The sequence below is a fragment of the Capsicum annuum genome, chromosome 2 (assembly GCF_002878395.1).
Source record: "Capsicum annuum cultivar UCD-10X-F1 chromosome 2, UCD10Xv1.1, whole genome shotgun sequence".
Classification (NCBI taxonomy): Eukaryota; Viridiplantae; Streptophyta; class Magnoliopsida; order Solanales; family Solanaceae; genus Capsicum; species Capsicum annuum.
Genome location: NC_061112.1, coordinates 152,293,381 through 152,354,190, shown reverse-complemented (window position 1 = coordinate 152,354,190; position 60,810 = coordinate 152,293,381). Strand labels below are relative to the sequence as shown.

At 30.8% G+C, this 60,810-nt stretch overlaps 6 protein-coding genes across 6 annotated transcripts; 2 read left to right on the top strand and 4 right to left on the bottom strand.

Moving 5' to 3' along the window:
* The first annotated feature begins 5,346 nt into the window (after window positions 1–5,346).
* LOC124896320 lies at window positions 5,347–7,873 on the top strand. Its single transcript, XM_047407880.1, has 8 exons — window positions 5,347–6,042; window positions 6,351–6,668; window positions 6,737–6,817; window positions 6,917–7,039; window positions 7,124–7,216; window positions 7,301–7,336; window positions 7,429–7,566; window positions 7,628–7,873. Exons 1-8 carry the CDS (start codon window positions 5,347–5,349, stop codon window positions 7,871–7,873), a joined length of 1,731 nt encoding a protein of 576 aa, XP_047263836.1.
* Window positions 7,874–11,575: 3,702 nt separating this feature from the next.
* On the bottom strand, window positions 11,576–12,778 carry LOC124896319. Its single transcript, XM_047407879.1, has 3 exons — window positions 12,493–12,778; window positions 11,937–12,103; window positions 11,576–11,821 (listed from the first exon to the last, which is right to left on the bottom strand). The coding sequence occupies exons 1-3, from the start codon at window positions 12,776–12,778 to the stop codon at window positions 11,576–11,578; spliced, it is 699 nt and encodes a 232-aa protein (XP_047263835.1).
* Window positions 12,779–19,395: 6,617 nt separating this feature from the next.
* LOC107860666 (cysteine-rich receptor-like protein kinase 42) lies at window positions 19,396–23,943 on the bottom strand. Its single transcript, XM_016706103.2, has 6 exons — window positions 22,880–23,943; window positions 21,542–21,652; window positions 21,087–21,437; window positions 20,601–20,835; window positions 20,369–20,513; window positions 19,396–19,997 (listed from the first exon to the last, which is right to left on the bottom strand). Exons 1-6 carry the CDS (start codon window positions 23,619–23,621, stop codon window positions 19,596–19,598), a joined length of 1,986 nt encoding a protein of 661 aa, XP_016561589.2. The 5' UTR covers window positions 23,622–23,943; the 3' UTR covers window positions 19,396–19,595.
* Window positions 23,944–42,546: 18,603 nt separating this feature from the next.
* On the bottom strand, window positions 42,547–43,585 carry LOC107861483 (receptor-like protein kinase FERONIA). The gene has a single exon (XM_016706820.2). It carries the CDS (start codon window positions 43,459–43,461, stop codon window positions 42,697–42,699), a length of 765 nt encoding a protein of 254 aa, XP_016562306.1. The 5' UTR covers window positions 43,462–43,585; the 3' UTR covers window positions 42,547–42,696.
* A 591-nt stretch (window positions 43,586–44,176) lies between these two features.
* LOC107861482 (protein LEAD-SENSITIVE 1) lies at window positions 44,177–46,474 on the bottom strand. Its single transcript, XM_016706816.2, has 2 exons — window positions 46,312–46,474; window positions 44,177–45,158 (listed from the first exon to the last, which is right to left on the bottom strand). Exons 1-2 carry the CDS (start codon window positions 46,463–46,465, stop codon window positions 44,461–44,463), a joined length of 852 nt encoding a protein of 283 aa, XP_016562302.2. The 5' UTR covers window positions 46,466–46,474; the 3' UTR covers window positions 44,177–44,460.
* A 3,408-nt stretch (window positions 46,475–49,882) lies between these two features.
* LOC107861481 lies at window positions 49,883–53,288 on the top strand. Its single transcript, XM_016706815.2, has 3 exons — window positions 49,883–50,277; window positions 51,183–51,242; window positions 51,808–53,288. Exon 3 carries the CDS (start codon window positions 52,270–52,272, stop codon window positions 52,795–52,797), a length of 528 nt encoding a protein of 175 aa, XP_016562301.1. The 5' UTR covers window positions 49,883–50,277; window positions 51,183–51,242; window positions 51,808–52,269; the 3' UTR covers window positions 52,798–53,288.
* Window positions 53,289–60,810: the final 7,522 nt, after the last annotated feature.

Genomic DNA, 60,810 nt, shown 5'->3' with positions numbered 1-60,810 from the left:
ATATAATAGAAGCACTGGTTTCGTCCAGTGCTTCGTCAATTACTGTACTCTCCCTAATTATTCTGTAATTTACTATATTACCCTAATTAATTCTTATAATGCATTTGTATATTAGAATTAATAATATTTTTTTTTATTATATTACCCCTAATTAATCATTATAATCATTTATATATTAGAATTAATAATATTTAATTAAAAAATAAATATTTATAACGTTTGTTTCAGCTGCTTTAACCGTGATTTTACTATATCATCCCTAATGAATTATTATAAGTCATTTATTATTTAAAAATTAGTAATATTTAATTAAAAAAATAGTTGACATGTCTGCCTATAATATCCCTAATTGCTCCATGATTTATTATATTAGCCCTAATTAATTATTACAAGTCTTTTATATATTAGAATTAATTAATTATTATAAGTCATTTATATATTAGAATTAATAATCTTTAATTAAAAAAAGATATTTATAACATTTGTTTCAACTGCTTTGATCGTGATTTTACTATATCATCTCTAATTAAGTATTATAAGTCATTTATGTATTAAAAAATTAATAATATTTAATTAGAAAAATAGATGACATGTCTGCCTATATTATCCCTAATTGCTTTGTGATTTATTATATCACCCTTAATTAATTATTATAATTCATTTATATATTAGAATTAATAATATTTTTTTACTATATTACCCTAATTAATTATTATACATCATTTATATATTAGAATCAATAATATTCAATTAAAAGAATAGATATTTATGACGTTTGTTTCAGCTGCTTTAATCGTGATTTTACTATATCATTCCTGATTAATTATTATAAATCATTTATGTATTAAAAATTTAATAATATTTAATTAAAAAAATCAGCTGCTTCGTCATTTATTACATTACCCCTAATTGCTCTGTGATTTACTATATTACCCCTAATTAATTATTATAAGTCATTTATATATTTGAATTAATATTATTTAATTAAAAAAATAAATATTTATGACGTTTGTTTCAGCCGCTTTAATCGTGATTTTACTATATCATCTGTAATTAATTATTATAAATCATTTATATATTAAAAAATTAAATATATTTAATTAAAAAAATAAATGACATGTCTGTCTATTGTTTCAACCAATGCTTCGTCTATATTACCCCTAATTGCTCTGTGGTATACTATATTACCCCTAATTAATTATTATAAGTTATTTATATATTTGAATTAATTATATTTTTTATTACATTACCCCTAATTAATTATTATATGTCATTTATATTAGAATTAATAATGTTTAATTAAAAAATAAATATTTATGACGTTTGTTTCAACTGCTTTAACCGTAATTTTACTATATCATCCCTAATTAATTATTATAAGTCATTTATGTATTAAAAATTAATAATATTTAATTAAAAAAATTAGTTGCCTCGTCATTTACTATATTACCCTAATTGCTCAGTGATTTATTATATTACCCCTAATTAATTATTATAAGTCATTTATATGTTAGAATTAATAATATTTTCTTATTATATTACCCTTAATTAATTATTATAAGTCATTTAATTATTAGAATTAATAATATTTAATTAAAAAATAGATATTTATGACGTTTGTTTCAGCTGCTTTAACCGTGATTTTACTATATCATCCCTAATTAATTATTATAAGTCATTTATGTATTAAAAAATTAATAATATTTAATTAAAAAAATTGATGATATGTCTTCCTATATTATCTCTAATTGCTCTGTGATTTACTATATTACCCTAAATTAATTATTATAAGTCATTTATATACTAGAATTAATAATTTTCTTACTATATTACGCATAATTAATTATTATAAGTCATTTATATATTAGAATTAATAATATTTAATTAAAAAATAGATATTTATGACGTTTGTTTCAGCTGCATTAACCATGATTTTACTATATCATCCCTAATTAATTATTATAAGTCATTTATGTATTAAAAATTAATAATATTAATTAAAAAATAGATGACATGTCTGCTGCAGCTGCTTCAATCATAATTTTGCGAAATATCACTTATAATTAATTATTATGAGTCATCTAAGTGTTAAAAATTTAGTCATATTTTAAAAAAATAGACATAAAATGATAAATTAACTCTTGATGTATTAAATTAAGTTGACCTCCTTCAACCGTGATTTTACTGTATCATCCCTAATTAATTATTATAAGTCAATTATGTATTAAAAAATTATAATATTTAATTAAAATATTGATTTCGACATGGCTGCTTCAAGAGCTGTGCTGTAATTTTACTATATCACCCCTAATTAATTATTATAAGTCATTTATGTATTAAAAAATTAATAGTATTTAATTAAAACAAGAAAAATATGCGTTTATGACATGTTTGTTGCAGCTGCTTCAACCATAATCATATTTGAGAAGATGATCCAAGACTTTGTTGTTAATTGAAGTATTTTTTGTTCCAGTTTTTATATGAACTAATCCTATGAATATTAGTTCTACATCTTTTCTACATTTTGTAACAGGTCTCAATCTTATCATCAAACAATTAAAATAACCCAACTACACGACACATCACACTTTTTTATCATGTGAAAAAAAACTATCTTATAAAACTTCACTCCTTAGCGAGTACCGTCAAATAGTTATTATTTAAAAAATTATCGTTTTAAATCAATGTACATTTATGTTTGTATCTCATTAATATCGAATATTAGTGCTTAAAGATGTCTATAGTATTGGGCCCGTGCTGACACGGGTCATGCACCTCTAGTACTATATATATAGTGTATATATATTGTTTAACGTATTTAAAATGTATATAGGTGGGTATATATAGTGTATATTGAAAAAAAGTTTTTAAATTTTATTTTTGATCGGGTTTGACTGAATTTTTAACCGGGTTTGATCGGGTTTAGGTGGGTTTGACCGGGTTGGGTTAAGTGGGATGGGTTAGGGTTGTTTGCTCGGCCCAACCCACTTAACCCCCACCCGGCTCCAACCCATCCCACAACCCGGCTAATTTTAACGGGCCGGTTCCAGGTTGATCCGGTCCGACCCACTTGCCACCCTTAGTCATAGTTGTTGTTAAGAAAAATTACATAAACTAACAACCTTAAGACATTAATTACAAGAAATAACAATAGTTTGGTAAAATTACAACTAATAACAAAAATAGCAATATTTTATTAATTTTTTTTAGAAGCGCGTGATATCTACTCAAACTTTTCACATCCCTACTTTTACTCTACTTTACCAATTTACTTCCCTCCAACTTTCGTTTTTTTTTTTTTTTTTCAATTTTCACATATCTCTCCCACGATCTTGATAAAAATCATCTCCACTTTTTAAGATAAATTTTTCTTTCAGTTAATGCATGTTATTTTTTTCCATTTAATTTTTGTTAATGTGTTTACTGTCGCCATTTTTTTCAATATTAGTCTGCGAAAATTGTCTGTTTCGGATCAATTTTTTTTTGTTGAAATTTATAATGGCTCAACATGCAAATCGAAGTTGTTCAGTTAGAGAAAATCAACCGAAGAATTTACTCACCGATGAAGTACCATCGTTTAGTCTTGGTTTAACACAAGATCAAGTTTTTAATTTGGGTTCTACTAATGTTCTGTCTAAGGAAGGTGTTACCATTGAAGAGTTGAGATCTAAGCACCGTAACGATTCCGAAAAGATTGTGGAAATAATGAAAAGGAAAGGATTGACAAAAACTTCATCTCCCACAAAATTTCAAAAATCAGTGAAAAGGAGCAAGTCGGATGAAAAAGGAGAATGTAGTAAAATTGCAAGTCCCGTTGCATCAGATTCTGAATCTAAACAAGAGAAAGTGGAGGAGGTATGGTACTATTCTAAAATCTTGTTATTGAAATGAATTGTATATGCTATATACAATATATTTTAAATATGTATTTCATATCTAAATTTTGAGTAAGATATTTGTATTTATTAATTGGAAGGTTTCTGTATATATATATATATATATATTTTATATTTTTTTTTGGAAAAAATTCTGAAATAGCAATTGTAGAAGTGTAATATGTATTCTGAAAATACATTTGTTATATAATTTGTATATGTGTTATTATATTCTTTTCTTTTTAGTTAAATTTGTACAAATCATGTATACATAAAATACATATGTGTTTGTTGAAATATAATTCTAATATGTATTCTGAAAATACATACAGGTTAGATATGTGTTTTTATGTTTACCTCTAAGAATTTTATTCGATGTTAAGTTGTATGTGGTAGTCATTAGATTTTGAATGTAATATGTAGTTCTTGTTTGTTGAAATGTATTTTTTTACATACATAGTTGTATTTGTTATTATTCATCTTATAAAATATCTATAAGATGTATTTCATAAATACATATAAAAGAATGTTTGTATTAATATGTATTATTAAAATACATTTGTTATATAATTTGTATATTTGTTGTTATATTCTTGTCTTGTTAATTAAATTTGTACAAATCATGTATTCACAAAATACATAATGTGTTTGTTGAAATATAATTCTAATATGTATTATGAAAATACATACAGTTTAGATATGTGTTTTTATGTTACCTCTAAGATTTTTTTTCAATGTTAAGTTGTAGTTGATAGTCATTAGATTTTTAATGTGATATGTAGTTCTTGTTTCTTGAAATGTATTTTTTACATACTATAAGATGTATTTCATAAATACATATAAAAGAATGCTTGTATTAATATGTATTATTAAAATACATTTGTTATAATTTGTATATGGGCTGTTATATTCTTGTCTTGTTAATTAAATTTGTACAAATCATGTATTCACAAAATACATAATGTGTTTGTTGAAATATAATTCTAATATGTATTATGAAAATACATGCAGTTTAAATATGTGTTTTTATGTTACCTTTAAGATTTTTATTCGATGTAGATTTTTAATGTGATATGTAGTTCTTCTTTGTTGAAATTTATTTTTTATATACATAGTTGTATTTGTTATTATTCATCTTATAAACTAACTATAAGTTGTATTTCATAAATACATATAAGACACTTTGTATAAACTAGTTTTAAGATGTATTTCATAAATACATATAAGAGACTGTTTTGTCAAATAAATGCATTTTTTTGTTGTTTAGGTCATTCGTGATCAAATATACATGGCACGTGTATTGCCCAAATTTGCTCCTCATATAGGATGTCAGACGGTCAATGACATTGAAGACCATATTAAGACAATGTTGACGAAGAGTCAGTACAAGATGTTTTGAACTAAAAGTATATTTGGTTTCTTAATGAAGAAGAAAGATTGTGTCGGCCAAGCCCAGTTAGGGAGATGAATTATGTCACTTGAAACTAGGAAAAGTTCTACAAGTGTCATAGTCATTCGAGCAAAGGGCACAATTCTTCATTTCACTATTAGAGAGTTTGCTTTGGTGACTGGTTTGAATTGTGCTGCAAATAAGGATGAATTTGTGTTTGACGAGGAGTGCCCAAATAAAATTATTGATCAATATTTTGATGGTGAGAGTTTTGTACAGAAAAAAGGTTTATTTGCGATTGTTTCTGACAAAATTTGGGGGAATGATAACAATGAAGATGCTTTAATATTTGCCAATTTATATTTTATTCACGCATTCTTACCAAATGATAACAATGAAGATGCTTTAATATTTGCCGATTTATATTTTATTCACGCATTCTTACTATCGTCAGTTGATACCGTAGTTATTCCACACCTCCACTTTAATTTGGTTGAGAGTGATCGCTACAGTGATTATCTGTGGGGATCGATTGCATTTGAAGAATTAGCTAGAAGCTTGCATTCAAAGTTGAAGCCGAAAGGAAAGTTCTATATGCTTCTTGGAATGCCACTGGCCATTCAAATTTGGTTGTACGAGTGTTGTTCAAACGTGCCTCGTAATGTTGCTTTCAAGGTGGATTCTCAAATCCCATGTATTTTGAATTGGAAGACAAATTCTCCTCATCCAAGATATGAAACTCTTATGGGAAGTATGTTTGATGATACAAATGACAAGGTTAGTTTTACTTTTTATCCTTTTTATGTGATGTTGATTATTTTGTAAATATATTTTCTAATCTGGTATATGTATATATACAACATACCATTTGTCATTGTATATTCATTATTGGGTTTGGATCATGGTTAACTGATTTATAATGTAATTAATTTTACCATATAAATTATTTTTTTTATTATGTTATTTAAATTGTAGGTTGTTTTTAAGAATATCAAGCCAACAAGAAAGGAGATTACAGTTTTTCATATGAAGATGACATTAATTCGGATGATGATTTTCAGGATCCTCCATAAAGACAAAATCAGTTAACCACAAAGAAAAAATTTCATGGCGATTCATCAGCTTCACCTGCAAAGAAAAAATTGAAGCCACATCCTAAAGGTGTAGATGAGCAGATAGCAAAACGGACCCCTCCACCCTGTTCTGCAAAGATTCCTTTTGCGAGGACTCCAATTCACAAGCCAATTCAAACAAAAGTTACGCTACATGGAAATAGAAAAGACATAAATCGGCCTGACATTAAAAAATCTATTTCGGTTCAGTCGCCTACTCCATCTTCGTTCAGTTCTGAAGATGAAGACGGTGTTGTCTCGAAGAAAGTCTTTGATAAGTTTTGTGAAAAGGTAATTTCTGTTTAAGTTTTTCATTAATTTATTTCTCCATTTCTAATTTTTTTTTTTTTATAATTCAGGTATGGCAAGAGTTTAATGATGTATGTGGCCTAGTGTCTTCCAGGTTTGATCAGATGATGAATGCAATTAATGAAAATAAGGTACAACATATATACATTTACAACATATGTATTTTTTTACAACTAAGTTGTTATTTACTATTTGTTTTTTATTTATATTTTCATGTTTTAAACGCGAAGAAACAAGCAAAAGGCAGCGAATCTGATCAGCCACCAATGGATGAAAATGTTAAGAGTACATCACCCCATCAAGCGACTACAAAGTTTGTTCATGAGTTTAATAAGAATCCTGAAGGCACATTGGTAAGTAAATTCCGTACATTTATAGTCAACTAATTTTATATATACAATTCTAATTTATCATTATAAAAAATAATATTAAAACAGGTTGTCGAAGAGATGGCAGGATATCAAAGCAACAGTATGAATGATGTGTATATTGAGATTGATGGATATAATGAGGATAATGACATTGTTCTGGTAGAGCTTTTTTTTGTTTGGTTAGGTATAGTTATATTGATGAATAATAATTATTTTAATTTTTTATTGTTTCATTTTTGAAAGGAAAAAACTGATATAGATGTGCATGAAGCAAGAGATGTATGTGTCGCTCCGATATGCTGAATACATATAGGTTAGTTTTTTAGTTCTTCAAAAATATTATTTTATTTAATTTGTATGAACATGTATAGAACACAAAAACGGTTGACGAAAGTATTGGTGAAGTACAAATATCAGAATCTCAGTTCACATTTTCAGATGACGTCCTTAGAAGCATTGATCTTGACTCCATAACAAAAGCCAATGTTGAAGTTGAAGATGAGTTCAAGGTATCTACAATACGTGCATTGATTGCTTTTTTTAATTTGTTGGAAAATGCTACCTTACTAGATCTTTATAAAATTTATACAAAACAAAGAAGGTGCGATCGAGATGAATGTAAATACACCAGCGGAACATGAGTCAGAGGTTAATGATGTGGATAATTCAAAGTTAGATCAGCAACATAAGAGTGCAGTCCACATTCCTGCGGGAGTAAATGATGAAAGCAATGCTGATCAAGATTTGTCTGACTCTCAGATCACTCTTTCGGATGAGCTTCTTCCTAGTCTTAATGCCTATGTCAATCTTGAATGAAGTATAGTTGTACATCCATCGGCAAATCAAGCACAACAAACGCCAATGCATGTTTCAAGGATTAGACGACCATCTATACACAATGAAATTTGGTTCAACAGATGGCTGCTAGTACTCTTAACATATTTTTTTAGTTAACAAATTTGCTTATTTTATATATTAAAATTATATTTTTTTTCTAATGAATATTGAAGTATGATTTTGTATTTTGTTGTTCAATTGTATTTTTAGACCAACTATAATTGTTTTTAATGAGATATGGTTATATTTTGAAGATTATTTTTTTTTATTTTGAAGTTATATTGTTTAGATATTTTTACTCTGCATTTGTTCATATGTATTTCAGAAATACATCTATTGCAGTTTTAAGACATATGATTTAACTTTTGTTTCAGCAGTATACTTATTGTTACTTATAATACTACATCATCTTATGTAATTGATTATATTTACATAATTAATTATATAACTTAATAATAAAGTAAGCACGGAAGAGCAACGGAGAGCATTCGATCAGAAGCATCCCTTCACATCTCATCCAGTTAATGCGATAGAAGACACTAAGGTCACCAACAAATTCATGACGTGGCTTTCATTGGATCTTCTTAAATATCATTCGAAGAGGTATACATCTTACAACTTAATAGTACTAACTTTTGTAAATTAAGATTATGTAAATTACAGTCTAATATGTATAATGAATAAACAGGAACAGCAAAGAAGAACATTATTTGAAGGGAAAGACAAAAATACCAGTTATCAAATTTGAAATTTTATCTGTTGAAGATAAGAATTGGTTCTATGTTATGGGTACTCCTAGCCAGACGTGGTCAGATGAGGTAAGTGATGTATTATTACGTTGATTTGTATATTGGAATAAATATTAGTTCTGTGTTATATGAATAATTGTAATTGATTATATTGTTATAGTTGAAAATGTATATTTGTATATACATATGAAGTATGTTATACGTTCACTGATATGTACATGATATTTTCATATGTAAGGTTTGATTTTTTTATTTGTTTATTTAATATTAAGTATGAAATTTATTTATAATGCAACAAATTGATGTATGCTTGTACTATCTGCGAAAGAAGTTCAAGTATGATCCCAATATCTCATATAAGTTCAGCATTGTAGACTGTAATTTCATGAACAATGTTATAAGTGTGTTTGATGTGTATAAATTGGATGATGTAATTCTTAATGCTGGTGGAAAGAAATATCATCTGAATGAGTACGTAAGTGGATTCCGCATGCATGCTGCAGTGCCATGGCATACGATTGATCATATGTTCATTCTTGTTCACGTAAAGGCAAAACATCATTGGGTTCTTGCGGTTATATCTTTCAATCATAGGTGCATATATGTATATGATTCTTTGTCAGCTGCTGGTCATAATGCGGCAGTGCTTACTGAAATTGAAAAGTTAGCTAAGGTTATATCTATATGTCTCATTGAATGTAAATTCTACGAGAATAAGGGTATTGACATCGACAATCATCCTAATTACAAATTGAATGATAAGATGAATCCGTTTGGTGTTTCAATTGTGGAGAATGTGCCTCAACAACCAAGTGGAAGCTTGTAAGTAAATAGTATGCATTTTACTTGTATATATACATATGAATTAAGCTTTTAACAACTTCTTACTTATTAATGTATGTCTTTGCAAGGATTGTGGCTTATATATGGTTACGTATGCCGAGTGTCTTACTTTTGGTGAAGGTGTTCCATCTGTTGACTTTGACCTAGATCTAATTCACATAAGATATGCTTCACTGTTGTGGGATTATGGTACTACGAAAGCAAAAGCAAAGGCACAAAGCGATGATGAAGCACCAATGAGGCCTCTTCGGATCACTGAGTTAACAGAAGGCACTGAAGTGGTTGATATTCGATTTGTATTTTATTTTGTTGAAGTTAACAACATGTAAGATTAGGTGAATATTTTTTTTTGAATATATTATGGGATTCATATGTTACTTTAATGGTCAAAGATTACTTTAATGGTCAAAGATGGCATGTTAATGTTCCTTTATTGTTATGTTAACTTTTTGATCTTTAATCGTATAATTTCTACTTTTTCATGGTTAGTATATGTCTATGTGCATATTTATAATAATAAATATGCTTATTCCAGTGAACATATGTATTTTTAACATACATATGCTTATTTCAGTTAACATTTGTACTTTTAACATTACATGAACATTCAACTAACAAATCAATTATGAAGTGAACATATTACCATTACAGTGAAGATATGTATTTTTCAAATACATATTACCATTACAGTGAACATATATATTTTAAAAATATATATCACTATGACAGTAAAGATATGACTTTTTAAAATACATATTACTCATAAAATATGTCATTCCAGTTAACAAATGTATTTTATTAACATAAATTATATAATTTCAGTGAGCAAATGTATATTTAAAATACATATACCATTCAACTGAACATAATCGTTTATAATACATATGTATTTTTATTTGATTTTCATATATACATTTCTACTAAATACACATCCAGACATATGTATTTTTCAGATTTTCATTTGTATTTTTTGAAAGATACACATTATGGTTAATACTAATGTTCGTTTCAGATTGTATTTCCATTTACGTCTAATGTAAACATATTTATTTTTCAAAATAATAATGGCTCCTATTATTCTATATTCAAACATATTTTTAGTGCAAAGAATATATGTATATATATACATATATAATATAAAATTTATCATTTGAACTATAACAAATTAACAAGTTCAACTTCATAAAAGTGCAACATCTGAACACTAACAAATTATCAATATCAATAAAAAGTTCAAAATTCAAAATGAAACAACTCAAATTAAAAATAATAATAAAGCAACAGAATTTTCACTAAAAACATGATCAAATGTGTCATTTGTTGTATTTCCTACATGAACGCCTATTGTGACCTTTTTGTCCGCATGAACTACAACAATTTTTGCTTTTCTTTTCAAACATATCTCTTTCTGATTTACCGCACTCCTTCTTTGCAGGTCTTTCAGGGGGCCGCTTGTATTTTTGGGGCAAAACCACTTCCTCTAATATATCATGAGGTATCACCCCGTCATCTTTATGTGATAGAGGATATACAGGAAGATCATACGTTCTCAGTACAGTTTTTGGCTTGTATAGATTAGAGCAATGCGTTCCTTTTTCAAGATTCTTTCTATCAAGTATAGCACAAGCATACACACATGGTATCTCATCCAATGGGAATGCATGACAAGAACATTTTTTTTTTTCTTTAGACAAATTATAAAATGTTTCTCCTTATCGTGGACAGTATAGAAGTACTCTAAGGCTGGTATAATCTGAAAATATTAATACATAAAAAATATTATAGAAAAAAAATTACAGTAAAATTTGCTACAAATTAGCAAATGTATTTTTTTTCAAAGCAGCAAATGCATATTAATATGTCTAAAGAAGATATACATATTTTTTTTATTACAACACATAGATTTGTTATAAATTTAATAATTTGTATATTAAGATATGTTTCATGCAACATATAAAAATTCAAGAAGATATAACATTAAATGATTATATCTATTTTATCATACCTTCATATGTGTACACTCTGCTTCATTCTGTTGGAGAATTGTTTGAAATTTTCCAATAAGATCCGTGCATGTGTACAATGCCTCCTATCTGTTTTCACAGTTCCATCTACCAAATATCAATCTAACTTCCTCTAAAAAATCGTATATTGGAAGTTCTCTAGCTGATACCAGTGCAACATTAATTGACTCTGCAATATTTGATGTTAAGGTCCATCCCCTATGAACTGTTGCATATGGCCTAGCCCACTTATCGTATTCCGCCAACTCCAAGCAATTCTTCATCCTAACATCAACTACCTTCACTTTCTCCATTAAATTATGAAATTCGAACTTTGAGTATAATTTCGCCATGGAATAGAAGATTTCCGACAATGCATCATGTGACTTACTAATTTTTTTTTTTCACATTACCCCATAGATGCAACATACAAGCGTAATGTGGTACATTATTGTACACACTAGCAACAGCTTTTATAATGCTTGGATTACGATCGAAAACTACACACATATGTTCTCTTTTACCGTATGCTTCCTTTAGATTCTGAAAGAACCATGTCCAGGATGCATCATTTTCAGAATCTACTATTTCATATGCCAATGAAAATATATGGCCTGAACATGAAACAAATACATTAAAAGTACGATATATACAGACATTAAGAAAATTATATGTATTTTTCAAATACATACAGCTGGAAACAAGTTTAACTGAATTTAACACATAAACATAACCCATACCTATAATACATATAAATATATTTGGAACCATATCTTTCTCCCAATCAACATCCACAAAAAATTGAATAAGTACTCTATAAAAACATATAACTTACCGATTATGTGAATGAAATTTATTTCATAAACATAATTCACAAATTTAATATAAATTCATATATCTAAAACATAACAAATAAATAGTACAAAGATAAATATGCTGCACATATATATAATAAACACATACATCTTTTCATAGAGTTAAATACATTTTGAGAATAGCTTACCGGCTCCATCCATGGTACATGCAGCTATAAATGTGTCATTGTACAGTCCTCTGAGATAACTTGCATCAACAACTATCACAGGTCTACAGAGATCGAACCCTTGTATGAATGTAGTTAGTGCGACAAAAATATACAAAAACTTATTATCTTCATGCTTTTTCATTCGTATATGTGAACCTGGGTAAGTAGAGTTCAAAACATGAATGTATGCAGGTAGTTTTCCGTATGATGTCGACGGTTTCCCTCTCAAATCTTCAAGTGCTTGTTTCTTAGCTCGCCAAGACATAATGTACGTCAAAACCATACCAAGGTCTTCCTTTATGTCACTTCTGATTTCAGTCGTACTGTACTTTCTTTTGTGATTTTTAAACTTTTGTTTCATCGTACCTCCAATCAACTTACTAGTAGCATGAAACTTAGGATAAATCTTATCCTTTATCGGACATGTGTGTTCGGGTAAGAATTCTCTAACACAAAACATTCTTGATTTATTGATATCAGATGCACGAAATAAAAAATCACAATTACATGATTTGCATATTAATGTGTAATTGAAAAAAAAAAAGATGAAATGTAATTTGCAACATGTAAAAAAAAATTTAATCTATATGTATTTTTTAAATACATATGCTGTAATACAATTTAACAAGAAGAAAACAACAAACTTTATATACATGACAAACTTACCAGGTTTTACTTGATCTAACAGATCGTGATTGAAACTTCTCTCGAATCGTGTAATCCTTCATCACAGATTTTCACACCCTTTCGAGATATAAACTTGTTCAACCTCAATATGTTTGTGATGTGGGTCCGAGATAATTACTTTAGTTGCATCAATATCCAATACATCCAAACATTCATCTGAATTAGTAACTATCAACGCTCTTTTAGTACTTGTATTCACAACGTTACGCGCAGTGATAGACAGATTCATACTCACAGCGTTACATATTGATGAACTAACCAATTCATTGAAACTATTCTTTTTTTGAAACACTTATGTACAAGGGCAAAACACTCATTACCTTTACCTCTCTTTTCTGCATAATGTAAACCTTCAAACCTATGTCATTACGTATACGTATTTTACCTTCAATATCTGTTAACTGATATTCAATTTGAATGCTTTTGCGTGTCAAATCGACATCCATGTATGAAGCTAGTACTTCGCGCAGTTGGTTGTATGAAGCGTTTATGCTCAACAATATTGCATCACTGATGTAATCTTTATATTGTTGTTCATACTACCAGTATGTTTAATGAGAACAGGTATGCTTCCCATCGTCAAGGTCCAGAACACTACAAAATATTAAATACAAATTCAATTATATAATATGTACTGCATACAATTAATAATTTGTATATACACAACAACAAAAAAAATTCCCACGAAAAATTAATTTTTCATCAGAATAATGTGTATCATCTACTACAATTTAAATTTAGCATTTAAGAAGTTTAATTTAGTTTCATACATACATGACGAAAAGAAAATCTTTGATTTTTGAGAAAAAAAGTATTTGAAAAATATTTTCAGCCATAACTTATAAAATTCAAAATACAATATATAAAATTTTCAACTTCATGATCATTAACCCATATTTTTATTAACTTTCAAAATATTTTCGCAATTTCATAAACATGATCTAAAAATTTTATTTAACCATACATGTAATCGTGGAGTTGATTATTCAATTATTCTTCGTAAAATATAGAGTTCATCAATGATATTTCAATCTCTCAATTTTTTTTTTAAAAATGCTTTTACGTGATGTATATGAAAAATGATTTTTGAATTTCAAATTGTGAATTAACGGTTAAGGTAAAAAAAGAGAGTCATAAATGGTAAAGGTATCTGTTAATTAAATGTTGCTTAAAATGAGGAACAGTTTTATCCCTTAATTTACTCTAACTGATTAGAGTTTAATAAGGAACGTTTAAACATATTTGTATATATATTTTTATAGCAGTCTTTTACTAAAATACAAAATACATATTGCTATTTTTTGTAATTTTGAAACTGTTGCTATAAATATTATAATTATGGCTCTACAGTTGCTATTTCTGAAATTTTCCCTTGTTGTGATTGTCAACATTAGTTTCTTTAGTAGAACGTATAGATGGGCCCAATTTAACATAGGAACTCACAGATTAGGCCTACAGCTAAATTGAAAAATGTTTATATATGCATATTGGATCCTTAAAAAAGTTTGTCTACATAAGCATATCGAATCCTCCAAAAAGTGGGGTATTTTTTGAAGGATCCGACGCAGATACGACAACATTTTTAAAAAGTCCAAGCAACATAGGAATCTACTATACAAATTAAACATTTTGGGGTGCTTATTTCACTTGTGTATATCCTACAGGTCTCTGTAAATGCGAAAACATAGGACAAAGAAAAACGAAATTAATTACAACTAATAAAGAAAATACCACGCGTTGTTACTTCACCGAGCTGGGAACCAAAATATGCCATGGAACTAAAAAAAATATCAAATATGTCATGTTTTTAAAGTGTGACCATAATATGCTTAACTCTCTTAAAGGAGAGAGTTATATGCATTATTTTTAACGGAAGTGATCAAACGGAGTTAAGTTTCAAAAAATGTGCATATCTCTCTTAAAAAGAGAGTGATGCATTTTTTTTTAACATAACTCTCTTAAAAACTACATAACTCACTTAAAAAATGAGTTATGTATTTCTTTTTACATAACTCACTTTTTAAGTGAGTTATATATAATAAATATACTTTTCACTTTACCATCTCTCATCTTCACTTCACTTTACCCTTTTTACTCCAAACAACAAAACCTTCCAAGAACCCACAAAACCCCACTAGTCCCCCATTGATTTTATACGTAATAACACATATAAACTTAGAAAATTGATTCTCCACTGGTCCCCATCCAACAAGTTGGAGTTAAACGCGCATCAACAACATTAGTTGGATTATCAAATTGCGTATGCAAATTCTTCAGTGTTGGAGAGTGCGCAGGACGATTTTTACACTCCTTCTTAACATAAATTTGACGAATGTTCAGCTTTATTTGACTAGCATAGTCACAAGGAGCCCTCAGAAATTCAGTCAACGACTCATCTTCACTGATAATCCATTCTCCATAATTTACCAATCCTTGTGATAAGAACGAATTTGGATACTGTCAAACTATAAATAAATCAAAATCATCATTTTTTATTTTCATTCTTCCAAAAGTAGATTCTACAAAGTCTCCGTAACCAATTGAAATTGAATACTTGACGTTGAACTTGGGGGAGATACTATAATAAATTGTATTTCCCTCGTGAATAATTTCATTATCCCAAAAAAGTTCAACTTTAACACGTTCAACATTCATTCTTTAAGCTTGATTAAGTTTTGAAAAGAAGAGTCGAATTTGAACAAGTTTGAAAAAGAAGATTTAATTTAAAGAAGAAAAATGCAGTTTCAAAAGAGGAGATGAGTGAATAAAGAATGAAGAGTTTATAATGTATACTTCTATTTAAATAGGAAAAATATGAATGTTGGTGGAAAAAGTTATTTGCACATGACTCATATATTTGTAGAGTTATATAAATATAATGAATAACTCACTTAAATAGTGAGTTTTACATTTTATTTCTACATGACTCATATAATCAGTGAGTTGTACTCTCTTCGTTTCATAATAGTTGATCTTCTTTCTAAAAAAATAAAATTTTAAAAGATAAATTAATTGTTCACATAATATCTAAGTTTTTATAAAGTGAGTTATATAATTTTTATTATATTTACGTAGAGAAAAAAAGTAAGTTAAACTTTTATTATATAACTCCCTTTTTGAGCGAGTTATAAAATGCAAAAATGCATAACTCTTTTAAAATGCATCACTCTCTTTTTAAGAGAGTTGTGTGAGTTCTATTACATAACTCACTTAAAAAGTGAGTTATGTAAAATGAAATACATAACTCACTTTTTAAGCGAGTTATGTAATTTTTAATATATAACTCTCTTTTTAAGAAAAAGACAGTTATGCACATTTTCTGAGACTTAATTTCGTTTGCTCATTTTCGTTAAAAATGATGCATATAGCTCTCTTTTTAAGAAAGTTAAATATATTATTGTCATACTTTAAATACATGACATAATTTTTTTTAAGTTTCATGGCATATTTGAGTTTCCAGCTCTACTTCACCTTACCTTAATTTCCCGGCATCCAAGGAAAAATGCAAATTCAATACTAATCTGATAAGTTGTACTGGCATTGAGTGTCCACTTGTATGTATTATTTTTTTTCAATGTTTATGATCTCTTTTATGTGGCAGATTTTTAGTTGACATTGAAGGATCTTGTGGTCCAGAAGACTGAAGTTCCGATGCTTCGCTGTTAAATGGTACTTCCTTGGTTTCAAAAAGAATGATCTATTTTGATTCGACCCAAAATATCTTTTAATCTTGTGGTACTAAATATGTCATGTAGAAAGTTAAAATTAAAGTATTACCAAAAAAAGAAAGAGATCATTCTTTTTGAAACAGATTAAAACAGCGGGAGGAAGTATATATATATATATGGTCCACCACCATAATTAGTCAAGCATGAGCAAGAATTACAGTATCGTCCTATCACCGCAAGCAAGCGCTTTATCATCCCTATTGCCTTCTCACCTCATATCAACTGATCAATACATTTTCTCAACTTTCTTCTAAAGAAGATTATTGACATTTTATTTACGTTTCATTTTCAATGGTACACCTATAGTTTCTCATCTATTGTCTCGAGACTTAGGTGTTTAGGGGTGAAACTGCATATGAGGGGTATATTAGACGCATGTCACAAGTTAGAACCTTGCAGTAGATTAAAAAAAAAATGATATCTAATAAGTAGAGAATGGTAGAGGGTGGCGCATTTTATTGCCTTTTATTTATCATGTTCAATGCTACACTAAACCTATAGTTTCCCATCTATTGATTGCTTCGAGGGGTGAAAGTGCATAACTTGAAATGGAGCTGGGCAAATAAGCTAAATATCAATTGCCTCAGAATTAAGTCCTGCCTTTCGAAAAAAAAAAATTCTCGCTTTGAATCTCTTGCAAAATATCTTGGTAGCAAATACTAGATTTGAGCTTTGATATAATAACTACTACAACAACATATTCGGGTAGTCTCACAAAGTGGTTTGGGCACACAGACCTTATCTCTTCCTCATAAATAGAAAAGTGATTTTCGATTAAGGCTGGCAATTTCAGTTCATATTTGTGAAAAGAATCCATTTAATCCATATTTATTGAATTGGATCACTCATATTTCAAATGAGTAAATATGGACTTCAATTCATTTTAAAAGCTCATACAAATATGAACAAAATGGGTAAAATATGGGTACCCATTTAAACACCAAGATCACCCACCTATGCTTAAAATTTATATTTTATAATTTTTTTTAATTTTAAATTTATTTGTATCGTACTATATATTTCAAATAATTTTATTATTTGTATTTGAATAGCTTAGTTATCAATATGTATAATTTATCATTTGTATTTATATACAAATAAGTGTACGAATTAATTGTATTTCCTCGAAACTAAAATACATAAATATACAATGTATCATTCAATGCAAATGTGACACTAGTATTAGTATATCAATTTGCAACTGCTAAAGATATTTGGTTTGATGAATGTAATCCAAGATCTTTCAGGATACTATTTTTGTATGTGTTCATTAGGTGGAGTTCACTTGAGTGTACTTACACAAATTATAAATGTTGGGCGAATATAAATCAATATGCGCTTAGGGTATTTTCGTTATCATAAAAAAAAAATCAAAATAAAAGAAAAATCAAAAAAAAAAAAGAGGTAAAAGTTAGAAGAGATAGAAGAGAGAGAAAAAAAAAGCGTAAAGAAAGAATTGAAAAAAAAATATAAAAAAAAAATCAAAAGGAAAAAAAGTAATGAAAAGGGAAAAAAATGATGGTAAATACAAATTTATTGAGTGGTTATGATATTTTAGTTATCATTCATAATTTATACTCAACTTAATCATGTTCTTCAAAAATAAAATAAATATAAAACATAAAATAAAATGAAAAAAGAAAAAAATGAGAAAGAAGTAAAAATAAAACAAAATAAAAAATAGAAAAAAAGAAGACTAAAAAGGAAAAGAAAAAAAAGAAAGAGAAGCAATGGGTAGAGATAGAAGAGAGAAAAAAAAAATGAAAAAAAATAAAAAAAAAAAAAAAAAGAGTAGAGATAGAAGAGAGAAAAAAAAATGAAAAAAAATAAAAAAATAAAAAATAAAATTAGAGACTACATATAGAAGAGAGAGAAAATTTTTTTTTTAAAAAAAGTCAAGTTGATATGATATAAAAGTTTTATGTTTTTGACTTTTAAAGTGGGTTGAATCATTTTTACCCAATCCATATTTGACCAAATTCATATTTACCCATATTTATATGGGCGGATTGCAATCTAACCATTTTTGTTCGATCCATATTTAACCGTCCAAATCCAATCCAATCCGCTCATTTGTCACCCCTATTTTTGATACATTCTCGACTCAAGAAAAACAATTCAGAGTAACCTCCCCAAAAAAGTAATGAAAGTGTAAGAAATAACAAACAGTAACCAAAATAGTACAATGAAACAACAATAAAATAATATAATAATCAAAATATAAGAAACAAAAAAAATAGTAAAAATTGAAGGATGAAAAACTATAGAAGCAATACTACAACTACTAATATAAATGTACAGCAAGACAAACGTACAATGTTGATATAATAAGACCACAAAAGCAGGTGGCTGAGGAAAATGAATTGGTCGGCAATTGATAACTCAAAATGGGGTCCAAATGAACCGTCTATATCCACATAATTTATATGAAAGCATTTCATAATGAAAAAAAGTTAGGACAAATGGATTTCGCTTTAAGAAATTCCCATAACTCTTTGAAAACGATATATGTTGCTCTGCTTCTGTCTACACTTTCTTGTATCAATACTCACCAAAAAGGTCCAAAATATATATAAATCATAAAAATGCACAACTAGTTCTATTACTGTACAAAAAATGTACTGAAAAAATCTCATAAAATTTCCATTCCTATATTTGTCCTTCCAATTATTTCCTATTTTCAGACTCTTTTAGAAGGAATTCGTCACTTCTGTGTGGTCCAGTTGATGCACTTCGCATACTTGAGGACCCTGTGGTGTTAGTATAAGATGACGATTCATCAAATTTAGAGAGTGCATTTGTTACTAAACTTCTTATGCTGGATTTGACAGAACCGCCAGCTAATAAGCTCGAATTTAAGAAAGGTGGTTGGCATGGTTCTGGAATTTGATAACCCTCACACGTTAGCATTTGGACAACTTCTCTCATCGATGGTCTTAAAGCGACTGAAGCTTGAGTACACAACAGCCCCACTTTTAGGACCTTTGATGCCTCCTCTCGCGGAAAATCGCCATCCAAGAGAGGGTCTACTGATTCAGTGACCTGATTTGTTGTGTAGAGCTTCCACACCTGAAAAAAAACGACAATATACTGAGTTCAACTGCTGAGTATCAGAAGGTTAATTTCACATGTCGCCACTGAATTTTACTCATAATAACAGTAAAGTCGCAAAATTATTCCTTGTCACACTACTAAACTGAATGAACTTTGCCCACTGTCATATTAAAATGCTTAAACTTTACCAATTATGCCAGTAAAGTCACTGAACTCTACTCACTATAACAGTTATGCCTTGACGATATAGTTGGTAAGTTTAGTAACTTGATTGTTATGGTCGGTAGAATTCAGTTACTTAAATATGATAAAAATAGTTGTGACTTTACTAACAATGTTTAATGATCATAATGACAATTCTAAAGAGAAGTGTATAGTATTCTTACTGTTTGTATTAGAGAGCCAGAGTCATCTGCAAAGGCAATACTTTTTCGGCCACAAACAATTTCAAGAACTAGCACCCCATAGCTATAGACATCAGCCTTCTCTGTTAGCTGTCCTTTTACGAGGTATTCAGGAGCCATATATCCTCTGTACAGCGAAAATATCCCTCGTTAAGTTAAAAAAAGACCAATGTTTGTGAATTGTAATGAAAAGTATTTGTGCATTGTGACTTACAATGTTCCAGCAATTCCAGTGCTAAGATGAGTTTTGTCAGCTGCAAAACACCGAGCAAGGCCAAAATCAGCAATTTTCGCTTCAAGATTTTCATCAAGAAGCACATTGGAACTCTTGATGTCCCTGTGGATGATTCTGATCTCTGAGCCTCTATGGAGGAAATCAATGCCTTCTGCTGTTCCAACTATAATACGGAAACGTTCTTCCCAATTTAGGATCTTTATCTTGTTCTTATCTACAACAAAAATTCAACAACTCAATCAGAACAATGCAACTGTCGCACAACATATAATTAGATAGAAACGTATATGTAATAACAACGCATTGTCAAAGTCCTGGTTCAACTGTCGAGGTATTTTCCGCTCTGCCCCAACCATTGGGCCCTCAGCGGTTCTGTCACGCTGGGGTTTACCCCAAAAGACGTCTTGATAGTTGGACTCCTGAAACTTGCCATTTATGTATCGAATAAGAAAGAAAGTTAATTACCAAAGAGGTATTGGTCTAGACTCTTATTGGTCACAAATTCGTACACGAGCAGGCTCTCGGGGCCTTCAATGCTGCAGCCCAACAACTTGACAAGATTTTTGTGTTCAATTCCATGGATGAGATTAACCTCATTGAAGAACTCATCAACCCATTGTCTTGTATTGAAAAATAGTCTCTTAACTGCAATAACATTCCCATTAGGCAAAGTCCCTTTGTATACAGAACCATTTCCTCCTTGGCCTACTTTTGTTGAAGGATCAAAGTAGTTTGTTGCCTTCTCAAGATTTTCATATTTGAAATTCAAGCTTGACTTCTTGTATGAATTCGATAGTTTGCCAAGATTAATGCGTTCTGCAACAATGCCACAAAAAAAAAAAATGATACTAGCTCATTGAACGTTACTAATTATAACAGTAAAGTCACAAAATTATTTTATTTTGTTCATATGATAATACCTCGTTTTCGCTTTAATGATCTTTTACGAGCTGTGTAAGCAGCAGAGAGAGCCAGCATCATGAAAGCAGTCACTCCAAGAACTATAGCTACTATCACCCCTTTGCTTACCCCTGAAAATAACAGCATTTTCATTACAAAATGCAAAAAGATGATTATTATTATTATCTTTTTTGGAGGGGAGACAAAATATAAAATTATAAGTCAAAAGAGGGCCTCAAAAGTCAGTCAATTTTGAAGTCTTTTGTAAGTTGATTTTAAAATTTGTGTTTATTTTATGAATGATCTTTCTTTGCATATATACATATAAGATGTGAAAATAACACATAAGATTTGAAAAGTCATTTTCCTTTTATTCAAATTTGAAAATGATCATAGGGACCATTTCTTCAAATTTGACAACCAAGGTTCTCAATTTTATAAGGCCCCATAATAGGAAAGTTTTTTTTAAAAAAAGTTGGTGATAACTAGAACATTAAAAAAAAAAACTTTTCCTAATATAAAATTGAGAATTTTGGTTATAGTTTTAATTGAAGGTCACGAAACTTTACAAAATTATGGCATTTCGACGTTAAATCGTAATTAATGTTTGCCGTCAAAATAAAAGCAAAGCACCAACCCAAAAATGCAACAAAGCAATAGGAAAATGTGACACGAGGTGGATGCAGCCACATTTATTTTTGATATATTAAATATACATTTTAAACTTACAAACTTTTAAAAAATCCTAAACTCTATATTCATAATTTCTATAATATAACATATTCAATATTAAAAACAAACCTTAAAAATTAAACTCATCAACTTTAATTTCAAAATAGACTTCTGACCAGCTAATATAGAAAAGAAAGTGAAGTCCGAAAGTGTTCATAAGCCAAAAAGGAAACTCTCCTTTCCTCATTTCAACGTCGTTAAAAGCTTTGTTACGTTAATATGAAAATATTAAATTGAAAAAAAAAGTACTAAAATTTATTAAATTACCCTATTTATTTCTATTTTATCTCACTTACTCTTTATTAAATTGAAAAGTCAGTACTGCTACCCAATTTTGACCTTTTCAACAGCAAGAGTTAAAGTGATTTTTCTTTTTTTTTAAAAAAAAAAAACGTTTTTTCTATCTTGATTGTCTAAATTGATATAAAATTGAAAACGTTCTGTAGATTAAAAAGGACACTTGAGCTGAAACGGAGAAAATACATGAATCATAGCATAACATAAGCCAGGAAATCCTGATTTTTCTTAAATTTGGTATAAGAAGTACAACCTAATCAAGCAATTTTCCAGAAATTTGTTGATTAAACGAAAAACTAAATTTTATTGAAAAATGAAGAAATACTTACTGCTGCTGCTACTCTGAGATGGATCGTTGAGAAAATTTTGTGTAGAATATCTCAAATAACATCCCGCAATTAAAGCTCTGACATCTCTGTTTGGAAAACACCCTTTGATATCTCTGCTTGCTTTATCCAAACATTCTCTACAACCTTTTCTACTCACAGTTTTCCAACACTGTGCCAATCCATAAACGCCGTTCAAATGCATCGACGCAAAGCCGCCGTTCGCCACCGCTCTCCCTGTCAATTGTTCAATCAAATTTCCAGCAGATGCATTTAACGTGTCCAATTCCTGTCCAGTAGCAACTCCAATTGAGCTGCTACAGTTCACTTTATCGTTCGCTGAATCAGTAGTTTCGTTGAAGAAATTGTAGTAATCGTATCGAAGGAAACATCCATCGAGATATATTCGACCTGATTTACCAGGAAGACAACGAGGAAGTCGAGTTCGACTAGCAGCGTAACATAACATACAATCCTGATGTGGCAGATCTTGATAACAATTTGCTAATCCATAAATTGATATGTTTGTTGAATTTACACCGTGACTTCCCCAATTATGGTCCGTCACGCGTTGTGATACGACTTCCATTGCTTTAACAAATATGGGAATGATCGTTGCGGCTGGTGATGACCTGTTCGTTCCACATATCAGTCCCGCTTCTGATATTCGAGGATCAGCTTCACAAATCATAGCGATACTCACCAGGAAAATTAGAATACACCTTATAAATCCCGAGAAATTCATCTCTGCTTTTTTTCTGAAAGGATACGAGCAAAGTTCACTGAAATGACGAATGGAGAAGCGGAAGACTCGTCCTGCTTCTCCTTCGTCTTGCTCTATGTGATTACGTTCTGGTAATAAATATGTTACGATTGATTAATAAGTAAACAGAAATATGGTAGTTAAAAATGGGAAGAAGAGAAGAAAAATGAGTAAATGATATTTTTGGTGTTGTGCAAAAATGATTTGGACTTTACAGCCAACCTTTGTCTGCTTTTATGTGTCCCCATTTGCTAAAATTTGACTTCGTTCTGGATTACTACTATTAAAAGTTTCTGTCTACTTTCTGCCTACTCTAATTATTAGTGTTAGTATAATTTTCAATTGGTATTAGTATAATTTTCATTAATGTAATCTGTCAAAATACTATTAGTTTTTGTTATGTGTATTGTTTAGTCCTTGTCTACTTACTAATATTATCCAATACTACTCCCTCCGTTTCATTTTAGTTGATCCAAAAATCAACAACAACAAATCCAGTATATGCCTACAAAATGGGGTCTAGGAAGGGTAAAGTGTACGTAGTTCATACCACTATCTTAGATGCAGTAGAGAGGTGGTTTCCGATAGACCCTCGGTTCATGACATATAACAGTATAACAAACAGATAACATAAAAGCAAACAAGATGAGATAACACATTGCTAGATAATAAAAGAAATAAGATACCCACAAGGTACTACTATAAACTATCTATCCAAAATCATAGACATCACTGAACACCACTAACAAAAAACTCCACGCACAAATAAAAATAAAGTATTCTTCCCTGCTATAATGGCTAAACTACTACCCACTGATCCTCTATCGTAATTTGAGTCCTCCACACTTTCCTATGAATGGTCACGTCTTCCGTAAGCTATAACTGTTCTATATCATGCCTAATCACCTCCCTTCAATATTTCTTCGAACTACCTCCACCCCGCCAAAAACCATTCATAGTCAACCTCTCACACTTTTGTACTGGAGCATCCGTGCACCTCCTCATCACATGTCCAAACCATCGCAACCTCACTTCCCACATCTTATCTCTCACCGAAGCCTCTTCCACCTCCTCCCGAATAATATCATTTCTAACCATATCTTTACTGGTAAGTCTACACATCTATATCGTGACATCCGTGATCATTTCCGTCACCTTCAACTTTTGAATGTGGGAGTTCTTAACTGGCCAACACCCTGCTCCATACAACATAGCCGGTCGAAATGTCACTATGTAGAATTTACTTTTAAACTTAGAAGACACCTTCTTATCGCACAAAACTCCCAAAGCGAGCCTGCATTTCAATCTCCTTGCAGCAATACGGTGCGTGACATCCTCGTCAATATAATCTCACTATTTTCCTGAATCATAGACCCAAGATACTTGTAACTCTCCCTCTTCTGAAAGACCTGAAAATCTAGCTTCACTACGACATTAACCTCATGCGACAAATCAAGAGAATTTTATTATGTTCTTTCAATATTACTCTATCATTGACTATATAAATATATATATATATATTCAAATTTATATTTTCAAAATATAATTAATAAGACTAATTTAATAAAATAAATTTTTAACAAATACTTTTTTTAAGGAGAATGTCAAGTCAAAAGAATCTAACTATTTTAAAATGATGGTAGTATTTATTTATTTAATAGTCAAGTCATAGTCTGGCAAATTGTTTCTTGGTTGAACGTGTATTACCCTTCATAGTGGTTTAATACTTCATCCGTCCACTTCTATTTATCTACCGCAATGAAAATAGATATATGTTTTTATTTGTTCAGTTAAAAAATTAAGAAATAATTTATTATTTAATTTCTAACTTAAATTATTTAATTTCTAATTTAGCCTTATTATTAATTATAGCCAATTTTTCAAAGTATTAAATTATATTTAAAGAATATGACGAATCAATATAAAATAAGTAAAAATAAACGAAGAAAATAGCATGCTTTTGCACTAAGTAAAAATTAAAAAAAGATATACAATTGAGAGGAAAAAAATCTAAAGGGAAATTGACCAAAAGTAATCACGTATTTGATACATCACTAGTGACATCTTATGTGGCTGGCAAGCAAGGGCGGAACCAGGATTTCAACGAACGGAGTTTCATATTTAAGAAAAACTTAGGATTTCAAATAAGGGGTTAAAAGAAAACTTAGTCGAAGGGGTTCAACATCTACTATAACTACATAAAAAATAATTTTAATGATATACAAATAATATATTTTTTCGTCGAAGGGGGTTCGACCAAACCCCCGAACAAGAGGCTGACTCCGACCCTGCTGCCAAGAGCTAATATAGTATATCAAAAAGATGATGAATGAATAAGAAAAACGATAACACAACTAAAAAGAAATGTTGAGAGAAGGGAAAATGTCCAAGAGAATCTAAGTATTGGCAGTTGATACATCACTAATGACACCTTAATTACTTGACTACCAAAGCAATAAAAAGTAGTAGTACTAGTAAAAACATATGAAAGTCAAGTACTCAAATCTGTCAATGTGATGATAAATGACGAAATTCACGTGGTAAATATTATAAGTATTATATTACATTATATTATACTTCTAGATCAACGAAAAATATTCCTAGATTACAATTTTGCACCTATGGTCCATATATTCTACACCTCTGTCGGATGATCAGACACAACTTAATGCTAAGAATTTCTCAATATTATATACTATATATTAAAAGTTTATCACACACCAAATAAATGCATATACAGCGTATATCTTTCATTCAATTCCTATGTTATTTCTCACACTAGAAGTGTATTTCAACGCATTATGTCGGGCTATTTGTCTCAGTTTTCATGACTTCATCTAAGTTTGAATCTGTGCTAAGAGGTCTACTAGAGATCATAAATTGTTGAAGAAATAACAAAAAATTTCTTTTGTCCATCCAAACGATCGAAAAATAAAGTTGCAACTAATCCAACATATAATATAAAATATTTACACTTATTTAAATTTCAAGGATTTGATTCATCTAATTAATTAAAATTAACTTTTGATGTAACAATTCCCTCCGTTAAAAGTACAATTTTAGAAGTATATATTTCAGTATCAAATTAAATTTTCAATTGTCACTTAAGGGCATATAAGTCAAATTGGAATTTTAACATTGCTTTTACGTATAAAATCACTTTTATGAGGCAAATTTTGTGTTAATTTAAGTAGAGTAGTAGATACATCGTTCTCATTAACTTTTTTTTAGAATTACAAAAAAAAAAGAAAAGAAAAATCTCCTCGCAAGAGTGGAGATATAATTTTGCATACAAATTTGATTAAATTCAGTAATATATTTATATTTAAGAACTCATATATTTATAATTAAAAAATCACTTAATATATGTAGATGCATACTCCATTAAGAGCTCAATAAAATATTTTTAAAAAAGTTATAAATTTAAAATTGTAGTTTCTTCTCGATTTTTTTTTTTTGACTTATGCTTCTACATCTAGAAGGAAAAAAGTAGAAGATCCCAATAGAACAATGCTTCTAGGAATAGCAATATATTATTAGGAAGATAAATTGAATGTCAACTAACGAAGACAAAATAAAGCATTTGTTTTTAGAAATAGGCTATTAACTAGTACTATATTATAAATATTCTATCCCTGTCATCATGTCACTAGCACAACTGCACAAGTTATTGACTAACAACACATTTTTACAGGATAAGTTTGGGATAGTTGCAGTTCTGATTCCCCTTAGTTATAATAATAAATTCTGATTTCGATCTTTATGATAGTTTGTTAAGCATTTTAGAATTTAGATCTTGAATTAATTTAAAGGTGTATGTATCTTATGGTCCCTTTACGTAGGTATGTTGTCATACTTATTTTCATTAAAATTATATTTTTTCAAATATGGTTAACAAATTTAACATAACACGTGGCCAACTAAATCGTTTAACTCTTAGTAATTTGTTGAATTTACGAAGATTCACTAGCAAAAGAATCAAAATGCATGTTTCAATTAAACAAAAGTAAAATATATTTAATTAAATATTATGAGAACTAAATAAGAATTAATCAATATTTTAGGAAGTAAAAGAACAAAATTCCATCAGTCATGTCAAATCTACGAATTTCCAAACAGAAACTTCTGTCTAAATATTGCAGTTATTTTTATTAAAAAAAAGCTTCTATCTAAGTTGTTTTGTTATGTAAATAGTATTCAAGTCTAAAGATTGAAAATGTCATGAAAAATTAGTAAATTTTAGACGAAAATCTAATATTTTATCTATAGGGTGAGACATATATGAATGAGCATTAAACCCGTATCTAACATTGTTCACAAGGTAACTTTTTCAAGAACTGCATATTTATACAATTTTTTAAAATAGAGATATAATCTAAATTGTGACATAATTTTTTTTGTGTGTTGGTACATAAAAGTTAAAAGTAATAAGGATTTTATAGATTTGAGTAAGCTTAACTTTTTCCCAATTTGAGTAAGCATATTGAAGGGAACATTTGAAATATGTTTAGTTCTTTACATAGAAAAGGGTACTTAATTCGACTGGATATTTAATTTTATTATTTTAGCCGAACATGAGATACTACGATTCACATTGTGTGATGAAAATTGAGTTGTCCAAATAGGTTAGTTACAAAAATTTTCGTGTATTTACATTATAGTGAATGTCTATCAAGAATATAAATAAGATTTATCAAGATCTAATAAGATCTATCAAGATATGGTTGATATCTATCAGAATTTGAAGTATTTGTCTTTTACTCAGACTGAGAGTAAATTTTTCCTATAAATAGAAGGTTTCATTCGTTGTAAATCATATAAATAACAATTACTTTCTATTCTCTACTCTCCTTCTTCTCTATTCTTTATTGTTTTATAACACATTATCAGCACGAATGCGGTAAAACAAATTTATGATTCTTTAATTTTCTAATAAGCTGATGACAGTAACTATCTTGTCATCTTATTTTGAAATAGCATTTGACCAAAAATAATTAAGTGTCTTTATAATGATTATCACAATTCTGGACAAAGATATTACAAGCATGCACAATTTTATCTTATTTTTTTGATAAATTTATATGTAGCCTATTATCACTAGTACACGTGTATGTACTGTCTAACAATTTACTATATCTTTTTGGTGTGTTTCTTTAAAATTCCTAAGTTTAAATATAATTTGACTACTAATTATTTTCTTTGAGAAACTATTTTTGAGTTACAGGAAGATATTATTTTCAATTTCTTATTTATATGTATTTGCTACTAATGGTATAATTATTATTGGATTTGTTGGATATGAGAAAAAATAATTGGTTTGGAACCATTTATGTTTTAAATTTATTCCTCAAGAAAAATATTATCAAAAGAATGATAATATGTTGGGTTCAAGTCCCATCAATTTATGTCTAAGACCCATTTATATGGATAAGACTTTGAGTTTGAATTTCAATGGACCATATTGATGATATTATGATGGCTAAGGCAAAATAATGGATATTTTCTATTAAATATGTTTCATTCCTTGAATTGAATGTGGTAGCAATAAATCATATGTATGCCTCAATTTGCTTTTGTAGTAGCTATCATAATTTGATACGCTTAAGGCATGATTATATTTCATTCCTGGGGAATGAGAAATTTATTAATGCAAACGTGTACTTGATTGTGATGATATCACAACTCACCTCCGAATGAGGTAGAATGACCGAGAAGAGTTATTTCGAAATCTACTTCTAAAGTAGTAAATCTGAAATTTACTAAAGAAAAAAATACATGTCATAGTAAACTTGGAGTTTACTAGGATAAAAGTTCATAAATTGATATGAACGATTGTGACATCTCGAAGATGTGCATATTGAATATTAGACATTTATTGAAGAAATAAAAGGTTCTTCGAGAATTGTTTATGTCGCTTGTTCTCATGACAAGTTGGTTGGACCAACTAATGTTGGGATTTGATCCCTCAAAATCTGGAAATAATAAAAGGTGAATATGGGCTCATTCACCTATCATGTGATATGTTTTAAAAAGATGAATCAATAAGATGATCACATGTATATTTATTATCAACCTACAGTTTGACATTCATAAAGTTGCTTGCTCAATAAAATTGAGTTAAGAACATAATTTTCAGATTGTGTAATCAAGACAGCCTTGATGATGATGGTTAGTATTAAATGCCTTCGATAAATAGTTAAACCATTGTTAAGGAGAACAAAGCTTCATGTGTTGGTCTGAAATATGATGCATTTAATAGCACTTGTATGCATTAGACCAATAAATTATGATTAATTTTTCTCAAAGTTGGTTCTGAGTCACGAACCACACGTTGTCCATCTAACATTTTTGATGTGCGGTATGCGATTAATGAATATATTATGATGCACAAAGATGAATTCCTCAAAGAAGATGGAGGATACATGTTAGTTTTCCTAACATAAGGGGAGATTATAAGCAGCTATGATGTATGTTAGAAATTATCACCACATCCTCATTCGAAAGATAATTCAAATCAAATGTCGAAAGCATCTCATATTTAAGCTGTAAGTGCTCCTATTTTGGTGTCTCTAAAGGATAAAGTCTACGCATGTATGAAGCGTGGTAGACCAATCGGTTTCAAATAAAGTAATCCTTGAAAAGGATAAGGAGCAAATAATCATAATAAGAAGACAATGTGCTCTTGAAGATCCTACGACATAACACTTCATGAAACCTTATGAAAGGTTCAGGTACCTGAAAATAATGAAGTGATAAGATCTCAAAATGTTATGTCATACTGTGAACCAATACGGAATTATATATTATCAATGATATCTTTGATATAATATTGGCGCAATATTGTAAAAGATTACGAGGATTCGAATTCTACATTTATTTAAGCATGCCGACGTAGAAACATTTATCAAGTGACATGAAAGGATGCATTTTGTAAGCGTAAAACTTATTTGATTTGTAGTCCAAACACTTGAAGATGTCACACCTGACATGTTAGATATTGTCACTTGACAAAAATTCATATGAAAATCTCTAAAGGATTCAAAATGCTTGAAGCATATAAAGTTTCTGAGAAACTTGTTTATTATCCTTATGAGTTATAAATTGATGGTTTGGAAATCATTGAAACTTTTGGAGAGTTTTCAAAAGCAATAAGATTATTTGCTGAAATGATAAACATATCGATTGGATTGGTTCTGAAGTACCATATCTTAGTCCAATTGGTGTACTAATGTATCTTGGAAATACTAAAAGGCCTGATATAGCCTTTCCAATCAATTTGTTAAGGAAGACATATTTCTGCTCCTACGAGGAGACATCAAAATGGGAAAAAATACATGAGTTTATTTTATTCTAAAGATTGCAGTCTCGATCTTATTGGTCATGCTGATGTTGGGTACTTATTTAACCCGCGTAAATCTCGATCTCAAATATGCAATATGTTCACATATGGGGACACTGTCATATCTTGAAGATATACAAAGCAGTGTATGTAGCCACTTCATTGAACCATGATGAGATAATAGTTATGCATGAAGCTAGCCGAGAATGTGTATGATTGAGATCCATGATACATCTCATTCGAGAAAATTGTGGTTTGAAATGTGACAATGTACCCATGGTTTTATACAGAGATAATGCATGATACACAACACATGTTAATGGAGGATTTATAAAAGGATATAGAACGAAGCACACTTCATCATAACTTTTCTACATACATGAGCTATAAAAGAATAGTGATTTTAACGTGCAACAGATTCGTTCAAGTGATATTGTGGTTGATTTATTCACCAAGTCTCCTCCAATTGCAACTTTCAAGAAGATGGTACACAAGATCGGGATGCAAAGGTTCAAGGATGTTCTCATTTAGGGGAGCAAATACGCGTTGTACTCTTTTTCCCTTTTAAGGTTTTGTCCAACTGGATTTTCCTTGTAAGGTTTTTAATGAGGCAACCTATATGCGTTAGATATGTGTATTCTTTTTCTTTCAATGGATTATTTATCCCACTGATTTTTTTTCTAGTAAGGCTTTAATGAGACACATTATCTATCAATTAGACACTCAAGGGGGAGTGTTATGAATGTATTTACATTATAGTGAATATCTATCAAGAATATAGATAAAATTTATCAAGATCTAGTTGATATCTATCAGGATTTAAAGTATCTGTCTTTTAGTCAGAAACTAGGAGTAAATTTTTCCTATAAATAGAAGGGCTTCCTTCATTATAAATCATTCTCAAGATAAATAACAATTATTCTCTATTCTCTATTCTCCTTTTTCTCTATTCTTTATTGTTTTATAACACTTCTTGTATAAAACGTAATTAGTTAGACTAACACAATCAGATGTTTTATTACAAAAAGTAGCATATTTAAGTATTAAATTACAAAAAATATATAAAGTGACATATTTAAGTATTAAATTACAAAAAATACACAAAGTAGCATATTTAAATATTAAATTATAAAAAATAACAACACTTTTATCAAATTACATTTTGTAGCATATGTATTTGTATTTTTGTAGCAACATTTTGCAAAAATAAAAAATACATATCGACCATAAGAGCAGTAAAAATCATATGCATTTGTATTTTTGTAGCAATAGTTGCAAAAATATAAAATACAACTTGCTATATTATGTAATTATGAAACTGTTGCTATAAAACTCATAATTAAGGGGATAAATATGTTATTTCTGAATTTTGTGATGAAAAAATCGAGTCCCTTAAATCTTAATCAATTCTTTTCATAATTAATAATGCGATATTTTTGTTAATGCTAAATCCAATCTCATTTGCTATAAATTACTTCTTGCTCCTTTTGGAGGGGAAGAAATGAAAACACTTGAAAACACTTATTCACACTATACTAAATATAACCAATAGATATATTCTTTTCTCACGAGTAACTTGCGATTAAACAATACTTCTTCCGTTTTAAAATAATTAATCACGAGGATTAATAGTATTTTCATTTACCCTCCACTCAAACCCCAACTTACAGCAAATCTTACTCGTCAAAATAATTAATATTTTAGACTTGAAGATAAGAATTAAGTTCACTTACTCTTAAAATTTTAGAGGAATTTGATTAAAATGTCTAGAGAGAAGTAATAAATAAAGATAATTTAATTAAATTATCCTTAAATAATGTGAGAAGTATTTAAGAATGAACATTAGTTAATGACCAAAACGTTGTCACTTCTGCGATTTTTAACTTATTGATAGGTTTTGTTAAAACCTTAAAGTTGTCACCAGCAAGGAATGTGGTGCTGCGGATTGGGCTATTTCTCCCTTAATTAGAGGTCTTGGATTCGAGCCTTGGATATGAAAATTTTTTTGGTAGAGAGTATTTCCCCTCGAATAGCAGTGACGGATCCAAAATTTAAGGATAGTGGGTGCTTAAAAAAATTAAAAAGCTGAAAAAAATAAAAAAACAACTTCAATGACGTTCGAACCCAAGTCACCATTTCCAATAAAGTACCATAAGATCAACCTAACTGTCAGTGCACCCAACTAACTTTTTTGTTTAAATGAGTGTTTTTTTAAGTTTTATATCTATTTTCGTATATTTTCTATGTAATTATACCTATTCCGTGTCGATTTTAGTGGGTGCCGGGTACCCTAAGTTATAACATAGGTCCGTCCCTGCCGAATGGGACCCTATGCGGCGCAACTCTGGATTAGTTGGACTCCAATGCGTGTACCACAGGATGGAAAAAAAAACTTTTTTTTGGTTTCCCATCGGGTGTTCGGTGCCCGCATTAAAGCCCAGACTAATCCGGATCGCGCGTTGTAGGGCCCATATTAAGGTGGCAGCACTCCCAACAATGTTTTCTCCATACCCAGGATCGAACCCTCGACCTCTGATTAAGGTTGAAGCAGCCCCATCCACTGCACCACAATCCATATTGATAAAAAGAAAAAAAAGAAAAAAACTTTAAATTTGTCTCCAATTGGATCAGGACTGAAGCAGATGAATTAGACTTCTGCTCATAAAATGCTATTGGATAATTATCTGTCACATGTAACATCAACAATGATGTACATAGATTGGAGGGATGAAATGAAAGTCGTATTTTATCACTTAATCAGTTATGTCTTGTTCGAACTTAAAATAGAAAAAAAACTGCTAGAAAGTGTTTTCTTTTTAGTAACGATATATGATGAGAAGTAGTTTTTTATTTATTTTTATTTTTAAGGTTTAATCTATATGACGGAGTAATTAAACTTGATTCCTCTATATATTCATTAATCTGATTCGAATTAGATAGAATCAGTAAAATTTCAAATACGAATATACAGAGCAAAAAAAGAATGATGCACATGACAGACACTGCACTGTATAAATCAAGAAGATTAATAGGTCGACATGTTTAATTTATTTTGGATTGATAATGGAACGAAAGTCAAAAAAGGAATAATTTTACAGTCATTTTCAGATAAATGGCACACGTACAATGGAGTCGTTGAAATGACGAGTAAACGCCAATCCCCTAATGTTGAAAATAAAATATTTTTTCTTTTTTACTACTTGAGTTCATTGAAAACAATCTTTTTAGAGGTTGATTCGAAATTTTAATTATATGGATTTAATCTTTGTGGTTTTTAGTCTTAAACCAGTTCTATTTTCAAAGGTTGTAAATTCGCATTTCCCGTTGAAAATACTAAATTCTGATGAACTCGATACATCAAGTTCCATCCACGCCTATTTTATTGAGATGTCTAGTAATGTTTGCTTGTTCGGATAATAGTAGGAGTGCTGGAAAATATGGCAAATTAATTAAGAAACACATACAAACTGTCTTGGCTGAATTTTCCTCTTTTTTTAGGTGGGTAGGTAAGCTTTTTGATTTATCTAATTCGAAAATGACTTCAAATTCAAAAACATCGGCTGTTAGATTGGAGTTAGTACTCCTGCTATTCGTTCTCTTTCTGTGTTTCTTTTTAATAACCACGGTGTTCGAATTTACTTATGCACAACTCGATCACTTTTATAAAATAGACGGTGTTCGAATTAACTTATGTACAGTTCAATTATTTTTATAGAACAGACGTAGATCAAAAATAAAATACAAACTCAACCAAACCTAGTGTTTTCAACACTGAGCTTAGATCAATAGATTATGTAAAAGAACAACTAAAATTTCAATAGATTTTTTATTTTGAACTCACATTTTTGTATTATTCAATGGGTTTAGATGCAAAATATAAATATTAAATCTATCATGTTTAAATATTATAATCATTGATTATAAAGGTATCGGGGATAAACTTTAGCCATCAAAACTTAAATATATCAAAGAAAATTAGCCAGCGTTATTTTATCTCTGCAGAAATTTAAACCTTAATCTTATGTTCACGTCATAATTCCTGCCTTACTTTATTTTTCCTTCATTTCTAGAAGAAGTTACTACATCAAATGAGAGAATTGTTCTAAACGAAATGAAATTTTGGTCCTCAAAGACCGCAAAGACCTCTCTCAATGATATTGTTCAATGAAGTATGATTGCATGGAAGAAAAAAAAAAAAAAAAAGAAGACCCATTGAATGGAATAGTGAAGAATTTAGCAAAAAGAAAAAATAAAAAGACAATGGAAGACTCTATTGAGTATCTTTTGGGTCTTGTAGTACACTACCAAAATAGACACGGAATACTAGTGAAGCATGAAAAGCCAATAGTAAAATGATAATGATTTTGATCCACATATTCATTTAATCTTCAATTCATTAAAATGTGTGGTTTTGGTTCTTTCCCTTTAGGTAGAAAATACGTTATATGTGGACGAATTTTAGAAATATATTATCCCCAAATATAGAGTAACTAGTGGGCTTAGGCCGTGCGTTCATATTTAAAAATTCTACGTTATTTATAATTCTATTGTTGAATTAAAATTTTTGTTCATTTAGTTGATAAATTCTAAGTTAGACATATATTACTATATTTAAATTGATAGCCAATTATATTTTTTAAATAATTTAAGTTTTTAATTATTGTCATTTGTAATATTTTTTTTTATTCTACTAATTAGAAGTGACATAGTAAAATTATCATAACAAATACTTGTGAATTTTTTTTAAAGTGATCCCATAGAAGACGTCAAGTTAATTGAAAACATCAAAAAATAATTTATCATTTCATGGCTATTTTATCCTTTTTTTAAATACTATTAATTTTTTTATGCTTAAATGACTTATAAAAAATCAAAAAATAATTTATTATATCTTTTTTATTAAATATTATTATTATTTTTATGCTTAAATGACTTATAAAAAATCAAAAAATAATTTATTATTTTATGTCTATTTTATTTTTTATTAAATATTATTAACTTTTGAATACTTAAATGACTTATATAATAATTAATTATGAATGATATAGTAAAATTATAGTTGAAGCAGTTGAAACTGTCATGTCATAAATGTCTATTTCAATTTTGAATTTTTTAATACATAAATAATTTATAGTAATTAATTAGGGATAATATAGTAAAATCACGGTTGAAGTAGGCATGTCATAAATATTTAATTTACTTTTTTTTTAATTAAATAATAGTAATTTCAAAATACATAAATAACTTGTAATAATTAATTAGGGATGATATAGTAAAATCACGATTGAAGCAGCTGAAGTTGTCATGTCATAAATGTCTATTTCAAATTTTTTATTAAATATTTTAAATCTTTTAACACGTAAATGATTTATAATAATTAATTAGGAGTAATATAGTAAAAAATCAAGGTTGAAGCAGACATGTCATAAATATTTAATTTAATTTTTAATTAAATAATGTTAATTTTAAAATACATGAATAAATTACTGGTGAAGCAGCTGAAGCAGGCATATCGTCCTCCAGCTGCCTGCTTCAGCTGGTTATCACCACTTATATATATATATGTAATAGATAATGCAAGCTTAACATAATATATTGATAATTAATTAATTAATAAAGAAACAGTGAATAATTTTGAACACTTGTGAATATTCATAGGCAAAGGACCAAATCTAAAGTGCATATTCAAGTAATTGTACGCGGATCACAAATTACAAAAACTAAAAGTCTAAAATTACAATTTATCAACAATTGAGTGATGAAAAAATGTTATTAACGATTAAAAAATGCCATTAACCCTTTATTTAATTATCTCTAGAATTTCTAGAGATCAACTTTTTACTTGACTAATATATCCAAGTTCTTCAAAATGTTAAATTTATCTCCACTTTTGAACTCTATTATCAAATCGATATTTAAACATTTTTTAACGTATATATAAAAAAAAACAAAACAATATCAAGACAAGATGCCACGTGTCAAGCTATTAAAATAGTCACGTGGCAGTTTTTAGGACATAACTTAATAATATTGTAATAATAATGTATTACAAAAATTTAAAATATTTGAATTTGAAAATATATTATTCTTTAATTAAAAAAAGATTTCATTAGCTTAAAAATAAAAATTTATGGTTGAAGAGTTTTGAATGAACTTTTACTCTTTCATTTTATCTCTTTACAAATTTAAATAAATATTTTAAAACTATCTAAATATAATTTATGTAAATATTAAATAAAAGTTAAAAATATAATAATAATATTAATAATAAATAATAACAGTAAAATTAGTAGTAGTAGTGCGTAACAATAATAATAATAATAATAACAGTAGTAGTAGTAATATAGTAGTAGTAGTAATACTTATATAATAGTTGTTGTTAGCAGTAGATTATTTTTGAATTCATATCATAATAATAACAATAGTAATAATAATAGTAACAATAGTAATAATAATAATAACAATCATAATATTAATAATTTCATTGATTTCAAATTGTTATCTCAGTTCAAATATATATATTATTAGGTGAATATACATCCCATTTTAAAAAAAGGATAAACAAGAATAATAACAAACTAAATCTTTTTTAACAAATTAAGATAAAGATAAAATTTGCTGAATATTAGATTGTTGAATTGGTGTTAGATTTTGAATTTTAAATAGAAGTTACAGATTCCGTTAAATATTGAAAACAAACTCTATACTAGATAAAGTTGAATTTGAACTAACTAAAAGATAAATTTGAATTTAAATGATAAAAAATATTTAAATTTGAAAATATTATGCTTTTTAAATTTAAAAAAAAAAAGATTCTCATTAACTTTAAACTAGAAATCTATAGTTAAAGAGTCCTAAATAAACTCTAATTATTTAATAATAATAATAATAATAATAATAATAATAATATAGTAATAGTAATACATATATAATAGTAGTTGTTAGCAGCAGATTATTTTTGAATTCATAGCATAATAATAACAACAGTACAATATAATAATAATAATAATAATAATAATAATAATAATAATTAAAAAAAATAGTAGTACGTATATATATACACTAATGATAGTAAAAGCGGTAATAGTTATATATTATATTTTAATACATTTGATCAAATTTTAAATGAAAGATAAAATATAATAATAATAATAATAGTAATAATAATAATAATAATCTCATTGGTTTCATATTATTATCTCAGTTCAAATATATACATTATTAGGTAAATATATATCACATTTAAAAAAATGAGGATAAAATAGAATAATAACAAACTAACCCTTTTTTAACAAATTAATATGATATTTGAAATTTGAATTTTGAATAAAATTTGAATTGGAATTGAATTCTATGTTCTTAGCCTCTTTTATATATACTCCTACATCATAAGTTTTATTGGTGAATTTGTTTACTACATTCTTTAAAATTTTATTTTAAAAATTATTTTTGATTTAACATTCTTCTTTTTTATATGCAGGAAGGATATGATTTCTTCATCTTCAACTTTCTTTGTTATTGTAAACGAAAAGGAACAAGTCTACATCCATTCACCCCTTACTTCAAATGGTAACACATTTCAAGAAGATAAGGAGAAAAAAAATCGATAATAATTGAAATTTTGGTAAGCAAAGGATTTACAGGTAAATGGACTTTGAATTAAAATAATTTTTGTTGTTTAATTTATGAAGAAGTCTTCTTGAGAGTTTATTCTAATTTTTAACGATAATTTTGTTGTTGTTGTTGACTTGCAGAAGAGACAAAGAAGACCGAAAGGAAGAAAATAAAAGATAAGTACAGAGTAGAGTTTTCAGTTTTGTTGGTATAGTTGGCAAATTTAAATTTTTAAAATTTCTGTTTGATATTCTTCATCCTCTTCTTCTTCTTTGTTTTAAATATTGTTTTATTTCACATTTTTTCTATATTTAATTCAATTGTATGCAATTTATGATTATCTGATTTTATCTAGACAATCGTAAAATTGGAACATGACATTCCATAATAAAATGTTTAGAAAAAATAGTTTAATATCACCCGCGCATCGCGCGATTACGTATACTAGTTACTTTTTACTTTTTAAAGGTGAAACGCGAAACAAAAGTAATTAACATATACATCCGTGTGGAATCAAGACAGGTGGAATGATCACCAATAATATCATTTTTCTAAATAATTATAGCCAGTGAAAAAAAATGATCACGGAAGGTTAAGCATAAATGATAATCATAGCACTAAATTAATCAAAACTTCCTTTTCTCCCAAAATTTCAACATACTTGAGCAAAACGTGAACGCTTTCTTATTTAATTTTTAAATCACCATTTCTATTGAAATTAGATTAGCAAAAATTGTCAATTTGGACTTAAGGTTATTATTTTCTTGAGTATAAACGCAGATAGAGGTAGCTGCCTTACATAACTTTTCTTATTCAATTTACAACTACATATATTCAAAGTTTGAAAACTTCAAAAGAATCATTATACGCCTAACACAATTATTACTACTAGTTTGAATAAAAAAAGAATGATGATAATTTGTGAAATCCCAATCGATCGAGGATCATAGGAATGGCTGGTATTTTTATATGCCTTGGGTAATTCTATATATTTAAGTAAGTCTTGAGTTAGGTCAAGATTCACTTTTTTTACGGAAAAGGCTAAAAAATATCCTGAATGAATAGCTTAAAAATGCCCTTTGTTAGATTTTTGGTTTAAAAATACCCCTCCGTTAAATATTTGGCTCAAAAATACCCCTCCCTCTAACGGAATTCGGAAAAGGATCAAAAATACCCCTGAACTATCTGAAATGGGTCAAAAATACCCCTCTATTAAATATTTGGCTCAAAAATACCCCTCCCTTAACGAAATTAAATTCGTTAATTTCCTTAAAGATTAAAAAGATGTAAAGTGAAAATACCTTTTTAGAATAAATGTATGTTTATTTTCCAAATCAAATTCAACCAATTTATATTATAATTCAAATACTTTTTTTCGTCATCTTATTTTTAAAATTTAAAAAATACTTTTATGTAAAAAAAGTTAAAGTATTAGCGTTAAAAAGTTAAAGTTAGGGTTTAATTCAATCGAAATAATTTAATTTTGTTAAGGGAAGGGGTATTTTTGAGCCAAATATTTAACAGAGGGGTATTTAATGAAATTAAATTATTTCGATTATTTTGTTAATTTATATAAAGTTCATCATTTAATTTATATTTCGGTAATTTCTTTAAGTGAAAATTTATATTTTGTTAAGTTCTTTAAAGATTAAAAAGATGTAAAGTGAAAATACCTTTTTAGAATAAATGTATGTTTATTTTTCAAATCAAATTCTACCAATTTATATTGTAATTCAAATACTTTTTTTCATTATCTTATTTTAAAATTAAAAAAATACTTTTATGTAAAAAAATTAAAGTATTAAGATTAAAAAGTTAAAGTTAGGGTTTAATTCAATCGAAATAATTTAATTTCGTTAAGGAGAGGGGTATTTTTGAGCCAAATATTTAACAGAGGGGTATTTAACGAAATTAAATTATTCTGATTATTTTGTTAATTTATATAAAGTTCATCATTTAATTTTTATTTCGTTAATTGCAGGAGCGCTCACATTTTTTTGCTTACTCTTTCACTTTCATTTCGAAATCCAGCTCGCTCCGCAGCCCTCGGCCCGATCATCCAATTCGCTCCAACAGACAAGCATGGTTCTGTAGTCAAAGCGACGAAGCAGAACCGAAGACCTACCAAGGTTGAAAACAGGAATGTGGTCAACCATACCGAGATAAAGAGCAAGGGCAGGACCCTTTAAGTGAAAATTTATATTTCATTAATTTGGTTAATTTATATATCGTTAATTTCTTTAAAGATTAAAAAGATTTAAAGTGAAAATACCTTTTTTAGAATAAATGTATGTTTATTTTTCAAATCAAATTCAACCAATTTATATTATAATTCAAATACTTTTTTTCATTATCTTATTTTTAAAATTAAAAAAATACTTTTATGTAAAAAAATTAAAGTATTAGGATTAAAAAGTTAAAGTTAGGGTTTAATTCAATCGAAATCATTTATTTTCGTTAAGGATAGGGGTATTTTTGAGCCAAATATTTAATAGAGGAGTATTTTTGACCCATTTCAGATAGTTCAGGAGTATTTTTGATCCTTTCCGAATTCCGTTAGAGGAAGGGTATTTTTGAGCCAAATATTTAACGGAGGGGTATTTTTGAGCCAAAAATCTAACTAGGGGCATTTTTGAGCTATTTCAGATAGTTCAGGGGTATTTTTGAATCTTTTCCGTATTTTTTATATGATATCAGAGTGAAACTCATCTCAATTCAAATATTTCAATGTTGTTCCCTCATATTAAATTTGTTCATGTTTTAGATGTCCAGCTCTAGGTGAAAGGAGGGTGTGAAGAGTCCCCCACATTGAGGGGGATCGATTGGTCGCTTTATCTGGTTTATGCAATCCTAAGTCCTAACCTAACTTTAGGGTTGAGTTAGATCTAAAATTCATTTGTTTGCATAATCTTATCTCAGAAGTGAAACGACATTCTGAGTATAACGGTTTAATTTTGGTAAAGATATCTTTATTACCTATAAATAGTTATGATATAGTAAATTGCCTAGTTTCTGAGTATGTAAGTTTATTGCATGGGTAGTTTTTGTATTTTTTAATTTCTCTCTTTGAGTTTCGTAGGTCTCCCAACTTTAGAATGGTCCCTAGGGACAAAGAACGGTCCCGTGGGACGATTCAATAAGTATTCCTTATTTGACATTATATATGCAAGTCCAATTTTTTTTGTGTACATTAGTAGATGATAAATACTGTTGATGAAAATCTTACACCATCACTGACCGCAACTCAACTCTTTTCTGAGTGGTTGACAAATATAGAAGATAAGTTAAAAGTAGCTAGCATATAGTAGTTCGCTTAAGCAATGATTGGTGTGGTGGTTCAGTACCTCACCCATTAAGCAAGAGGTTGGGGGTTTGATCCCCATCTCTGGTGAATGAAGAAAATTCTGTGGCCAGTTCCGTACCGCTTAGTGCGCTGACAGTGGAACAGAGGATTAGTCTCACGACCTCTTAGTGCGCTAACAGTGGAACGGAGAATTAATCTCATGACTGCTGACTGTGGATACCTTGGGAAACCAAAAAATAAAAAAAAATCTCTCTATTCAATTTTTTACCTCTTGGATGACGTCATGATGTGACAAAGAGTGTGGATATATGCTCCTTTGTGCATGAGCTTGTGAAGAAAAATACCCAAAAAATAAATAAATTAGGTGAGTATTTTTCAATCGTTAATTATCACATGTTATATACAATGGAACTGCAATTTGATCCCATTGCCCCCAAAAAAAAAAGAAAGGAAAATGGCCTCGGAATATCATCAGAGAATAATGTTGACACAAACTAGTCCAGGTTTTAACTTTTGACATTTTAATAGCCTAAAAACAAAATTATATTAATAAAATAAAAAAAATTAACAATTCTCTTTCCTATTAATTAAAAATTAACAAAATTATATGAATATATACACGAAATCAATCGTTACCCATATAGCTATCGTCAATGTAACTCTAGCAAATATATTTGTATATCCACAAATGTATTATACACAGAGATATACAAAGAAGGAAAATCAAATTATGTGTATAACACTGAGATATACATTTTGTGTGATAATGTTAATTACTTTATGTACTGATCATAACTAATTCATCGTCCCAATGGGTTCATGATCTCAGAGAAAATAGTGACATTTTTCAATTTGGCACTCTGGCTTATTGACATGGATATACCATTGCTTGTCAACTTTCTTTCAACTTCACTTGAACCTGAGACAATCTCATTTTCACTGGTAGCTATATTAGCATGACTATTAATAATCAAGGGAAAAGAAAGGTTACGCGTCGGCGGGTGTATGTACCCTTCAACCTCATGGCCTGATCTATTATCTGCACCTTCTTGAAGCTGTAATGCAAATTCTAAACTTCTTACAACATCACCCATTGATGGTCTTTGGACCCCTTGATTCCTCAAACAATGATATGCCAATTCTGCAAACTTGCTTAGACATTCTGGGGCAATCTGTCCTTCCAATTTAGGGTCAATGATTTGTTCAAGATTTTTTCTTCTATAACTCCTACAAGCCCATTCAGCCAAATTCACTTGCTCACTTGGCAAGTTAGGATTTATTGCTGGCATAGCACACAACACTTCAAACAGAACCACCCCGAATGAATAAACATCTGATTTTTCTGTCAATTGTTGACGCTTATAGTATTCAGGATCGATATACCCAAAACTTCCTTTCACTGCAGTGCTAATATGAGTAGCATCTAACTTACCAAGTGAACCTACTTTGGACAATCCAAAATCTGATACCTTGGCGACCCATTTGTCGTCCAATAGGATGTTAGTTGACTTGACATCTCGGTGAATGATCATGTGTTTGGTAACTGTAGTAGCAAAATAACTCATTTTTAAGTGATACACTCAAGTTTAAACAGAATGAGATTGTAACTAGCTTACTGGCTTTACCCAACTTATTTAACTTGATATGACCATCAAGCTAGATACAGGGCTGGCTCTACCATAATAAAGTCACAACAGCAATGTCTTGGGGCCCCAACTTTTTTGAGGCCCCATTTTTCCTAAAATTATGTTTTAATAATTTACAATAGAGTGCACGCACAATGACGAAATGCACATCTTCAGCAGTAATCTTCTTGACTTATCATCATCTTCAGTATACAACAATCCAATCACAATGTATAGCTCGCCAAACTCTAAACAAGAATTGAGTCCAAAGCTTTACCAAAAAAAAAAGACCTCCTATCGCTGCAACTAAATAAACTTTCTTTTTACTAACCTTTATGCACTTTATAATTTCTTAGCACACAATACAAAGTAAGACCACACTTATTTATAGGTGATGAATTCTTTCTTGTAACTAACGGAAAGAATGTGCACCCAACAGATTCCAATTAGTCACCTTAGGTAGGTGCTTTTACCCTCAAGGGAATCTTCTCAAAACGAATTCGAATTATTCGGATTCCAAGTAGGACTTCTCGATATGAACCAGGATTAGCTCGGCCCCAAAATTATCGATACGTAACCAAGAAATTCCTGTAGCAAATGATATATATGCATCATGCATGATAGTAATTAAACATGCCAATCGAAAGTAAAAAATGCTCACATAAGCAAGGTGTTTAACAGTAATAATGACTTCATAAAACATAAGTTCAAAACATCCTGTGGTTTTACTCCCTCAAGCAAGGAGGTTTTCACGTAAACATCACGTGTTCTTTACGTTTGTTCCTTACTTTTGTCTTTTAACTGTTGAACTCCGATCTGAACCTGGTTCTTATTACTGTGGTGAACTCGTACAAGCTTTTCTATAAAGTTATCCCATGTCTATGATACAGATACTATTAGTTCATAAATAAACAGTCCAATTTGATGAGTAATGCAGGTTCAGACACTCGCATCAACAAGCTCCTCTGCAGGTATTTTCTTCAGGTCCTCGCGTACTCCAACATCCGAAAGGTACCTGTAAATGCAGTAAGACATTCCCCCGTAAAGAACTTGAAAACCAGCTAAAGTAATGCCTATCGGTAGCAGTGCTGGAGCACCAAAGACGCTTGCTGCGCTGAGTAAGATGTAACTGGCCCAAGCGGAGTTGAGTGTTGAAATGACGGGTGCTTTAGCTGCTGCAGAGAGTACTGCTACCTGACCACTAGCCCCGCTGCCACCAGTTCCAAAGTGCAGATTATAACCTGTCTTGCAATGGATCGCGAAGTCCTCACAGTTGTTCTTGAAAAGCTTGTAATTTCCAAAACTGTTATTCGCGAGAAGAGTTTCAGCACGGTGAAGGACAACCTCGGAGGAATCAGTAGGGGCAAGAGTGCATGTTCCTCGAACCTGTGCATAAAAGACGCCTTTTGAGACACCATACTGAAAACGGTATAGTTTACCACCAGAGAGGAAGCATTCCAGGCATGTAGAGATGACCCCGGCATTCCTAGGACGATCACCATATTTTTGACATTGAGATTCAGAGCGACGAGAGGTAGATGAGCTGAAGATGACACCATCGAGGGATGTTCTTGTTTCTACCTCCTGACCAGCTGCCGGGTTGAAATGGATCACTATGTCACAACTAACAAATATACCTGTGAAAAAGGATATATCAGTTAATTCACGGACTATGCATGCCACATTTGCTTTTCAGCCAGATTGATAGAAAGGGTATACACTTCTATTTTTCGTTGCTCATCAACGTTACAATATATAGTTAGAAAAATCTGATGAAGAAACAAGCACCGGAAGTTTTAGAGATATAACATGTAATATAATGCAAAAAAGAGTAAGCGACTGGTCATGTTACTATTCGGATATTCCTATCAACATAAAAGGGCAACCCAACACGCTAAAGCTCCCGCTATGCAAAGGGTCCGGGGAAGGGCCCGATCACTAGAGTCTATTGTACGCTGCCTTACCTTGCATTTCAACCAGAGGCTGTTTCAAAGCTTGAACCCGTGACCTCCTGACCTGGTCACATGGCAACAACTTTACCTATTATTCCGATCTTTTGTTAGTATAGTCTTGGGAAACTAAATAGCATCTTCGTGTGATCATGCTTTAATTCTCATTCTCTTATCCCTTCGTGACCCCCACATGATCTCTTTATATAACTATCCCAACAAAACACGAGCCTTGCTCTCCTCTCGTTATATATCCCAACAATACATGGGTCTCTTGCTCTTAATTTTTTCATCAGTCGGTTGATTACGTGAACTTTCACTTTATTGGTGAGAGTTTGATTCCCTGCCTTATAATTCCTTTTCGACTCCTTCCCGACGCCCATTCTTTTAATTTTTTTGAAAATCAATAATCGCTTCATTCTATATCACAACATGGCTAAACTAGCTTGAACAAGTTGATATAGGACCTTCCATCGCTCTCCAAATGATCTACCAAGAGCCCCAAATTAAAGGGACTATTTCAACTTGACAAGTGGCAAGTTTCGTCAATGAGAAAGAGAATATATATATCGAAAGTGTACGTAATTTCTTTGTTAGTTTAACTTATTTTTTTTTCTTTGGAAAGGAACTAACTTGTATAGGCTAGTATACTTCCTTTCCTTGCTCGCTAGATTGCTTGACAATCTCTAATTGGTAGAATAGAGGCAAGGTTCCATGCCCACCTCTAGTCGTCAAGCCAAACCCTCCACACAATAGGCTCTCAACCTTATAGTGATGGATGGCTTAATTGAAAAGAGAAAACTTAAACGAAGTGAGAGATAATGTAGAAATGAATGTGCACCATGATGGGCGTAGATATAGCCAAATCGCCATGTGTAAATGTGATCTCCCGTCTGGAGCTCCCCTTCCTTAATCTTGTTGAAAACAACTCGCTTCCTCATCCTTCTCCTACCCCCTAAGACAAGTAAATGACAATAAATTAAGCAGCAGATCATATATACAACAAGAAGATTAATGGACTAGTATATATATATATATATATATATATATATATATATATATATATTATTAGGAAAATAAATTGAATGTCGACTAGCGAAGACAAAATAAAGAAAGCTACTGTATTAATATTATATTATTCTATCCCTGTCATCATGCATGTCACTAGCACAACGGCACAAGTTATTGACTAACAACACATTTTTACAGGATAATTTTTGGATATAGTTGCAGTTCTGAATGCCTGTCAAGTGAAATTAACCGGGTTGTGGGTCGGGCCGGGTCAAACCCAGTCAAAAATTAAAAAAAATAAAAATTTTAATATACACAATATATACCCACCTATATACATTTTAAATACGTTAAACAATATATATACACTATATATATAGTATATACTACATTAGAATTTAAAAAATATATACACAATTACACATACATACACACCATTCAATATATACGACTATACGTACTACTTTAAATAAAACATATACTACAACATATATATACTACAATATATATAAGTATATATATATATATATATATATATATATATATATATATATTATAGAGTTATATACTAATTTACAAAATATATACACATTTATACATTAAATATACACATCTATAGAAGAAATATACACAAATATATGCACCATTCAATATATATGTACTATTTTAAGTAAAACATATACTACAATATATATATATATATATATATATATATATATATATATAGTTATATACTAATTTATATAACATATACACATGTATACATTAAATATATGCGTCTATAGAAGATATATACACATATATACTACAATATATATAGTTATATAGTAATTTATACACACATGTATACATTAAATATACATGTCTATAGAAGATATATACACAAATATACGCACCATTCAATATATATGTACTAGTTTAAGTAAAACATATACTGAAATATATGTATATACTACAATATATATAGTTATATACTAATTTATAAAATATATACACATGTATATGTTAAATATACACGTCAATAGAAGATATATACACAAATATACGCACCATTCAATATATATGTACTATTTTAAGTAAAAAATATACTACAATATATGTATATACTAGAATATATATGTATATATATATATATATATATATATATATTTATACATATAGTTATATACTAATTTATAAAACATATACACATGTATACGTTAAATATACATGTCAATAAAAGATATATACACAAATATACGCACCATTCAATATATATGTACTATTTTAAGTAAAACATATACTACAATATATGTATATACTACAATATATATAGAGTTATATACTAATTTATAAAATATATATACATGTATACATTAAATATATACATTTATAGAAGATATATACACAAATATACAAAACATATGCTACTTAATATAATAAATTATTAATAATACTTGGTAGTAAATTAATAATATATTATAAGTAAGTTTTAAATTTAAACTATAAATTCAATTTAAATTATTAAATGAAAAAAAATATAAAGTAAGGACTAAGGAGGAGTGAATGAATGTTGAATTTTATTGATTGTGATTTGCGAAATGATCCAAAATTTATAATTTACATGAATGAAAAATCTAAAAATTATGCATCATTTTTTTCCAACTCATTCATGTTAATATTAACGGAAACTTGCATAGGATAGTCAAAGTCAACGGGGGTAAAACCATTCATTGGACTTGATTCTGCTGAGTTCTCCTGTGAAGACATAATTTCTTCAAGTTTTAGCTCGTCACTCGGCCCCGGTTCCATTCCTTGGTTTCTTATTTCTGCTCTGATCTAATCTCTGAGGCAAACTAGAACATTCATTGCATTTCTTCCCAATGAGTGTCTGTTGTCTCCAAGCTACTGTCTTCCTTGACTAAAGGCGCTCTCTGATGCAACTATTGACATTGAAACATTCAAGATGTCTCTAACTAATCTTAAAAACATGGGATATTGTGTTTCATTACTCCTCCACCAATCCAACATGTTGATTCGTTGTCTGTGATCTTCTGGTGGCGACTATAGATAATATTTCCGCTCTTCCCGATAAGTTGAGGTGTAAGTTCTCTCATCAACACTGTACAACAAGGTAAATCATAAAAGGGATCAGGAAAACCACTATGTGCTGGCCTTTTAGAAGATGATGGCTCCTCGGGAGGATGAGGAGCGACAGTTGGAGTGATATTTGTAGGTACGTCTAAGTCAAATAAATCAGCATAGTGATTAGATAATTTTTCTATGTATTCATTCGCATCACTCATAGCCGTCCACAAATCAGGTTCTACTTTTTCAAATTCAGAATCATTGTTAGTATTTTTTTCTAAGTTAGCATAAATAATGGTACTAAAGTGGCACATAGTATTATATTTAATGCACGGATTTAACATAACACCAACCAAGTAAATAGGGGGACTCGAAAAAAAATATTTTTTAAATTTAGTAAACATGGCATCAACAGCTTCTTTATAACCATCTTTATTTTTATATTCTTTAAGAAAATCAGAAATATCAACTATATATCCCAAAATATTACAAACAGTAGGATAATACGCACCAAAAAATTCAAACGTAGCTACATAAATTTTTTCTAAAAACTTAACAAGATGATTAATTACAACCCAATCAGAATCATGTAGCATTCAATCAGCAGAATCAGTAAATGAACCGCAATGTTGGTTAAAAGCTAGTGTAATAGGAACCTATATTTATAACAAATTTTTAAAAAATCATATGTAGAATTCCATCTAATATCAATTTCTCAGGCATCAATATCGGTGCAAGTTCCATTTTCTTGACATTTAATTTTAAATTTTCTATTTTTTTCTCCGATTATTTCCTTGAATAAAACCAACAGCAAGACGGATTTTTCAATATAAAGCTAAAAAAATTCAAGACCATCTTTTACAATTAAATTATATATATGATTTGCACACTTAATATGAAAAATTTCAGGCAACGGCGGAGATATCATAGATTTTAATTTTTTTATAGCAGTCTTCTTGTTAAAAGTATTATCAAAAGCAATACATAAGATTTTATTTTTGATACCATAAAATCCGGCTACTTTAAAAATAGAATCAACAATAAAATCTCCAGTATGTTTACGGTATTCATCATATAAAAAATCAAGAATACGTTTTTGCATCACAAAATTACTATCCATCCAGTGACAAGTAATGGTTAAATAATCATTTTTATTACAGGACGACCAAGATCAGAAGTTAGGAACAATCTACATTGAATATTTTTTAACAATGTTGATAAATAAAAATAATATTATGAATGAAGTCTAAAAATATCAGATCGACAAGTACTTCTAGGAACACCATTAAACATAGGATTATAAATAGCTTGAATATAATGAATAAAGGCATAACTACCACTTTAGTTATTTCTTCCCTCCTCTCAATTTAGTATACTTCTTCGTTACCTGACCTATTACTGGGTCCATTCTAGTTTGCGTTGGCCCATCAACATCCCCACCACCTCGTGCAATTTCTAACTCTCTTTTGTGAGCATCACCTATATATCTCATTAACTACCCGTACCCCTTACTTGCCTTGACAAATATTGCATTGCACCTCACTATCTGATATACGTTCAAAAAATTGTAATGCAATATTAGTTGTTTTACGAGGCGTTGGGGTTACTGGGTTTAGTTTTGCCCTTTGTAACTTCTGCTGCTCCTGTCTCTCGTAAACAAAAGATTAAATTGTTGATTGTCATTGGAAAAAGGTAGAAGTTAACCTTGCTAGCAGTGAAGAATCTTGAGGTGAGTTAAGACTTGCTCTTACTAAAGTCTTTTCTTACAAAGTCATGTCTATAAGGTGTTTGACAAAATGCTTCTAAATGCGAATGTGAGTTCAATTGGAATGAGTGAGTTCACATAGACTTTGTTGAGTTAGTTACCTCGTGCTCTCTATTTTCTCTTTGGATTTATCTAACTAACGTGGTAATTACTACATTGCAGTAACATATGTCCTGAAAATTAACTTTCATAGTTGACAAACCAAAAACAATGATATTCTTAAGTTTAATGTCCCAAAACAGTGACTCTTCTCTGGAAACATGATCGAGCAGAGAAAACATCTTCCATCCAAATTTTGTGTGATTCTCTTTCATGTTGGTAATAACCGTAATGTACTCCCTTAGATCAACAACTTGTTGGAACTTTAAAGGAAACTTAAATAACTTAGTAATCGTACAAAAGGGTTACCAGTAGCCGTATAAAGGGTTACCGACTTGCCATGATTCGTTATACCTGAATGGTGATCGTATAAAGGGTCACAAGCAGTCGTACAAAGGGTTTCCATGATTGTCACAATGAGTCACAAATTTAGTGGTTGTATGAAGGACCACGAGTAACCATATAAAGGGTTACTAATTACCATAGTGGGCATAATTAAAAATGTTCAATTGACTGAATCAATTTAAAGAAAGCGAAAAGAATGAACTAATTAACTAAGCTATAAGTTTTGTGATTGTTCTCTTGCTTTACTCTGTAATATGCTCCATAAGGCATGCTGACTTGTTTTTTCTCATTCCCTTATCCCATATATGTTTTATACAATGTCTCGTTCTGATTTTAGTAATGGGGAATGTTGAGACTCACTGAGTACCGCTAGTGGTGTACTGACGTTCTCTTTGTGGAACCTATATTGACTTATGTCAATGTAGGTGCAGGTAATATAGACGAGCAGACTACAAGATAGGCTGTTTTATTCCAGAAGCTGATTGGTGAGCTCCGCTCTTGATCGTGGAGTTTCTCTTCTTTCATCAATTTCATTCACTTATTTCTCTTTTAGTATTCACTTTAGGGATTAGCCAAGAAATCTATGTCCTGTGCATTCCTCTTAGCACTCTAGTAGAGGCTTCATAGATGTATTTTTAGTTGGAAATGATTGATCATGTTACTTTGAATTATTCTAAGAATCATTTGAACTAGTGTTCTAATAAAGATACTTGTCATTTATTTTATATGTGTGTGGGGTGTGTGACATGAAATTACATGTTAGAACAGTTAAGTCGGTTTGCTCGATCAAGTAAGGCACCGGGTGCTAGTCATGACTTTGTTGAGAGGACGGGTCGTGACAAATTTGGTATCAGAGCCCTCACAGGTTTAGGATGTCCTAGGGGTCTATGAAGTTGTATTTGTCGGGTCTTGTATATGGGTATGTAGCGCGCCATGCTTATATACAGGAGTCTATAAACATATAATAAAGTTTTTCCACCTTTTACTTTAGATCGTGCGGTAGAGCTAAAACTTAGTATGCTCCTAACACTTTTTTTTTCTCTTCTCAAGATCACAGAAATGCCTCGTGCTCGTAACTCTGACAAAAATGCTTCTAGCGCAGCCGTTGGGAATTATTCTTTAGCACAAGGAAGGACTAAGAGGGACCCAGCTCCGAAGAAGGGTCAACTAGTTAAGACGGCTCAGGTGCCTCAAGCTAGTCAAGTCGAGCAGGTGGTTCATGAACCAGTGCCTCAGCCTATGCCAACCACTATTCCAGCTCAGATCATGATGCCTCCAGAAATAGGAAAAATTTTAATGCAGTTAAGGGAGCTATGGATATGTTTATAGAATTCATGTCAAGGGCAGAAGAGAGATCAAGCTCCGTCAAGCACAGGTAGACGAGATGGTTCTATTTCTTCCAGGATTAAGGAGTTTATTAACCTGTATCCTCCAGAGTTTTGTGGGACCAAGCCTGAGCAAGATCCATTGGTATGGCTAGAAGAAGTTCAGAAAACTCTTCCTGTGATAAAAATGTCGGGGAATGATGCAGATGAATTGGCCTCATATCGACTCAAAGATGTAGCATACGCTTGGTTTGAAATGTGGGAAAAACAAAGGATCGAAGATGATGACCCTCCAACTTGGGAAGAGTTTACAGAGGCTTTTATAGCTACTTTCATACCAAACGAGGATAGGGAAGCCAATGCTACTAATTTTAAGCTTTTGAGACAGGGAAACATGAGCATGCAAGAGTATTATATGGAGTTCATCAAGCTTGCCAAGTATGCTAAACATATGATCCCAAATGAGAAAGCCAAGATTCGCAGGTTTATCATCGGTTTAGGTGATCACATTCAGGATACCACTGCAGCTGCAGTTGTGAGAATGAAATATTTTGCATCTGTGGTAGGTTTTGCAAAGAGCTTAGAAGAAAAGAAGCATAAGAGAAGAGCTGAAAGAGAACAGAATAAGAAGGCTCGAACAACAGATGGGTTTAGCGGTCCTGTTAGTAGTGGAAATAAAGGGTTTCTTAGTAGGGAATTTTCAGAACCTACTTAGTCCGCACATTAGTCAGGCGGTAGTTTTCCTAGCAGACATAGCCAAGGTTATGGGAACCAATCCCGCCAGAATCAAAACTTCAGAACTCCAGTCCCTCAAAGTCATAGTAGTGTTGGCCAGCCAGCCAATCAAAAGGTCACCTGTAGTACTTGTGGGAAGGGTCATTCGGGTCAGTTCAAGATTGGGATGCAAGGTTATTATCATTGTGGAGACATAAGACACTAGAAATATACTTAGTCCTAAATTGCCACTCAATGTAAGTAGGGGAACAGTTTATTCTTCGGGTTTTACAGTTGGCACTACTGCAAATCCTACCCCAGATTGCAATCATCAGATTCAACCTGAACGTGGGGTAGGCAGAGGTTTAGGATCTACTATCCAGGGAGGGGGACAACTGTAACACCCCGCATTTTTGGGCTAGAACGTAAACCGTCATTTCTTGTCATAAAGGTTACAAAAGCCATAAATCCAATGAAAATTTAGTGTGTTGATCAATTATTTAGTGTGGAAATCTATTTGAGCATGAATTAAGATCATAGAAGTCCCCTAACTCAAGGACGAGTTGAAAGATTTCCAATCGTTTGAGTTTGAGTAAGCGTCGAAACTTGGATCAACTTCAATTAACCATAACTCATTTTATATGATGAACTAGGTGGCCTACTATATACCAAATTATAGATAATTGAATAAGCTTTTCAACGATATAAGATTTGTCAAAATCCGATAACGGGGTAAGGAGTTATGGCTATTTTAAGTTTCAGCTATAAGACGAATGTCATTTCAGTGCATGGCGCGTCACGCCAGAGGCCAAAATGGCACTCGTCAATTTCCAGCATGCCTTCGCGATAGTCTCGCTTCGCGCCAAACTTTCAGGTCTCAATAATTGGCATTTTTCCAAGTTCCGCGTTGTGCTGGGGCCAAAAAATGGGGTTCCAATTTTAGAATTTCACTCAAGGGTATTTTGGTATTTTCAACCCATTCCTACCCTCTATATATGTCTGGGTAAGGGAAAAATCTCATTTTTTTTCTCTCTTCCATTTCATGAATTAGGGTTTCCTCCCTATAATTCCAATCCAATTATCTCTAGTAACTCAAGATTCTACCATGGGAATTCGAAACAAACTGGAGATTTGGAATCACCAGATCGTAAGCTTCAAGAAGCACCTATTATTTTCGCATATAGAGGTACGTGGGGTTATCTCAAAAATCTCATGGGCTTAAAAAAATTCATGTTTTAAAAATGGGGGTTTTGAAATTATGAATATAAACGTGTTTTAAGCATCTTTATGATATTGATTTGGTCTTTAGGCCTATTTTCAAAGTGATTTGATATATTATATATGCATATGCTTGTGATTCAAAAGATGTTAACTTGAGAGCATGAATTATATGAAAGCCGTCTCTTGATATGAAATTGTTTTGAATTTTCATATGATGTGAATTGTTAGAAATCATCTTGACAAGCATGACATGAACTATTTTGAAAGTGGATATGATTTTTGACTTGCAAGAAGAGGGTTATTATGTTGAAATATGATGAATATAATGGTTGCATGAGGTAATGATGTGATATTTATGGCTTGCAAGTCGGGTATGACGATACCCTACAGAATAAGATATGTGGTTGAATTAAATAAAGTTGAATGTATTGATTTTATACGAGATAGGTGGATTCCCGAAGAAGGCGTTTGAGTGTAAGGGCTCATCTTTGGAAATCGTGTTTGCCGACATGGAATTTGGTACCAGGCTAAGTGATCTTGTGTACCTGACTTTATGTCATTCCCAAATTGGGACTATGGTTAGGAGCCCTGCTTTGTGATCTTGTGCACTACCATACTTTGTTGGGTCGAGACACCCTGCTGTGTGATCTTGTGTGTCTTCCCCTCACTTATACTCTAATCTCGGCGGTAACCGAGGTTTGACAGTTGGTGTAAATGTTATATGTAGGGTATTCTACCTAGCTCAGCTGCATTACATTGTTGTTGAAAACTATTACATTATGCCCATGTGTTTTTAAATGATTTGACACGAAACTGCTTTATACTGGCTCTCACCTATATTTTGTAAAAATATTGTATTTTGTTTTGATTCCTCTGCGTACTAGTACTTTTGCATTGACCCCCTTTCCTCCCAGGTTCGGAGGCATAGTCTAAGGGTCCAGATAACCAGTAGATCTCTTCGGATAGATTTGTAGAATCAAGTGGTGAGCCTTTTATATTTCGAAAGGCCTGATGTCTATCAGTTTATTTATTTATCATTTAGTAGTTTTGAGTCTACTGGGGGCCTTGTCCCAGTTTTCAGATAGTTATTTATTTCAGTCATGTAGTAGATATTTCGCAGACATTTTTGAGATGTTGATTAAGAATTGTGGGACATTATTCCCCATTACTATTTTCATATGATTCTTGACCATGTTTCTGTTATATTGTGTATCTTCCGCATTTTTTTTGTCATATAAGTCATGATTACCAGATAGATAGGGGTGTTTTAGGCCTTTATAGTTTGGAATACTTGTCACGACTAGGACCCCGGTTCGGTTCGTGATAAACTTGGTATCAAAGCACGGTTCATGATCCCAGGATGTCTGCGAAATCGCGTCGGGTAGAGTCTTGTTTATGGGTGTGTAGCGCGCCATACTTATGAGCAGGAGGCTACAAGGCGTTTAGGAATGTCTCTCTTTCTTCATGTTCTAGTTCGTGCAATAGAGTCAAAATGTTCCTCTTTCATACTCTGATTCGTGTTATGGTGACGTCCATACGAAAGTAAAATCATCCCAAGTTCTTTCCTTACTCTGATGTTCTCAGACCCATCACATTACTGGGGTGATTCAAGTGCAGAAGTTTAGAGTCTAAATGGTATAGTCCCTTCGGATTTCGTCATATAAGATCTTAAAATTGTGCAAGGACTTGAGAAGAGTCCGTTATTGCTTCAGAGTGTATTGATTCTAGTGTGAACCTTGATCTTGACGAAATCGTGCTTTTCAGTCTTCTGTATTGAGTATATTTGGCCCTTTTAAGAAATTTATGTTGCAGATGTCATGCTTAAGGGAAAAGATGTGTAGTAGAAGTGTTGAAATTGTATTTCCACCCAAATAGTAGTATAAGTTAAAGTGTCGGTGTCATGACCTATTGGTAGCTAGTAGCGTGTGTGGATTGTATGATAATCTGTGGGGGAAATATTTAACTCAGATTTTTTTGTCTATACAAAGTAAGATGAGTATTCTCAGATTATGGAATATTGTGTGACAGTTTTCATCTCTTGAAAATATTTTATCATCGTGTTGATGAAACTAAAAAGTATAGTGAAGCCGTGTGAGGCTCTTTTGATTCACTAACATAGTTGCCTTGTCATTCATTTCATTTTCTTGTTCAAACCACAAAAATCAAAGTCTAGTGAAGCCGTGTGAGGCCTATTTTGATTCACTAGCAATTTGTCGTTCAACGTGTTGTTCTTGTGTTGGTTGAATATATGTATAGCTGAATCTTTTTGCATGAGATAGATTTGGTAATGAAGCTATTCGTCCTTATGTGTTATTTTATTAGTAAAACATAGAGAAGGAGTTATTAGGCGAGGTGAATTGTCCTTGCTTGAAGTATGAAAATGACCAGATTAGCTAGTAGGTTATAAGTATAGACTCATGGTTATTGTGGACTTTGAAGGTTGTGTAAATGTACGCTTGGGTAAGTAATTGTGATGTGAGAAAGCAGTATAAGTAGATACGATTGTGCGGGGTTATAATATAAGGATTAGGTTGACTATGTCTATTATGAGGCTTTAACCCCCCTTGCCCCTCTTTTCATTGATAGTTGTAAACTAGTACTACTTGTGAGAAGGTATGTAGTAGATTTTTGAGATATTTGGGTAGAATGTCCCAATTTGGTGGATTAGTATATTTATATTATGTTGCATTCTTCATTGGTGATAAATGATTGATACTAAACTATAGGCTTGAATTTAAATGGTGTGGTGGTAAATAGTGGCAAGAGTTTGATGATGCATGCTTTGTGGGATTAAATTAGTAGGCTTGATGTGCTGAAATAGTACATGCTAATGGATTATGATAAGGAAAACCATTAGGTCATGATCGATTATTATGGTTATGAAGTTCTAGTGCACTAGTGTTTTCGTGATGTTTATTTCATAGTTTCGAAGTGAAAAATTTGTGTGTATGGTTGGGTTGTAAATCATGTTTAGCACTAAACATTAAGTTTGAAACAATTGATGGCCATGAAGGTGGATGTGATGATTTCTTGATTAATGATGCTAGTTATAGGGAAGTGATCTATAGGCTTGAACAGTGTATGCGAGTGCCTAAGTTTATTTGATTTTGTAATGAAGTATGATGGTGTATGTATGATGTAGAAGTATGCCTGGGTTGGTTTAAAGCTGCAGTATTTATTCTAAGGCTATTACATATTGTGTGTGGCTAGTGGTACCATTGAGTTGCTAGGTGGGAAAAGAACTAGTTAGATGGTATATGGTATTCTAAATAGCCAAGTTAAGGAACTTTAATTGATAGTGTTGAGCCTTTTGATATGATCTTGATTCTCATGGCAGAGGAATATAATTTTAAGGTGGCTATATTGGTAGTCTATGACAGAAGTAGAGTGATTCATTAAAGACTTGGTGACATCCATGTTAAGTGTTAGAATCTAAGTTTGAGTCCTTGAGGGTTGCGCTATTAGAAATAAGAGTTGAAGCGCTAGAGGGTGTGCACTCCAACTACGGGGATACTCACGAGGATTTGAAGTAAGTAAGTGTTCTAGTATTATGTGATGACTATTGAGTCTATAGAATGATAGAGTGTGTCTCAGAAGGTGGTATTAGTAGTGGGTTTTCCACTTCCAGATGTAGTCATTCGGGTTAATTTCTATTAATTACGTGCATTGTCATTTTTCACACCCCAGAGTGCAGTAAGGGTAGTTCTATTTAGAGTCTATTAAGGGATCTCTCAAGCTTAAGATGATGACTTAATGCTAAGAAGGAGATAATAGTACAAGTGATCGAGCCAGACTCTCAGATTCTAGTAGTAATGTCAGTATGATATAGAGCATCAGAAAGTGAGGGTGAGACTCCACCCATTCTTATCTTAGTGTTTTTCAGTTACCCCAATGCCTACTCATGCCATACATTACAGTTCCATGATCATAGTTCATGTTCATGTATATGATAGAGAATCATGTTCTCTTCCAGTTCCTAAATGAGAAATTCCAATTCATTCAATAGTCGGGATCACATTCCATAAGGTATGAACTCCAAATTGAGGTCATGTATCTCATGACTCATGTACTCACATTTTATAGTGTGCTCAGTTCCCATAACTCATGCTATACGCTAAATGATTGGCGAGATTCAGCTTTGAGACGGGTGTACTCTCAACTTAGATCATTTTGATGAATCCCTGATGTTGTTTTGCTATTCCTCAGGCCTCAGTTAAGTGCCAAGTCTCGCATAATACCCTCCTTATGTAATGATATTGGTGTTTAGTAAATGCTTTCTATTGATAAAAGATCATTGTATACTTGTTTAGATAAGGCCATGAGTGTGAAGTAAGATTTGGGGCTAAGTCTGTGATATATGTGATGGTTAGTGGAAATTTGTGTGTGCATATATTTTTTGAGGTAGCGCGTGGCAGTGATATTGACAGTGGTTTAGGGAATATGCGAAGCATGTCTTTATGAGTGTTTGCTTTGAAGTTCATATGTGGTTATAAAGATTGGCTTGAATGACATGTTAGGATTTTTGAAAAGGAACGCTATATGCGCTAGCGACTTCATAGTAAGAATTCAGAGTAGCCATTGAAGTGGTAAGACATGTTATGCTTAGGTTGTGATCTTTAAAATAGATATAGAAGGTTGCATCATATGGTTTAGAATAATAGCGTGGTATGACATGATATATTTTTGTGACTGGAATTAGGTGTGATCGCAGTGAAAGGATTTAAGCTACTATAGACATTAGTAGAAAGATTTATCAATGCCTATATGATAATTATAAGTTGAATAGAATGAATATGGTATTTAAGAAGTTGTATTGCCGAAGGCCTGGCAATTCCATCCTGACTTACGAGTTATATGTCTATATTCCAGGCTGCAGAGTAATGTCAATGTTAGGATCCTATAGTCGGATGTCTTGTGTGACTCATGCCCAAATCTTTTGCTATCTAATGCTACCAGGACTTCGTAAGGAAGAGTGTTGATAAGTGGAGTATGAGTTTCCAGTATAGTTCTGTCTATGTGGCCAGCAAATCAGTTTAGCCGTCAGATTTGCATAACTTATTTTTTCGTCTTTTCATTTAATCATGCTACCCAAAAATCTCATATATGTTACTATTCCAAGGTAGAGTATACTAGTAGTTGCGAGTATAACTCAGTTCATGCTTCATGTACTAGATTCAGATTTCAGATGTTCAGTTATGATTCAATTCGTAAGTGTCTAGCACATCGCCTCAATTTTTTTCGAGTATCTTAGTGATTTGAGCATTCATAGAAGGACATAGTGTCCCAAGGGGGAGATACCCCCATTCAGTTGCATACATAGATTCTTATTTTAAATCTTCAAAGTCCCTGTCCATCATTCGGGGATGAATGATCCCAAGGGGGAGATAATGTAACACCCCGCATTTTTGGGCAAGAACGTAAACCGTCATTTCTTGTCATAAAGGTTAAAAAAGCCATAAATCCAATGTAAATTTAGTGTGTTGATCAATTATGTAGTGTATAAATCTATTTGAGCATGAATTAAGATCATAGAAGTCCTCTAACTCAAGGACGAGTTGAAAGATTTCCAATCGTTCGAGTTTGAGTAAGCATCGAAACTTGGGTCAACTTCAACTAAACATAACTCATTGTATATGATGAACTGGGTGGCCTTCTATATACCAAATTGTAGATAATTGAATAAGCTTTCCAATGATATAAGATATGTCGAAATCCGATAACCGGATAAGGAGTTATGGCTATTTTAAGTTTCAGCTATAATACGAATGCCATTTCAGTGCATGGCGCGTCGTGCCAGAGGCCAAAATGGCACTCGTCAATTTCCAGCAAGCCTCCGCGATAGTCCCGCTTAGCGCCAAACTTCCAGGTCTCAATAATTGGCATTTTACCAAGCTCTGCGTCGCGCTGGGGCCAAAAATGGGGCTCAAGTTTCAGAATTTCACTCAAGGGTATTTTGGTCTTTTCTACCCATTCCTACCCTTTATATATGTCCTAGTAAAGGGAAAAATCTCATTTTTTTCTCTTTCATTTCAAGAATTAGGGTTTCCTCCCTATAATTCCAATCCAATTATCTCTAGTAACTCAAGATTCAACCATGGGAATTCGAAACAAACTGGAGATTTGGAATCACCAGATCGTAAGCTTCAAGAATCACCTATTATTTTCGCATATAGAGGTACGTGGGGTTATCTCAAAAATCTCACGGGCTTAAAAAAATTCATGTTTTAAAAATGAGGGTTTTGAAATTATGAATATAAATGTGTTTTAAGCATCTTTATGATATTGATTTGGTCTTTAGGCCTATTTTCAAAGTGATTTGATATATTATATATGCACATGCTTGTGATTCAAAAGATGTTAACTTGAGAGCATGAATTATATGAAAGCCGTCTCTTGATATGAAATTGTTTTGAATTTTCATATGATGTGAATTGTTAGAAATCATCTTGACAAGCATGACATGAACTATTTTGAAAGTGGATATGATTTTGACTTGCAAGAAGAGGGTTATTATGTTGAAATATGATGAATATAATGGTTGCATGAAGTAATGATGTGATATTGATGGCTTGCAAGTCGGGTATGACGATACCCTACAGAATAAGATATGTGGTTGAATTAAATGAAGTTGAATGTATTGATGTTACACGAGATAGGTGGATGCCCGAAGAAGGCGTTTGAGTGTAAGGGCTCATCGCTGGAAATCGTGTTTGCCGACATGAAAATTTGGTACCAGGCTAAGTGAACTTGTGTACCTGACTTTATGTCATTCCCAAATTGGGACTATGGTTAG

Coding starts and splice junctions, on each gene's coding strand:
- LOC124896320 (XM_047407880.1), top strand. CDS start 5,347: ATGTCACTTGAAACTAGGAAAAGTTCTACAAGTGTCATAGTCATTCGA. Junction 7,040..7,123: donor AGAATCCTGAAGGCACATTG/GTAAGTAAATTC, acceptor ATATTAAAACAG/GTTGTCGAAGAGATGGCAGG. Junction 7,567..7,627: donor AAGTTGAAGATGAGTTCAAG/GTATCTACAATA, acceptor CTACCTTACTAG/ATCTTTATAAAATTTATACA.
- LOC124896319 (XM_047407879.1), bottom strand. CDS start 12,778: ATGTCTTGGCGAGCTAAGAAACAAGCACTTGAAGATTTGAGAGGGAAA. Junction 12,104..12,492: donor ATGTACCATGGATGGAGCCG/GTAAGCTATTCT, acceptor TTTCATGTTCAG/GCCATATATTTTCATTGGCA. Junction 11,822..11,936: donor TTGCTAGTGTGTACAATAAT/GTACCACATTAC, acceptor TTATACTCAAAG/TTCGAATTTCATAATTTAAT.
- LOC107860666 (XM_016706103.2), bottom strand. CDS start 23,621: ATGAATTTCTCGGGATTTATAAGGTGTATTCTAATTTTCCTGGTGAGT. Junction 21,653..22,879: donor ATCTCAGAGTAGCAGCAGCA/GTAAGTATTTCT, acceptor TGTTATTTTCAG/GGGTAAGCAAAGGGGTGATA. Junction 19,998..20,368: donor CTGGCTCTCTAATACAAACA/GTAAGAATACTA, acceptor GTTTTTTTTCAG/GTGTGGAAGCTCTACACAAC.
- LOC107861483 (XM_016706820.2), bottom strand. CDS start 43,461: ATGAGTTATTTTGCTACTACAGTTACCAAACACATGATCATTCACCGA.
- LOC107861482 (XM_016706816.2), bottom strand. CDS start 46,465: ATGATCTGCTGCTTAATTTATTGTCATTTACTTGTCTTAGGGGGTAGG. Junction 45,159..46,311: donor CTATATCTACGCCCATCATG/GTGCACATTCAT, acceptor CCTTTTTCACAG/GTATATTTGTTAGTTGTGAC.
- LOC107861481 (XM_016706815.2), top strand. CDS start 52,270: ATGTCGGGGAATGATGCAGATGAATTGGCCTCATATCGACTCAAAGAT.